Source organism: Nicotiana sylvestris, chromosome 3 (genome assembly GCF_000393655.2).
Source record: "Nicotiana sylvestris chromosome 3, ASM39365v2, whole genome shotgun sequence".
NCBI lineage: Eukaryota > Viridiplantae > Streptophyta > Magnoliopsida > Solanales > Solanaceae > Nicotiana > Nicotiana sylvestris.
In genome coordinates this window covers 165,329,580-165,401,668 of record NC_091059.1, presented here as the reverse complement: position 1 = coordinate 165,401,668, position 72,089 = coordinate 165,329,580, and the positions used below count along the sequence as shown (strand labels likewise).

The 72,089-nt window shown below is 38.9% G+C and overlaps 1 protein-coding gene across 1 annotated transcript; it reads right to left on the bottom strand.

Moving 5' to 3' along the window:
• Positions 1-20,140: 20,140 nt before the first annotated feature.
• On the bottom strand, positions 20,141-44,787 carry LOC104237451 (protein virilizer homolog). Its single transcript, XM_009791606.2, has 28 exons — positions 44,571-44,787; positions 43,885-43,973; positions 41,036-41,159; positions 37,939-38,601; positions 37,419-37,787; positions 37,221-37,325; positions 36,929-37,108; positions 35,249-35,390; positions 34,959-35,140; positions 34,694-34,779; positions 34,564-34,612; positions 34,261-34,327; positions 33,615-34,093; positions 33,430-33,529; positions 29,622-29,755; positions 29,113-29,180; positions 28,797-29,013; positions 28,453-28,668; positions 28,127-28,282; positions 27,961-28,014; positions 27,658-27,854; positions 27,496-27,565; positions 25,272-25,594; positions 24,467-24,641; positions 22,995-24,389; positions 22,026-22,838; positions 21,448-21,519; positions 20,141-20,462 (listed from the first exon to the last, which is right to left on the bottom strand). The coding sequence occupies exons 1-28, from the start codon at positions 44,643-44,645 to the stop codon at positions 20,442-20,444; spliced, it is 6,621 nt and encodes a 2,206-aa protein (XP_009789908.2). The 5' UTR covers positions 44,646-44,787; the 3' UTR covers positions 20,141-20,441.
• Positions 44,788-72,089: the final 27,302 nt, after the last annotated feature.

The following is a 72,089-nucleotide window of genomic DNA, read 5'->3' as shown; positions in this document are numbered from 1 at the left end:
GTTGTTTTTTCTTTTCATCGAGTCAGGTTAAGAATTTTGGAATCTGTACTATTGCTGTTCTTTGTTTGAAATAAGTAGTTTGTAATAGCAAATTTTGGTGATGAATTGAATGATTCCAAAAGAATTTCGTGTCTTTACTTTGTGGCAGAACTACGCCCGGTCTGATTCACGCGAGGACGTGATACGTAGGCAATCCACATAAGATTCGACCGCCACTAAAAGAAAAGGAAAAAAAGGGAAGAAAGAAAGAAAAGGAAAAAAAGAGAGAAGGAAGAAAGAAAAGATAATAAAGAGAAAAATGGGGGTTCCCAAAACATTTTAAAGGCACAAATAAAGCAAGCCGAGATGACGCATGCGGTTGAAGCAAAAACATGTTAGAAATGGTTAACTGCTTAGGAGCATTGCATCCCCAATGTGCTATTACCAAATCTGTTAAACTCTAACGCTAACAAGTTTGTTGTTTTCCACAAATACCAGACAGTTAGTCGTTAAAGCGTTCTGGCAACACACCCTTATCAGACCAGATCCAAGGGACCTGTACCAATAATCATGACTACTTCAGAAAACAGTACCGAGGAAGAAAGGCTAGTAAGCTAGTTGTTGAAAGAAGCGATGGAGAAGATAGAGAGGATGGGATTGGAGATGAATGTGATGCAGTTAACCTTGGCTAAAGTACAAAAGAGCCCTGAACCACCCGCTGCTCTTACACCAGGGCATATGCCAGAATACCCTCACTCTAACCCTTCAACAAACCTCCCGAATCACCGCTATTATCAGGAGAGAAGCCCCTATGATTCCCAAGCACCACGGCCCCATCAACATCTCCCAACACCAAATGTTCCCACTTTTATAGGACCCACACCAGCCACACTGTAAAGATCAACCAGTGAGCCGTTGTTTCAGGCTCACGATGCGCAGTACTATCCCCCTGAACCCATTCAATGCACCAGAACCCTATACCTATAATCCGCACTTGGAGGTCCCGACAGAGATTGAAAAACTGGTTAAGGTCCCAGAGCAGGATGAGGTAATGAGGAAGTTTAAAAGCCTGGAGCAATCCTTCGGGAGCATGCATGGATTGGGCAATCAGGCCAGTGTGGCCTACAAGGATCTATGCCCTTTCCCAGACGTCCAACTCCCGGCAGGATTTAAGATGCCTAAGTTTGACTTATATGAAGGGCACGGTGATCCTATGGCACATTTGCGGGGCTTTTGTAGCAAAATGAGAGGAGCAAGCAGCAAAGATGAGCTACTGATAGCTTATTTTGGTCAAACCTTGAGTGGATCGGCATTGGAATGGTATACCAGGCAAGATCCCAGCAGATGGTACACTTGGGATGATCTAGTGCAGGCTTTCGCGGGTCACTTTCAATACAATCTCGAGATAGTCCCTGACCATCTCACATTACTGAGGACCGGAAAGAAGCCTAGGGAAAGCTTTCGCGAGTTTGGTTTCCGCTGGAGAGAATAGGCAGCCAGGGTTGATCCTCCCATGAGAGAGGGAGAAATGGTGGACTACTTCCTGCAAATGCTAGATCCGACTTACTTTGGTCACTTGGTGATGACGGTTGGAAAATCCTTCAATGAGGTAGTAAAGATAGGGGTTATGATAGAGGAGGGACTGAGGTCCGATAAAATCCTGAATTACTCAGCGCTCAAGGCAACGACCCAGGCTATTCAGAGTGTCACGGGAGGTGCGCTGGGAAGGAAGAAGAAAGAAGAAGTCGCCACGGTTGAGACAGGCGGTTGAGAAAGGTCCGGCAAACCATACTACAACCAACCCAGACCTCACAGGCCAAATTATCCATACAGCCCGCCGCAACACTACTATCCACCTCAAGAACCACACTTCTCCATGCACCAAGCCCAAACATACACTCAGTCTCTGGTTCGCCCACAATGACAAGCGCCAGCTCCCCAAAACGCATATGCACCTCCACAAAACACATACCCTCCACCAAAAAACGCCTATCCTCCACCAAGGGCATACAGGAACCCTCTAGGGGCGGGCTTTTGAGGAAATCAAGCTGCTAGAAATGATAGGCTACAGAGACAGAGAGCTTTTACTGAGTTGGGAGAGACCTACACCGCCTTGTTCCACAAATTAAGGCAATTAGGTTTGGTGAGTCCTGTCGAGCCTAGAGAGCCAAATCCCCCACCCCAAAACTTGGATCGATCAATAAGCTGTGAGTACTGCTCAGGAATGTTGGGGCATGATACCGAAAAATGTTGGAAGTTGAGGCATGCAATACAAGATCTTATTGATGCCAACAAGATCGAGGTCCAGATGTCGGAGGCACCCAACATCAACCAGAACCCATTGCCAGTACACCACGAAGCTTACATGATCGAGTTGGTGTACAAAGGAGGAGAGCCGAGGAAACCCTCACCGACGGTGATGATGATCCATGCCGCTCCGAAAGAAGAATCGACCGATGGGGAAGCAGGGGTACAGTTGAAGGGGGAAGATGTCAAGCTAGTGGTGATATTAGGGAAAAGTCCATCCACCGCAACAAAGAAACCAGAGCCAGCCAAATTGGTAGTATCGGGGACGCCATCCACACCCGTAGTTGTTGTGAAAGGGGTCTGCAAGGAACTGGTCACCATAAAGCCGGTGGTTCAATTGCCAGTGATTGATAGCATGGTTGTGCCTTGGAAGTATGAAAGGCAGTAGTAATGTACAAGGGGAAGCAAGTGGAGGAGGATAGTTGTGAGGCGCAGGGGCTGACTCGGTCAGGACGGTGTTTTGCACCCGTGGAGTTGAGAAGGCCCAACCTAGTAGTAACAAAGAAACCCGTGTCACAAGAAGAGGCGGAGGAGTTCTTGAAAAAGATGAAAGTGTAGGATTACTCCGTGGTCGAACAATTGAAGAAAACACCGGGCCAGATCTCGTTGTTATCATTATTGATCCATTCGGATGAACATCGTCGGGCCCTGATGAAGATACTGAATGAAGCTCATGTGCCCAATGAAATTTTAGTAAACCACCTTGAAACGATTGCCAACAAAATTTTTGAGGTAGACAGGGTAACGTTCTCTGATGATGATCTGCCAGTGGAAGGCACGGAACATAATAAAGCTCTCTACTTGACTGTCAAATATGAAGATTCAGCAGTTACTCGGGCGTTGGTGGATAACAGTTTGAGTGCCAATATTTGTCCATTATCCACCCTGAACCAGTTGAAGATTGACCATGGTAGAATCCACAAGAACAGCATTTGTGTCCGAGAATTTGACGGAAGTGGAACGGCCACTGTGGGGGATATTATGCTTGAGTTGACCATCGGCCCGGTCCAGTTTACCATGGAGTTCCAGGTATTGGATGCCGGGGTATCTTATAACCTTCTGTTGGGACGACCGTGGATCCACGCGGCCAAAGCGGTGCCATTCACCTTGCATCAAATGGTCTAGTTCGAATGGGACAGACAAGATGTCGTGCTGCATGGGGAAGACACTGCGTACACCATGGGAGGCACCATTGTGCCCTTCATAGAAACCAATGAGGACAAAGGTCCCTTGGTTTACCAGATTTTTGATGCAGTGTCAGCAAACAAGATTACTGAGGGTGAAAGCGTTCCACACCCCAGGGTAGCTTCCGCAACCGTCATGATGGTTTTAGAGATGCTGGGTAATGGGTTTGTGCCAGGAAAAGGCCTGGGGGCTGAGCTTCAGGGGATTGTTCAACCGGTCTCCTTGCCCAAGAATTTAGAGACCTTTGGGTTGGGGTTCAAACCGACTGCGGAAGATGTAAAGCAAGCGCGGAAAATGAAGAAGAGAGTTTGGTTTCTTCCCAAACCCGTTCTGCGTCTCTCAAGATCCTTTATTAAAGCAAGTGCCAAGGGGTCACCGGTCCCGAAAATTCTCGGACCATTGATTGGGATGGACGGGGATTTGAATCAGAGCTTCAAAAGGCTATTTGTTGATGTTAATATGGTAGAAGTTGGAGAGGGTTCCAGCAGAGCAGGCATACAATTTGTGGGGCCTGAGGCCAAAACCAACAATTGGATGGTTACTACTCTTCCTACCCGGGGGGAGTCCTGGTAGTAGGCTTTGATTTTCCCTCTTGTTTTTCGGATTATTCCAGGGTGTAATCCAAATCTCATTTTATTTTGTAAAGTGTGAACCCTGTTATCCCGCATTTTTAATAAAATTCTCTTTTCTTGTCTCATTTTAATTTTGTTTTGTTCTTTTCTCTTTCTGAACAGTTTTCTTTTTACTGGTTCTAATGACATGGCATGCACAATGTATCTTCGACCTAGTCTAATAAATCAATCTGACTCCGACTTAATCATACAATAGATCGGTTATGATGATGAGTCCGAACATGACGAGGATGAAGCCTCCGAAGAAATAAACCGAGAATTATGCCAGTTCGAAGAGAAACCCAAGCCTAATCTGAATGACACCGAGGCTGTAAATCTAGGGGATGCAGATAATGTCAGAGAAACCAAAATCAGCATCCACATTGAGCCAAACATCAGGGAGGAATTGATCAAAGCCCTCATCGAGTTCAAAGATATTTTTGCATGGTCATATGATGATATGTCGGGATTAAGCACCGATCTAGTGGTTCACAAGTTGCCCACTGACCCGGCATACCCTCCTGTCAAGCAAAAACTGAGGAAGTTTAAGACGGATATGAGTGTGAAGATCAAAGAAGAAGTGACCAAGCAGATGCAGGCAAAATTTATTCGGGTCACTCGATATCCCATTTGGTTGGCCAATGTGGTACCAGTGCCGAAGAAGGATGGGAAAATCAGGGTATGTGTCGACTACAGCAATCTCAACAAGGCCAGTCCTAAGGAGAATTTTTCATTGCCCAACATCCATATCTTGATCGATAATTACGCTGGGCGCGAGATCGGATCCTTTGTGGACTGCTACGCAGGATATCATTAGATCTTAATGGACGAAGAAGATGCGGAAAAGACGACTTTCATTACGCCATGGGGAACTTACTGCTACCGGGTAATGCCATTCGTATTGAAGAATGCGGGGGCAACGTACATGAGAGCAATGACTACTGTGTTTCATGACATGATACACAAAGAAATTGAAGTGTATGTAGATGATGTGATCATAAAGTCTTAGTGTCAGGAAGACCATGTAGCAGACTTAAGGAGGTTCTTTCAAAGACTTCGAAGGTATGATATTAAGCTCAACCCGACCAAGTGTGCCTTCGGGGTTCCTTCAGGAAAGCTGTTAGGATTCATCGTCAGTCGACGGGGTATTGAGTTGGACCCATCCAAGATCAAATCCATCCAAGATCAAATCCATCCAAGATCAAATCCATCTAAGATTTGCCACCACCAAAGAACAAAACGGAAGTAATGAGTCTGTTGGGAAGACTAAACTATATCAGCAGGTTCATCGCTCAATTTACGGCGACTTGTGAACCCATATTTTGGCTGGTGAAGAAAGATGTTGCGGTAGACTGGACGATGGAGTGTCAAGAGGCTTTCGACCAGATCAAAGGGTATTTGTCAAATCCACCTGTGTTGGTCCCACCTGAGCCGGGGAGACCATTAATTCTTTATCTGACGGTCTTGGAGAATTCATTTGGCTGCGTGTTGGGGCAACATGACATTACATGAAGGAAGGAGCAGGCCATTTATTATCTTAGCAAGAAGTTTATAGTATATGAGGTCAAGTACACTCAACTCGAGAGGACATGTTGCGCCCTAACTTGGGTGGCTCAGAAGTTGAAGCACTATTTGTCCTCATATACTACTTATCTCATTTCCTGTTTGGATCCATTAAAGTACATTTTCCAGAAACCTATGCCTACAGGGAGGTTAGCAAAATGGCAAATTTTGCTCACAAAGTTTGATATCGTCTATGTGACGAGGACAACCATGAAAGCCCAAGCGCTGGTAGACCACTTGGCTGAGAATCTCGTTGATGAAGAATACGAGCCTTTGAGGACGTATTTTCCAGACGAGGAAGTAATGCATACAGGTGAGCTGGAATTACCCGAGGAACCAAGCTGGAAGCTTTTCTTTGATGGAGCCGCAAACGCGAAGGGGGTTGGAATAGGAGCAGTACTCATTTCGGAAACAGGACGTCACTATCCTGTTACAGCTCAGCTACGTTTCTATTGTACCAACAACATGGCCGAGTATGAAGCATGTATTTTGGGTTTGCGACTAGCTGCAGACATGGATGTCCAGGATGTTTTGGTCTTGGGAGACTCGGACCTCCTGGTGCATCAGATGCAGGGTGAGTGGGAAACACGGGATTTGAAACTCATACCATATCGACAATGTTTGCACGATCTGAGCAAGCGATTTCGATCAGTGGAATTCATACACATCCCGAGAGTTCATAATGAGGTTGCCGATGCATTGGCCACCTTAGCATCAATGTTACACCACCCCGACAGAATGTATGTTGACCCGTTGCACATTCAGGTTCGTGATCAGCACGCTTATTGCAGCATGGTAGAAGAGGAAGTGGATGGCGAGCCATGGTTTTATGACATAAAGGAGTACCTCAAGATGGGGGTATATCCGGAGCAGGCCACCGGAGACCAAAAAAGAGCCATTCGGCGTTTGGCAAATGGTTTCTTCCTCAGTGGAGGAGTGTTGTACAGAAGAACCCCAGACTTGGGATTGTTAAGATGTATAGACGCCGGTCAAGCCATGACGGTTATGACAGAGGTGCATGCTGGAGTTTGTGGGCCACATATGAGCGGATATGTATTGGCAAAGAAGATTCTTCGAGCAGGGTACTATTGGCTCACTATGGAGCATGATTATATCAATTTCGTGAGGAAGTGCCATCAATGTCAGATACACAGAGATCTGATTCATTCTCCACCGACGGAATTGCATACCATGTCAGCACCATGGCCATTTGTCGCATGGGGCATGGATGTCATTGGGCCTGTTGAGCCGGCGGCGACCAACGGCCATAGGTTCATTCTGGTGACCATCGATTACTTCACCAAGTGGGTGGAAGCTAAAACTTTCAAGTCAGTAACCAAGAAGGCAGTGGTGGGTTTTGTTCACTCCCATATCATATGCAGATTTGGGGTCCCAAAAGTGATCATCACGGATAATGGTGCAAATCTTAACAGCAATTTGATGAGGGAGGTATGCCAACAGTTTAAGATCACACACCGCAATTCCACCCCATAACGCCCCAAGGCGAATGGAGCAGTTGAAGCAGCCAATAAGAACATCAAGAAGATACTGAGGAAGATGGTAGAAGGATCTAGACAATGGCATGAGAAATTACCCTTTGCCTTGTTGGGTTATCGCACTACGGTCCGGACTTCCATAGGTGCAACTCCTTATTTGTTGGTATACAGAACTGAAGCAGTAATACCAGCAGAGGTCGAAATTCCATCCCTCCGAATTGTCGCTGGCCGGGATTGATGACGGTGAATGGGTCAAAGCTCGAGTGGAGCAGTTGAACTTAATAGATAAAAAAAGATTGGCAGCAGTGTGTCATGGCCAGATGTATCAGAAAAGGATGGCAAGGGCATACAATAAAAAGGTGCTCCCCAGAAAATTTGAAGTAGGGCAGCAAGTATTAAAACGGATCCTCCCGCATCAGATCGAAGCAAAAGGCAAGTTCACCCCAAATTGGCAAGGGCCTTATGTTGTGACCAGAGTGATATCCAACGGTGCTTTATGTCTAACAGATATCGAAGGAAGATGCGTCGACATGGCTATCAATTCTGATGCAGTCAAAAGATATTATGCGTAATTTCTTTGATTATGATCGTTATTGGTTCGTTTGTTTGTACTTGGTACTTATGGGATAATGAAATGACGGAAGCAATTCTTTCTTCTATCCAAACACTTTTAACCTTTGCATTCCCCCTTTGAGCCTTATTTATTCTTTCATACCCCTCTTTTGGAATCATTAATGGGAAAAATATATGAAAAAAAAAATGAAAACAAGATAAAGATCATAAGAAAACAAAGGAACCGTAGGAACTACGTTTGACCTGATTCCTCAAAAAGGATACGTAGGCGCCTCACGGCTCGGTCATAGTGCACCATAGTGTGCATAGTGTGCATAGCTCCCCATAGTGTAAATATAAAAATCCCCAAGCAAGAAAACTGGGGCAGGAGTTATGTTTTGAAGTTTCAAAAAAGGGGTTGATTCCAAGAGTTGTAGTGTTTCCCCCGTCGAAGTTATTTTTGAATTTTTGCTAGCCTTTCTTTAAACCCACACAAAACCAACATCGATGTCCAAAAAAGACCTCCCGATCAATATCCGATAGGTGCCAAGTTAGGAAAATGAAAGCCGAGAATAATACACTAAACCCCAGCAAATAAGAGGATCATAAACTGGAAATGAATTGATAGCCGAAAAGAATCTCTGAAAGAGAGAGTCATATCGGCAGCACTCCAATCCCCCGCTAAAAAATAAAATGAGAGAGTCTTATCGGTGAAAACCTTCACAGGTACTATAAGACGACGAAAGAGGAGAGAAATAAAATGAGAGAGTCTTATCGGTGAAAACCTTCACAGGCACCATAACGCGACGGGAGCTGAGAGAAAGGAGAGAGTCTTATTAGTGAAAACCCCTCGAAGGGCACTATAAGGCGACAAGATAGATTGGCAAAAGGATCCGCATTTGCGAAGAGGTGGGCGTCTATTTATCCCCAGCAAGAGAGGCCATCAGGAAGATCGATTGATACAAATAGACTGGGTCGATTAATCCGCAATGCACGACCTGATCGTTGGGACCAATCATACCATCCAAATAAGTTCTTTCTTTTTCTTCTCTCCCAGCATTTGTTCAGAAAGGTTTTTCTCTTTTCTATCTTTTTCAATTCTTTGTCTAAAAATACTTTTTTCCAGAAATTTGTTTTGAGAAGGATTTTTCAAAGTTTACTACCAGGGGCCAAAATGGTACAAAGCAAAATGCAAAGGGGACAGGCCAAAGCCAAGGCAATAAGACAAAAGGCGGTTGTTGCAAAACCAAATGACAAACTGGCCTAGAAAGTTAAGGGGAACGTGAAGAAAGGCGGAAAATGATGGTTGAAGGACTTGTGGACCAAGTTCCAAGAAGATCCCCAACAAGAACTTCAATAGATCACGTACCAAGGTCCAAGGGCGTCAGACAACAAAGAGCGGGGAAAGGGTAAATGGAAAACCATCCCCAGTAGAAATACCATCCCCATTAGACATATCATCCCCAGCAAGCAACTTTATCCCCAACCAGTTTTGGGAGCACAGAGCAAGGGAAAGGGAAAGGAAAATCATCCCCCAGTGGGAGTGACACGATCACTCACCATGTTAAAACAAACAAAACTCTCTTTGATTTCTCCAGGAAAATAAAGGTTGATGATGGCAGAAAGACACGCCACAAGGAAGGTCACCAAAACCGGGGCAGAAAATTTTCTGCCGTTGTCAAAAAATTTCTCGGAGGAACGATGAAACAAAATCAAATATTTTTATATCTTAGTTGATCAGGCGCCCACCTGTATAACGAGAGGAATACTTTCAGTCTTTTCATTTCATGTTCTAGGCGCCCACCAGTATAATGCGGGAATACATTTCTGTTTTTCATTTCATGTTCTAGGCGCCCACCAGTATAATGAGGGTATGCATTTCTGTTTTTCATTTCATGTCCTAGGTCGCCCACCAGTATAATGCGGGCATACATTTCTGTTTTTTCATTTCTAGGCCGCCCACGAGTATAATGCGGGCATACATTTCTGTTTTCATTTCTAGGCCGCCCACCAGTATAATGCGGGCATACATTTCTATTTTTCATTTCATGTTCTAGGTCGCCCACCAGTATAATGCGGGCATACATTTCTGTTTTTCATTTCATGTTCTAGGCCGCCCACCAGTATAATGCGGGCATACATTTCTGTTTTCGTTTCATGTTCTAGGCGCCCACCAGTACAATGCGGGAATACATTTCTGTTTTTCGTTTCATGTCCTAGGCGCCCACCAGTATAATGCGGGAATACATTTCAGTCTTTACATTTCATGTCCTAGGTCGCCCACCAGTATAATGCGGGAATACATTTCTATTTTTCATTTCATGTTCTGGGTCGCCCACCAGTATAATGCGGGAATACACTTCTATTTTTCATTTCATATCCTAGGTCGCCCACAAGTATAAATACATTTCATATTTTTGCATTCAGGCGCCCACCTGTATAACGAGAGGAATACTTTTCAGTCTTATACTACAGATCTTGAAATCAGTAACCCGCCAGAAGGCAGAAGGTTACAACAAGAATCCCCAGCAGGAAACAATAAAAATCTCCAGCGCCGGAAGGCAGAAGGTCGCAACAAGAGGTCCTAGTACAAATTCAAGCGCATAAGTCAAAAGGAAGAAAAGACGCGTCTTGAAAGAAGCAGCCTGTGAACATTAAATTATGCCCAGCATAACAAATTTTGATGAAGAAAGTCGTATCCCCAGTGGAATCGCCAAAAAGTTTAATGAAGGAAGCCATATCCCCAGCGGACCGAACAAAATGATGAAAACTGGTATTCAAAAAAGCAAAAGGCCAGTGTCATCCCCAAGTTCTCGGAAGAAAAGCATCGGAAGAAGCACAAGCCGACAAGAAAGCAAGGCAACAAGAACAAGTTGAAGATAGATGAGATCTTATGATCCGTAGTCTAGCCTAGCTTCTTGATTTTTCTTTTAAGCACGGTTTAATAAGGAGATCGGTAAAGTAATGGTAACAGCATACAGCAGCAGTAACAGCAAAATCACAGTTCCATGGTAGTCTCAGCTACCAAAACTTCCCGAACTACATTAACCTGATTCCCTTCTAGCCAGGTATATGTAGGAAACCTTTGAAGCAAAGGTTCGGTTAAATCTTTTTCAAAACAAAATGCTTCACACAGAGTCTTCCAACGAGCAAAGTCGCTCATGTCTGCTCACTTTATCTTTGCACGAAAGCTCCTTGTGCTTTCGTACAAAGAGGGGCAGCTGTGAGCACGTGATTTTTGCTTCACGGAAACTACTCCAAAAGAAATCGAAAAAGAAATAAAACAAGTTACCTTTGGGTACAATTTTGAGGATTTGTGTGACATTTTGATAATTGTTTTGTCCGTAAATGCTCGCCTTGCTATAGTCAAAAAATACAAAAATACATGTAGCATGCATTTAGGGAAAAATGGTACATTTGGGAATTAATTAACCATTATTTGGTTTTTAAAAGCGAAAATCACAAAAAATAGGCATTTTATTCTATTTTGTTGTCATTTTAATTTTATTGAATGTTTTAATTCATGTGATAATTGTTGTTTGGTGTTAATTAATATTTATGTAGTTTAATTTTTGTTTTAGGAATTTTTGGTTTAATTATAAGAAGAAAAATACCCGATTTGGGCCAAAAAATGCAACCCAAATCCAGGCCCAAAACAACCAGACCCGGTCCAATTTGGTCAGATCGTGAGATGCCCCAAATGGCGTCGTATTAAACCTTCTTAATCGAAACAGTTGGTTTAAATCAATCCAACGGCCAGGATTCCATCTCCATACCCATTCCAAACCCGACCTGCTTACCCGGATCAACCCAGCCCTTCATTAAAACCAAACGACCCCGTCCTGTCCCTCGCCAATTAATCCAAGCCGTTGAGATCATTTGATCTAATGGCTCAGATTAATTGTCATGTTCCATATATAAGCCCCTCATCACACCCCACGCCCCCTATCCGGACACCCCCCCCATCGTCTCTCTCATATACAACCCAAGCATCCCCTATTCCAAACCCTAGCCGCCACCTTTCACCCTCACCGTAAACCCGGTGGCAACGATGCCGGTGACCACCAAAGTAACACCCCTGATGCACCCAACCACCCTGAGCACGGATCCGTTATCCCCTTGCCTCGAATCATTCCCTATCTTCTCGAATCTTCGTTTGAAGGTTCGAGAAAAACCTCGATCTACACCAACCCACCCCAGATTCATACCAGCCATTACCCTACCCTCACTCGTGACCAAACCAAGCTTGGTTTGGTCCGAATCTACCCACAAACCCTCAAGCCCCAAATCGGAATGTTCAAACCCTAGAACACAAGAACTTTGGGAATCTGGCCAGTTTAAACGGAGGGTTGGGGTCTAATAGACCTTAATCGAAGTGTTCTCGGTTGAGAACACCTCGATTAAAGTCTGTTCGACCTCAAATGGTCAAGTCCAGTCAAAGCTGGGGTCGTTTGTTGTTGAGCTTCCAGAGTAAGTTCTCTTTCCTTTTCTGTTCTTGTTTGAATGGTGTTTATGTTTGTTAGCATGTTTAGTTAGTTTGGATGATGCTTCTGATATTTTTCTTTCAATTTCCTCCATTTTCGTAAGACATTTTTATTTGGTCAATTACTCTTCTGTTTATGGTTGAATACGTATGATGATATACATATTTCAATTTGATTAATATCGTCGAATAGATAATTCATATAGATTCCCTGTGTCGTGCAAAGTTGTTGAAGGCAGTTGATGCCCTGTTTGTGTTGTTCGTTTAATTGACTGATTGTTCTATGTTATGATTAGTATAGTTGATTAGATAAATGTCGTCGATTAGTTTCATAGGACTGAATGTGCAAATATTCTGATTCGTATGGCTTCATATGACTGATCGAATCATTGTCGTTTAGCTGATTGTTTGACATTATCTATGAATGGTTTGTAGCTGCAATGTAATAGCTAGAACTCAGTTTACGACAGCTTGAATTTGAACTTTCAGAAGTTCAAAATTTCCTCCTATTGAAGCAGGGTAAGACAGTAATAACCAGGGGCTAACAGGGGTAGTTTGGGGGTGTGAAAATATCAGAAATGGTTAGTTTAAGTGGGCTGACAGTAGGGTACTGAAATAAGATTAAACTAATACAATAGTGGGGAACAAAACTTGATAGCATGAGGGTAATTGAAGATTGTCAGCTGCCCATACCATTGGGGCACAAAACACATGTTAATGGGAAATAAAGGGGTATGGGCAGAGTTGAGGGCTGGGGGGAAACGAGGTAGCCTGGGGCCTGCCTGTATTTTGCCTATAAATAGGCTCTTTTAGGGTAGAGAAAAGGGTTAGACATCAGAGTTTAGGGGGTTAGAAAATCAGAAATTAAGGCTGGGCAGAGTTGAGGGCTAGAGAGTTAAGTTAAGGGGTTGGACATTAGAAATTGAGAGAAAGAGAGTGCTAAAGCTGAAACTCCACATCAAGGAGTTTGAGGCTGTTTTCTTTCTGGGGTGTTTGACGAAAATCAGAAATTACTGCTTTTCGTGCACCAATCTGCTGTGATGGGACACTGTTGGATTTCAGTTTAGCTTTCTTGGTTTCTTTACTTGTTAAATACTGTTTCAGTTGAGTGTCTTGGTTTTCTGTTTGGACTGAAAGTTCACTGGTCCTCTGCTTGGTTTAAACCTGTCACTGGTGCCTCCTACTAGTTATTATTGGGTCTTCATGCTGGGTTTGTTTGGTTTTCTGAAATTTCTGCTGGGCTTTCTCTTAAGTTGCTGCTGAGTTTTGGTCTGTTATTGGGCTGTCTCTGTTGATGTTACTGGTTTGGGGCTGTCGACTGCCTGTGTTGTTGTGTTGTTGCATGCTGCTCTGCTGATCATTCCTCTTCTTCTTTTGCTTTCCTATACCAGGTACACAACGGATACATTGGTCAATGTAGGCTGAAATTTGAAGCATGAATACCAAGAGTTGAAGTTATTTTGAATTCATTTTAGAAATATACTGAACATTAGTTGTATGTATGATAGTGTACTTTCTCTACTAGAACCATGAAATCAGCTGTGGTGTAACTGCACTTTTATACATATCATTTAGTTGGAAAACTCTATGTTTTTGCTCATAATAAAAAAGGATTAATGTTGCAGTAGCCATGTTCTGTTAAGTTCATCATTGTTGTCAAGAAGCATGTTAGGTATCCAATAGTTAATTCCTTAAACAAATGGCTGTTTTTTTAGTTGGTAAGAATATGGTTTGATTAAGGTAAGTTGTACATTGCATGTTAGCCTTCCCCCTTATGAATGTTAAGCACATACCAAATAAGTTGAATAGGCCCAATTGGAATAAGGGTGGCCCAGGCCGAGTATCACGTTATGCACATTGGGCCTGGGCCCGTAATATCTAAATGACTGCCCATATACTCGTTCATGTTCGGATTTTGCAAATCATATTCGGAACCCGACTAATAACTAACTTGTAAGCATGTAAATAAAGTTGGACCGTTCTTCTTCTTTCATTATTAGAGACAAACTCAATAGAAAACATAGCCACTATAGGACGACCTTTTAAATAAAACGAGACGAGCCTCGCCAAATAAAAATGCAAGTTGCGGGGCCCTCAATAATTGGTCATAATAAATACTTAGAATTTGGGATGGACTGTTTAGTGAATTTCACTGCCTTCCCCAAAGATAATAACGTGTTAGACTCTTTAGGCGCGATTTAATTAATCTTACCTTCTTAAACTCGGGTGTGCATTTCATGCGACCCAAATCCAAATCCCAAAACATTGAATAAAAATGTGTTCCGGATTGCGGGTGCATTTCATGTGACGCAATCCAAAGACATGTTTTTAAACGATGTTCACATTCTTTTAAAATATAATAATAAAAGCGATAAAAAGTTAAAACTTGCACATTAGCTCATAATTGTATAAAATCAGATAAACAAGCCGAATATGACAGTTGAGCGACCGTGCTAGAACCACGGAACTCGGGAATGCCTAACACCTTCTCCCGGGTTAACAGAATTCCTTATCCGGATTTCTGGTTCGCGGATTGTAATACAGAGTCATTCTTTTCCTCGATTCGGGATTAAATTGGTGACTTGGGACACCCTAAATCTCCCAAGTGGCGACTCTGAAATAAATAAACAAATCTCGTTTCGATTGTCCTTTAATTGGAAAACTCCTACGCCCCTTGCGGGGGCGATCGAAGGAGGTGTGACACCCAAGACTATTTCTCGGGCTCTTTCTAAAGAGATACGGGTTCCCGAAGGAGTACGGGTTCCCGAAGATATACGAGAGGCCGCAACTGCTTCAGCAGTAACTCCTCGAATAGCAAATCCTGATAAAAAGAATGATGGAAGTTAGAACCATAAAGAAAAATATATACATGCGTGAAAGATGAAATAAAAACTCTTACCATGAGTCTTTACTTTCCAACCGTAATGGTTAGAAAGTGTTTTCCAAGACCTACCATCTATTGGTGCGGTATTCAGCAATTTATCTACCCAACCACGGAAATTGGAAATATTCTCCACCACTCCCATGGTTGCTAAAAAAAAGCAAAATTAGAGAAGTGGATAAACTTGAAGGAAAAAGGTACGAGATGGATAAAAGACTTACGTGCAAAATTCCACTTCTCAGGGAAGGGAACTTTATTATCACTCACTAAACCAACAATGGAGGCAGCAAAAAATCGGGCATACCAGCCACGGTCCTTGTCATTTTCAGGGATCACTAAAACCCTCTTACTACTGGCCACTAGGGTAAAAACGCCATTACGGAAAAGTCTAGGGGAGTAAAGATGAATCAGGTGAGGGAAAGTAAAGGAAACGTTAGCCAAATTGGTTAAATGCCTCAAACAGGCAATAGCCCTCCATATGATTGGGCCAATTTGACCCAAACAGACATTAAAGAAACGGCAAAATTCAAGAATGACTGTGTCAATAGTTGGTTTGAACCCTAAAGTGAAAGGGTATGTATAAACAAAAGAGAACCCAGTCAAGTAAGAAGTAATTCTCTAATTTGGATTAGGGATAATAATGGGAAAATCATTACTCCAATGGTAGTCTTTGCGAACTACAGGAGTCAAAACTTCTGTAATTTGAGTGGGGTAAGCGTCAGCACGATCTAAAGCGGAAACCTAGTTTCTAAGAGATTCCCTATCATGGTAAAAAGATAGTTCTGTAGGGACTATCTCCTCTACTAAAGGTTCACGTAATGGTTCAGAAGGTTCTTTATCCCTAGACGAAGATTTGTGAGAAAGGGAACCTCTGGTTCTAGAAGAAAGACCAGAACTAGGGGAAGGTATAGACGAACCACTACCGCGAGTAGACCCTAAGCTACGAAGCCTACCTCCCCTTCTATGTCTAATGGGGGCATTAGGGAAGGTATCAACAATGGGAACTCTCCTGGGGTTAGGATTTGGTGAAGACATGGCGAAGAAGAATAATGTGAGGAAGAAGAGAACTGAGATTTGAGGAATTAAGTGTTCAATAAGCTTTATGTGGTAAAAGGCAAGGAAAGAAGTTATATTTATATTAATACGCCATCGCCAAAGGTAAAAGTGTAGTGATGGAAGGACCATAATAATGAGAACTAGCACTTCGTGAATAGTGGAGCCGTAAAAATCCTTGAAAAGGGCTGCAAAACTGCAGAACCAATGGAAAAAAGACACGTGTACGAAGCATTAAATGGAAGCGACAATTGAAGCGTCAATTTTGTCATAGCATTAATGGTGACAAAAATTCTCTTTTAATGAAATCCACTTCTCAAATATTCAACTGATGAATAAATGGAAAGTGGGAAGACTATCTGTATTGGGAAAAATTGTATTTAAAGGTGACGTGTCGAAACACGTAGACTGGTCAAATGATCAAAGAATTACAACTAGCTAAGAGGCACGAGTTGCAACAGATACGAGCAAATGGCAGAGGAAGAGGCACGGGCAGGAATACAAATAACCCAGCACCCGTACCTATCTAAGTCATTTATGTTCGAGAATCAAAAATAATGAATCTGACAATAGAAAAGAGTGCAGATAGAGCATTTAATAGGCATTAAATGTGGAATACGTTAGAGAATTTGTATTGAATGTAATGATTATGTAACGTAGCATTCAATGTCTTTAATTACTCATAATAGCTTCATTATGATTTGGGCAAAACGTATATCTCCTAGATATCTATAAAAGGGAGATATCTGATCAATTGTAAGGACACGAAAGACTATTAGTATAAACTTTGGTTTACTTGTTTTTCTCTTGATTACTCTCTTGCTACCTAAATTACTTCCTTTTATACACTCTTTTGATTATCAGTAATCCGTGTTCTTCTAAATTCTAGCTTTGACTAAAATTTCATTTTTTTTTATTAAACAAAGAAATTTCTCTATAAGCTATATATATTAGTTGGGACTATATTTTAGTTAGTAGCTAAGCTAACAGCGGAAAGAAGGAATCACAAAATCAATGCATTCCGTCTTTAAGATATTGGCCTAGTGATATCTTAATCTAAAAAAGAAAATTTAATAAGAAAATCCAATTTCCCTGGCTTTAGGTCATCTTCTCTCGTCTTCTAATCCTATCTAAGATTTATATGCTAATAAAAAATATATAACACTTCTCGTGTTTAATATTATAACTTTTTATTGTATAATATAGGTCTACAATTAGCTTCAATAGAGCAGCATGATCCTTGATGATTCATATAATTTAGCTTGGAATTGTAGCATAGTCTGTTTCTTATACCACCTCTTTTCTCAGTTTACTAGCTGAATTCCACCTAAGCCTTGGTAGGTAAAAATTATCCGGTACTTGTTCAATACAATAGTCGAGATACGTATAAATTGACACAAATATCACCTTTTTAAAAATAAAAATAAAAAGATATATATTCTTACTTTTGTAGGTTTATATTATCACAAGTTCCCACTGACAGGGTTATTCTTTTAGAAGTTATGAAAATTGAAAAGTATTTGCTTTAAACTAACAGTTTATCAAAAGATCCTCTTTATCAAAATAAGAGAAAGGATTGAAATCTATAAAGATGACTGAAATGAACGTAATATAAAGAGCATCGAATTATAGGAACAGTAAAAAATTATGACACATGAATTCATAAAGGACCAGGAAATTGTTTTGTACCAAATTATTTTATTCTTTCCCTTTCGACCCCTAATAATACTGTAATACTAATACATATTGATAATAATAATACTGGTTTTCTTTTCTTTCTTTCTTTTTTAAAAATAATTTAGCATCTGAGTAACTCAACCATATATCAACAAAAGACATTCAAAAAAATAAGGACCTCGAAGAAATAATTAGAAAATATTTAACGATCCAACTCAATGACCTCTCCGGACTACAAAATTTGAGTAAATTTTGACATACTGGTTTATATCCTTTACTCTCTTTTTTTGAAGTCCAACTAAATAAAATGATCAAAAAACGTTAGCAACGACTATACAGTTTAAAGAAAATGTTGGAAAAAACTAAGGAGAAGATAATTAGAGATTACTCGTAATGATATTAGACATTCAAAAAAAATATCTTCCAATGTTGTTATATTCTTTTCGCTTTTTACAAAATGTTACAACTTCACAATATTTTGTCCTACCCCTCTCGCTAGGTTACGTGTTTTGTATACCTAGGGTATGCTACGTGAACCATGTCCGCTAGAAGTAATTGTTGCATCGAATGTGGTGGACGATGCAATATTGCCAAGTCTTCTGTTTGCATTCATCCCAACTTTGCCAAATGATCCGCACATGTATTTTCTTGCCTCAAAGTATGAATTAAAGTAATTCCAAGTTTGGAAATGAGGCCCCTGCATTCTTTCATCACAATCCGATCGGGATGACTTTCAGCAATATTACCTTTCTCAGTTAGCCACATCAGGGCATCACTCGAGCCGGTTTCAATTATTACATTTTTCAGGTTGTAAGTTTTTGCTAGAGTTAGACCGCCATGTATAGCCCATAACTCCGGTGTAAGACTTGATGTATCTCTCATGCTAAGTCGCCCGCAAAATCCTCCTATCCACCTTCCTTTATCATCTCGAGCAGCACCTCCAAAACCTGCTAGTCCTGAATTAGGTATAAACTATCTGTGTTGATTTTGATTAACCCTAATGGAGAAAATGACCAACTGATGAAAATAGGTATAGTACTACTTTGTTGAATTGTTGTTGATTAAATGTGACAATTAGAAGGCACATACAATGATGCCATAGCTTTTTAGATACCACAAGATTGCACTAAAAAACTCTCTTTTGACTGTCAAAGGAAGAAAAAGAGATCGTAGAATTAAAGATAAAACTATTGCTCTTAGAACTGTTAATTAGTAGTATATACTTTTTTTACGTTGTCGCTTGAAATTCTTTTTTCATTTCTTTTTTGGTTTTTCAGTATTCTTACTTTATAACTATTTGTTTATTATGTTTTTAGTTATGTGTATATGTACGACTTTCTCATTATAATTCAAATTATAAGTCTTATATTTTTATATTTTCCCATAAATTTATTTATTTATTTATATATATATATATATATATATATATATATATATATATATATATTTCCTTGCTTCTCTAATTGTATATCCATTATTTAATATTATTAAATTATCATATGAATTTTTAATAAATTACCAGTTTAATTTAATATAATACAATGAATATATTTTTATATTACTCTTGAAATTTAACTTGACTTTATCCTGTATAACTTTCTCATAATTATTTTGATATTTAAATTTATTAATAATATTTCCAAGTATTGTTTATTTACTTAATTTTATCAAATAAATTTAAAGTATGGATAGAAATTAGAATCACATTATATATATTCTCCTATTTATACATTAGTGTTATCTCATCCATATAGCATATAGCATGACCATATGAATTATTATTCAAAAACTTTTTCACAAAAAACAAATTAGTTTTATCATTTTATATATCTCTACATTAAGTTATATATTTATAGTTTCCTTACAATATATATATAAAATATTTAATTATTTTAAATTCAAATTCGAAAAGAATAATTAATTATTAACTAACCCACCTAATTTTGTCTTAAAATTTGATATTTGTTGAACTTTTGCTGTGAAACTTACATCATATCACATTGATTCGCTTCTCCTATTCCAATTAGATAGAGATGTGGGAAAAGAGGAAAATACAACAAAAGATAAAATTTCTTCCATGAAGCTGCCCAAGCAGCAGCAAACAGCTTACTATAGAGATTTAAGCTCTACAATTTTCCATAATCGTGTCCCACTTTGCTCAAATGCCAAGACAATATATATATGCAAAGGTATTTCGACATCTTCGCAAAAGTCGTTTGGCTTTTACCTGTAGTCTCAATATGTTCTGAAATTGATGAATTCAGGTAACATGAAGCCCAACCATCACCAACCTTTGGTTTCAGTATAAGGAAATTAAACCACAAGAGAGAAGATGAAGAAAAGAGACAAGTGATGAATGCAAACTCAGAGAACTGGAGCAATGCTAGCCGCAACAAAATTTACTTGTACACCTTCCAGCGATTAGAAGTTCTAAAAGCTAACTTGACTAAATAATGTACAATGACATACAGGTTTATAAACATTGATTGAGCCATTAATACAACATTCACTGTACAAGAGAGCAACTGCAGTTTCTACAAAACTTCTTCAATTGCATTTAGCAGCTCGCAAACAATAATGGCCATGTTGAGTTCCATATTCTACAGGCAGCGAAGAAAGAAGTCAGAGCGTAGCCATGATACCACTGATCCCACTTAGAGTTGGCCCAACCTCTCCTGCCAACCAGGAGCATTATTAGAAACTTGCACATTGTAAATACCACGAAGCTTATGCATCTAGAAACACAACAAAGCACTCCCCCACCTAACCACCACCACCACTCAAAAGATAAATACACAATATTGATCAAGATATCTAATATTTCGAGATAATAAAAATTTCACTGCTCACCCATACACAGAAAGAGAATAATTGAAGGAAAGATATTACAATACAACATAACAACAACAATATACGCAGTGTAATCCCACAAGTGGGATCTGGGGAAGGTAGTATGTACGCAGCCCTTACCTTTAGAGAGACTGTTTTCAAAAGACCCTCGGCTCAAGGAAAGCATAATCACAGCAGATTTAAAAAGAAAAGCAATAACCACAACCAGAAAATAAGATATCTGAAGCCAAAGAAACAAGTAGTAATAGAAATCTAAGAATAGGAAGTACTAGTACTACGGGTATGGAAAAGCAAAGGGAAAGATATTACGAGACAAAGATAAATTGGCTAGTTCTCAATACTAAATTAAGAAATTCAATTGGCGGTCATTAAAGAATACAAAGAAAGAATTTATAATTTACAAGATACGATCTATCTGGATCTAAAGTATCAATTCCAACAAATATTGAACTTAAAAAAAATCTTGATTTCGATTTGTTATTTGTTAAATTCAGTATCCAGGAGACACTGGATGAAGCTATCAGCTCAAATAATTGTCATAAAATGAGAACGGGAAAGGTAAACGCAAGGGGGGAAAAAACTTGGTTCAGGTATAGCAATATTAATTTGTCATATCAGCAAATCAATTAACAGATACCCCCCCCCCTTCCCCCACCAACACACAGACAGACAGAAAGATGGGTGATCAATTATCAATCTGACAAGTTGCAGAAGAAATAACACCTCTCAAATGTGAAGTGCACAGCAGCAGAACAAGAGAATCAACATATAAATGCATTTAACAGCACAATAAGCAGATAGCAGTCACACCTGAAGCATCTGCATCAACTTTGGATGTTGTTCTAATAGCTGGCAGAGTTTGTCACGGTCACTCAAGAGAGACTGCAATGATGGATAATTATCAAAATCAACTAGATAACCATCTGATACAAGTACAACTAATACTCTACACTTAGGACACAATTACTAAAATTTAAATGAACCCGTTCAACAAAACTAATATTTCTACTACTAAATAACTAATATTCTTTTAAGAAAATCCCTTTGGAGTCTAATTATAGCAAGATATTCTAATGGTGATTGTGCATTATATTCATAATATACGAAATATATGAACGTATATCAATCATATTATTGTGTTATCCCATCATCCAAAATCTATAATTTCCTCAACTTTTTTTCATTACAAAAATATAAGTACAAATATGGGCTTTAACAGGCATTTTTCTTATGAAAGAAAGACATTACAGTTGATCCAATTAGCTAATGAACTTTATAATTATTTCTAACTTCCCCTAATTTGCAGTCTCCTAATAATATCAATTATAAAGAGTTGAGTTGATTGCCACAAACGCAATGTGACACGCAAGCCAGTGTACAGTAAGTACCTGAATAGCTTCTGGAGATTTAAAAAACTCTTGTAATGACATCCCAGAATCTTGTTGCTGGGTGACACTATCACCATGAAGCTGTGGAACTTGAGCGAGAGAATGTTCTATTTGTTGCGGTTGTAATGAATGCGAGACATTCTCCTGTTGTTGGGTCTGGTAGTATACATGAGCTGGAGAAACTTGGGCTTGATGCAACACCTGTGGTGACTGCATTTGCATTTGCATGTGCAGGGGGCTTTGTAGCAAAGGACCACTTTGCTCTGACTGGGGTGAAGCTGGAACAAGTGGCCTAAGATGCTGTTGTGGAGGACGAGGAAGTTGAGGGGGCTGGAGTGGCTGCAGCTGGGTGATAGATGGTATAGAGTGAATGGCAGGAGGATGCTGAGAGATACTAGGGAGCTTTTCAGCGTGATATGGAACCGAGCTACTTCCATAAAGACTGACAGGCACTGATCCAGGCCTATTGAATAGCAAGGGTGGTGCTAATGGAGGTGGAGGATAAGATGTCAGGATAGGACCAGATGCTGAAAGGTTACCTGGTCGAACATCACTTGAATGTGCAAGAGAGGTCTGCTGAAGCTCATTAGTTCCAACACTTTGATTATAAAATTGGGACTGGGAAGTTGGATTTTTTAATGAGGATAAATTAGAAAGGCTAATTGCATATGGCGGGGGCGTCGGAGGAAGTGGTGGAAGAGGCCTAACAGACCCTCCAGGTGAAGAAAGGGATGTCCGTCCAAACTTTGAATCTCGCAAAGGACTGGATATCATAGAGGCTGAAGCCCCAGTTGATAAGTACTCAGCTTGAACCTGTTATAGAGAAAAACATCATATTTTAGTCAACTACTACTACTAATAATAATAATAATAATAATAGAAGTAGCAGTAGTAGACTAGTAGGAGCAGCAATAACAATAATAATTACTAATAAAAATAAGAAACACAAATATTGCATCTTTTCCTCACATGGAAGCCTGGTGGTAAATGTGGCTGGATATCTATCATTGAGCTAACAAATGGAGAAGATTGGCTTATACGATCTGCACTTTGAGACAACATGGGTGACATGGTCACAGGAGGCGGAGTTGGTGGTAATGGTGGCTGCAATTTCTGGTCAAAATATCCTTGAGAACCAACGGTTTGCGGAGTAACTCCACTTTTCTGTACAGTGGCTCTAGAGTAGAAGTTAGGTGGCATTCGAGAATCAACAGCTGCATGTACAGATGATGGAGAAGCCCTTGTAAACGCAGAAGCACCTACGCCAGAACTAACTGCTGCTGCAGGAGAAGCGAACCCAGTGGAGGTTTTGGGTGGGAAATTCTTCATATCCTCGTACTGATCACTGAATTTTCTATCCGAAGAAACACTAGGTTCTCGAGCCAACGGCAGCTCAGGACGAGAAACTGACATCCTCGAAGAAAATTCACTTTGGGTATTTTCATCAGCATTTGAAGCCACCGGTGTACCCAGCTGAGAAAACTGACTAGTTTCATTCACTTCGCTTTCTGTCTCTTCAACAATTGACCGGGGAGAGTTTTGTTCAACAACTACAGATGAAGGTTGATGTAGATTATCATCTGGCTGGGGAAAAGGCAGTTTATCATCAGGTTCTGATTCCTCTGCATCAAATACGATATCTATTCCCTGGAGATCATCATCAGGATCAGGCTTCAAATGACGAGATTTACTTGACTTCTCTGCCTCTGTTTTGTTTTCAGGTAGAGCTGCTTTCTCTTGTGCAGCAGCCGAATCAGAAACCATCATCCCTGAAGGATTTTGGCGTTCCCTTTGCCGAGCCATGAATTCATCCACATGAATAGACGGTGGTCTCCCACTAGTAGATCCTATTCGCGGGACTGCTATTACATTAGGATTATTAGATCCATCCGCACTTCTTTCCCTTGCAACATAGTCATCCACGTGCATAGAAGGAGGCCTGCTCGTGTTTGGCTTGCGCTGGCGGAAAGTATCCCTACGAGTAGGACCTGAAGGGACAATGGTAGGTATAGATCCCCGTGGGAATGCACCCTGTATGGCGTTCTCAGCAGAGGTACCATCTCCCCTGGAGCGCCTACTATTTGGCCCTTCCATTGAGGAGATCTTCCTTTTACCAGTAAGACCTGACTGCGTCAACCTATCACGCAAATTTTCAGGGCACTCCCACAAAAACTTGACTCCAAATTCATTTAAGTCATAATCCTCGATCCTTTCAGTACCACCATCTACAATGGAGTATATCTTTGAGGAACATGGAGTACCAGCTGGTGAAGGGGAAATAATACTGCTCGTTATGTCGTCTGCCTCAACTGTGCCGGTAGGTTTGTGCAGCAGAAGCATTAATGATCTTGCTGAATCCTTGATCTGTCCCATAAAAATCCAGTTACATACATTTGGAGGTAACAATTAGAACAAACCATCCACAGGAAAGGAAAGTATACCTGGTCCAAAGAAGTCTTGTCCAATCCAGGCAAGAAGGAACTGTCACTTGCCTTCAACAAATTAACAAGCTCCTCTATAGATTCAATGGTCCCCTCAACAAGCCCGTCCATGGCGACATTGCCATTTTCAAAACCAAAGAGGTACTTGATTGCAGCAACCCTCTCCAAGTTCACCCTAAAGAATTAACAATATTTAAGAACAAAATGCAAACCAAATTACAGGAAAAGTTGGTCAACAGTGACATCTCATGCAAAGCTTAACAGGTCATGTTGCCGATTTTAACTAACAACATTTGTCCGCATAGGATAACAAATCAAGTTAGGGTCAGTTATATGGATCCTCATTGTCCAGTTGCTATATTTAAGGTCATCTCAGTTCTATGTTATATAAAATAAAATTAAGAAAAAACTATAACAAAAAGAAAAAACATTCTTTAGCACTAGGAGTTCTCAATGGCGTATAAATTTCTAACAAGACAAAAGACCCATAGCAAATATTGGACCTAAATTAAATATTATGCTAACATGACTAAAGCTTAACCCCAACTAATATGTATCGCCTATATAAAGATCTTTTCTCTTCAATTATCTCTCATTTTTTGCCAAGTCTATATGGACTTTAAGATATTGCAGGTCTTTCGAGACAACTTCCTTCCATGTGATTTAAGGTTTACAATGATAAACATGCATCTAGAAGGATTTGAACTGTAGCCATGCACCAGAGAAACAGGTGGAAATTTCACTTAACCAAGCACCCGCAGTCCCCAGCATACAAAATGTAAAAATAGTACATGAACAAACGGACCTTTCCCCATCCATGCAGAAGGACAAGGCACCCGAGGATAATGTCCCAATGCTCTGAACGGTATAAGCTGGTGGAATATCCTTTGAAGCAGTTGTGCTTAACAGAGTTTCCCAGCAACATAGCAATGGAGGATGCTCCTTCCAGTCAAGATTGAAATCACGGTTTAGATCATTTTCAAATTGTTTCTCAAATTCCTGATCCTCAATGTTAGAGGACTGAACATGCTGACAAAGTGAAAGCAGAGCATCTTTTCCCTTGGCCGATGACCACAATAATCTCAAAGCTGACAGGCAGGAAAGCAATTCCTTTCCAGCAGGAAGGACCTGATACGTTTATCCAGGAGAAGGAAGTAAAGTCAGAAGATTCACGAATGAGCAAAAGAAAGCAAGAAATATACTTGTTAACTTACATTCAAAAAAGAAAGCAAGAAAAGTACTTGTCGGGTCACATCATCTTAAAAAACTAGTTGGGGACAAGAATACTAATTATATTTTACATGGGCTGAGTTCCGAATACTAACACAGGTTGGGGACACCCATAACAAACCAGTTATATTTTACATGGGCTGAGTTCCGAATGACATAACAAGGATTCCTACAGAATAAGTTGTGATTATTGGAAACCAATCGCAAAGCCAAAAAAAAATTCGTAAGATAATAAGATCCCCAAGGCCAAAATATTATCCTCTAAAAGTTTGTTCGAAGAGGACGCTCATCAAGAATATATGTGGAAAATGGCTGGCCTAGGAAAATCAGTTTTTGAGGGTTTGGCTATGCACAACGGTTGATATCATTTGATACAAGTGCAGGTGGTGCGTTCGACCCGGGGTGTGTGTGTGTGTGTGTGTGTGTGTGTGTGTGTTACTTGGTGATTGCTGTACAAGAGTAAGATATTGTCTACTTTGCTAGGACTGTGGAAACAAGTTATATAGAGCAGGAGTAGAGACCTGAGCTGACAACGGATTGCGCCTTTAAAAAGCCTATTCTGTTTTCTTTATCTGTTACACATTTCCCATGTATTAACATAACCAAACACCATAAATGAAGTCTAAATTTCCCTTTTTAATTCAGGACGCGTGTACGTGTCTCCTCACTTCCCTATTTTATTTGGAAAATATGCAAATATTTCCGACTTGGATACCTATTAAATGGAGGATTTTTTTTAATTTTCATTTGGTATAGAAAGAGATGGATACTGTTAAAGAGGTTTACCCATCAAATTTGGGCTGGCTTCAAAATATTCATAATCAACCAAATAATTTTGGTCAAACCTCAAAATTTTATTTTTCTTCTCCTCGAGCACAGCAAATATCCATGGCACCTGCTGGTTCTTCTACCACCAAACTTTAAGATAAACCTTCACCTCTCCTGGAGTGTGCAGTGATCATGGATCTCCCACCTCATCCAAAATATTTCCCCCTAATCTATCTCTCTTTTTCTTTATATATATGTGAGGCATATTTACGATAGAAAAATGAAGGGAAAGAGATGCTTGTTGGAGATATGGTATTAAATATCTGGGGGATGCTTACAAAATATACTAACAGTTTCTTATCAGTTTCTATTCGAGAACACTACACCCCTTCCATTATTCTTTGTACTCCGTCTTATAATACCTTTTGCTCCAACTTGGAGCTTACATCTAAAGGCTTAAATCTGAATCTTATTTACCTTCTTTGTTTTCCCCCAATCCTTAACCCCCCTCCTTTAGGAATCAGAAATAGAACAGTCTGCAACCATTACTATAAAGTCTTGCAAATTTTGAAAATAAAAACAGAAAATTTGAAAATATAATAGTGTGAGAATGAAAAAAAGAAAGTTCGTCAACCAAAAAGACCCTGTATCAATATATCAACCTAAATAGAGTCATACCAGCAGAATCAAGATTTTCAACTAGAAAAAAAAAAAGCAACTATTAGTACTAGTTCTGTGGTCGAAATGCTTTAATTTTCCCAAAGGACCGAGGAAGGAGCAAATACTATAATGCATTAATTACAAAGCGAAATAAATTGCAAGAAAACTAAAACTGATGGTCCCCATCCAGCCCAATCAAACAAGAGAAAAGGAAGAAAATGTCAGTGTTCCCTCACTATTAGATACAGTGCAACATAACCTACAAATCAAAATCCAAATAGTGCATAAACCACAGTTTCATATAGATGCACAGCTGCCCATGAGTACAACATCTAAGCCATAAACAAAACAGATAACAAAGAAGGAAATACCTTGCAAAATCTAAGGAGCAATGACAAAAGCAAGCAACGTTCTTCAGAAGTCATATCTTCAAGGATGTGTCTGGAAATTACAACAAGCACACTAGAAACATAAGCATCAACAGAAAGAGCTAAACAAGAAACCAGATTGCTGTACATGCAACCCTAGCTAACCTCTCAACTATTCCTGGGGTTAGCGGAGAAGCCCTGCACTCACTAGTTAGTCGAATAGACTTGAATACAGGGGCACACCAACTAAGAAGTGAAAACCCTTTCTGAGCTGACTGTTTCGCATCAAAGCTAGCAGCAGCTGAACACTTTTCAAGAACCTTCATTAGCACCTGAAGGCCACCCTCCTTCAAGAATAATCGCTGATGAACACAAGAAATGTGGTAAGCATATAACATTCAGCTGCTTCGTAACAGAGACATATGTAAAACTATTAAAGCAGATTCAATTTATTGTGAATGCAGACACCTTTCCATGTGGGTGCTCTAGCAGTAGAGACAGAAAGGAGAGCAACTGCTGAACCTGAAAGAAAACGGTTTGCAATCATAAGAAAACAAGTTGAAGTTCACAGCCTGGAAAAAATCAGAAACAACATTGTTGCCAAGACGCATGTAAAGACGGAAAGTAATATGACCTTGTAAGAATCCAAATCAGACAATGGCAATTTTTCAGAAAGACGATCACAAATCCACAATATCATTGGCCGTAGAAGTACTGAATCATTATCAGCGCTTATAGATGCAATACGAATAATGAACACTCGAAGCATGTCTTGGATGACCACCAATGTCTGATAAAATTGCACCTTGATCATTAGACAAATTGCAGATCAAGGATAATGAAAATATTCATTCTCAAAAAAAAAGGATAAATGGAAATTTTCTCCGCGCTGCCCACTGAACCACTCAAGCCAGACATAATAATAAAAGGAAAACTAAGGACTGACAAATAATTACATACACTGGCAGAGCAATAGAGAATAATCTGAGCAATTTTGCTCAAGTGCGGATTCAACTGCGCAAGCAGCTTCTCCCGGAACCCAGCCTGCAAGAACCAATTAATCTCCTTCTCCTTCTTAGGCCCTAATAACGTCCTCACAGCCAAGGTTCTAAGGACACTCAATGTGGGTGTTCCATTTTCCCAGAGCCAGACACCTTCCTCTGCGAATAAGTCGTTCTTGAATGTGCATATATGATCCAGAGAAGAGATAATCAGTTTGCAGTCAGGTTCAAATATGACATATCAAGGAAAAAAAATGAATATCAAACTTGCTGCTCGAATCCGAGTTATCAAGCGTCACATACCAATAAGCAAAGCAGACTACAGATTTCCTTGGGACCTAACGCCAATACTGAAGTTGCATGAAGACTATCTAGGAGGAAATGAAAAAGGCCAGGGGTCCAACCATAAACTGGCCAACATGCTAGTGCAGAAACAAGAAGATGGCAAGCAGCTTGAAACCCAAGTGCAAAACTGGGGTTAGGATAGGATACATCTGCTGCACAGGCGGCCAACTTTGGACTGCAATAAAGGAATAGAAATAGTTAAATAAAGTAAGAAGGAGAAACTAGGTGAAAAGAATTGCTGGAACTTAGATGAAAGTGTAAGACGTTTCCTTACCTCACTTCTCTGTGCAACTGTAGAAGAGCATTTACTAGTTTAGTATTCCTATGCTGCTCCTTAGCTTCCTACAAGTTGAGTAAGAAAACAACTTGCCTCTGTCAAGAATATGTTGTGCAATGCAGAACTTGGGAAAAGATAAATGATCATCTAGCTTATAAAAAGGTAACCACCAAACCACAAATGTGCAGAAAAAGGGATGCTGCTCATAGAATTAGATCTAACAGTACTATAGACAGCAATTATCCCAAACATCCTGTAACACTTCTGCATTAGAATTGGCAGGAGCTGAACTCTAATTGTCCTAATATAAGCCCCCACTAATAGTTTATGAAGGATGGAGATGTCCTTGTTTGAAGACATAAATACAGCAATGTCCTCGCAAGGTCGACCAAGTTTCGATGAGGAACCGAAGAGATAATGCGCAAGCATTTGAAGACCAGCACGGGAGAAAGCAACTTGAAAATATAACAGCAAGTACTTTTTCCCCTAAAATAGTCACTACAAACCTTTAGCTTCTGCAACAGATTAATCAACAGCACCAGACAGGGAATTAGCAAATCAAGGAGGGTCTGTTCACGATTACGTTCCAGTAGTAAATCCGAAGTCGAATTGCATTCTGTACCCTCATCAACTAGGTAATCTGCTCAAGGAAAAATAGAAACACGAAAATATTGTAATGTATGACAACATATACTTTCTGAAGTCAGGAAAAACAGATAGTAAAATAGAGAAGGGAATTGATGATAGATGTCACAATTAAATAAAAGCAGAATATTCATGAGAAAGGATTTCCTAAGTTTGATCTTCCTACATGGCCCTTCAAGAATGAAATCCATAGAGCATTAGGGTCAAACTGACAGACATCTGTCAGAAACAGAAGCTCCAAAACATGCCCGTTTACTACCATCAAATAAGAAAAGCATATAATTTGCATATTAATATGATTTGAACAATAGAGCTGACAAATAAACTGGATGAGTTCTTTTGTTTTTCTGGGACTCTGCTCACAGTGGAAGAGAATTGGGGGAACTGCAATCTAATATTTTCTACAGATGCACTGTGTTAAGACCATGTGAAGCTTGGTCCTGTTCACGTGTCACTGCATAATGAGGAGCGACTCCAAAAATAGATTTAAGATCCATATTTTCTACTGTCCCTTCAAGACGTCAGATAAACTTGGAATGATAAAGAGAAGATTAATATGACCTTTTCTTATGAACTAAGTAGAATCATTGAATGGCGTCAAGAAGGTGGAAAAAAAGATTAATATGACACTTGGAGTAAGGATGATAGACACAAACCGAAAAATGGTCCATACTTTTTTGACAATCAAGAAAGATCTAAATTCTCTACTGGACACCATCCCCTCTCAACAAAGCATGGACAATATCCAGGAATGACTGGTGCATCCACACGTTCCACTATCTTTTTCTTTTGGCATAAGGGAGTACCAATCCTCTCCCCAGTTCCATGGTAAGATCAACTACCAAGTGTTTGAGGGAGGAAGGTAAAGGTAGGAGAAGAGAGCATCTTCACCAATAAACACTTCCAACATTATTTTCCCTTTTGGATACTTGATGGGTCATCGGCCAGTCTTCAATTATTTGGCCATCATACTCCTGACCATTCGATAAAGGAAAAACAACCGAAAGAGAAATGAAGAGTAGGATTACCAAAAACTAAAACCACTGCAAACCTTCTCTTCCCCCTTGTCAATATTTCTCTCCCATAGTTTCCATCTCACAACCACTCAAACCAATATCCCACCTATCTCCCTCCCCAACTCCACAAGGCAATGGTGGCTTTTCTCACTTCCCCATTGGTGACTCAAACTAAAATCTCGAGGTTGGACGTAGAGGGTTGTCCTTTCGGGTAGACTATCTCTCAATTTTCTACATTAGCCATATATGGGCTTAACCGTAAACTTAGCTTGCAAGCCTTAAACGATTTCCCGAATTTAATTACTCATGCTTGAAAACAATGTAATAGTAGTGTGACATTATATCCATTATGATAGGAGATATATCCAATTATCCAAAGCCGAAGTTGATAACAAGTTCAGCGTGAAGAAGAAAGCTATTGCGACTAGCCCCGTGGCTGAATTCAAGGGCCAAAGGTTGAGGCACTTATGACTTAGGCCAAAGGTTCAAGCCCTACGCCATGCCAACTAAGCCTGTTATTTAAGTGGAGAAGGTTAGAGGGGCAGGCCCATTATCCCCGAGTTTCAAAGGCTTCGGTTGGTCCTAATGGTTGGACCCAAACGGATTCCTCGGTCGTCCGAGAAAAAGCAAGATACCGCAACTAGAAAAGCCAAGAAGATTGCCAATAATCCTAACAATCCTATGAGGCCTGCCAGCAATTTCTTCGTCTTCATGAAGGAGTTCAGGAAGCAGTAAAAGGGGAAGCATCCAGAACTACACATCTATTTCGTCTGCTGGCAGACGCTGCAAACAGATTGCTGTGAAAGTTCCTTAGTCCTTAGATAGCAAAGGCAGAAAAAAGGAAAGGCCAAATGCGGCAAGACTCCAGGATTAAAACAAATGACAGGCTGGTGGAGCTGCTGAAGAAGAGGATTTGACAAGTCGTGGTCTGATGTTAACAACCAGGAACTACGAAGAGGGAAGTCGAGAGGAAGAGGAGATAATGACGAAGGAGTTCTAGTTGGTGAGGAGATTGATGGTAAATTTTATATAGCATCTTAGGAATTCTCTCTTTTTCAAGTAACCTTTCCAAATAATTGTTTTATTTAATGAAGGTGGTGTTCGGGCTAGCTTTCAGGCGCCTTGACTATTCAGAGGCGTATGTAGTGTTATAGTACCGAGTTCATCTGAACCCAGTACTTTCAACGCGGAGTATAAATTTAGTACAAAAAATCACTAAAATTGCAGCACATAGTGGATCTGAACCCATAGGCCATAACTTTTAAAAAATAATAGGTTCAATACTAAGAACTTTAAATGTTGAACCCATAGAGTTTAAATCATAGATCCTCCTCTGCGACTATTCCACCAAGTACCTACTACCTCCCACCAGCACAGATATCGGGTAACTCTGTCAACCAAGACTTAGGTAGATGGAAGTCACCTAGTATTTTTTGCCTCCGCTAAGGATTGAGGCCGGCAGAGACTCAAATCATCTTAGCAAATACTTGTCCTTTTTATTTCTATTTTTGTTGGTTTCCAAGGGTCCAGTTGAGAGAAGGAAAAGAAGAAAAGATAATCAAAAGAGCTCTCTTAAAAGTTCAAATGCTTTATGTACCTTTTTTTCTCTTATAGCTACTTTCTTGACATCAAAATATAGCATTAAATCCAAAAAGATATACACATCCTTTTGAGCTCTACTAAGATTGATCATGAAACCCCACTCTTAAAGGCAATGTATGCGCACACAAGCTAACTTTAGGTATGCAGTTAGTTCTCAAGCAATTCCTTTGAATCTCAGGTGCGGCCTTAGGGAGCTTGTTTTGGCAGCTACTCTCTTATAGTTATGTGTCTTGTTTCCGAGTTCTAGTTCAAGAAAGGGCAGGATGGGACTCACGAGGGCTGAGGGAGGGTTGGGGGAGCCTTCCCCGGGGAAAACCTAATAAGACTCATTCTAATACTTGAGTTCAAGAGTCCATATCAAGACTGATTATGAAGTTGCACTATATGAGACTATAGAAGTCCTTGTACCGCACCCAAGGGTGTAGCCTAGCAGCCAATGAAGCTAGACTGGACCATAGAAGATCAGACCCAATCCTAGTAGAGACAAAAAAAGTTAAGTGATCTCTTTCAATCTAAGTCTTGAAAGACCGATTTATCTAATCCCTATGCTGATGGGAAATAGCAGGTACTCAATGAATTAATTGAGTTGCACACTGATTGACCTGGACACCACTATTACCCAAAAGAAGTTCGTATATCAAATGTTTTAACCAAATTAACACGAAAAAACTCCAAGCAACACAAAGAAAGCACAAAATACTTAATTTGATTAAACAATGTAAACCTTCTGCTTTCATAAGAGAAGTTGATACTTCATTCCAAAGCATAACCAATTCATTAAACAGATTATGTGCATCATAAACCTAGGCTCTACTGATTGGGGTTTTTACTAGTGTTCCATATCACAAAACATAGTCGAACATTTATTTTATTCTCTTTTTCTTTTGTATTTTCGGATAATTTCAGTGTGTGATAGAATGTGATGTCTCGAGTACGTAATGAAAACTTTTACATCCAATATGGAGTCAGAAGTTAGGGAAAGCAATATGAAGCTGCCGAAGTATAGCTGAATCTTATAGTTCAAGCAAACATAATGGTTGGAAAAACTGACCGTATATGTTTGAGGACCTCTCAAGCATGAGCCTGCAGTTGATTAAAACTGCATGGATAACCATGACTGCACCTTCATCATAAAGAGCAGCAGTGACAGCCTTCACCAACAAACAACAATATTACGGATGAGTTTTTCCTAATGACATGTAATATGATCAGAATGACACCGCTATAATGTCATACCGAATTATCGGAAATAAACGCCAAAATTCGAAATGCTGTCGTCAGCTGAACAACAGATGAGTCACGAAGAACAACACCAGGAAAATCCTTCTCGGTGATGCGTTTCCCAAGCATATTCTCTATGATATTACCATCAGCACAGGAAGAATCCTCAATGACATTATCAACGTCCATGCCATCAGATGCCAAAAGACTTGTTGAGGCCATGTGAGCATCTCCTCCAGAAGCTAAGATAGCTGTATATCGTAAAAGACCAATTGCTCCACTCCTGTGGTACACCACACTAGCATCAATCCAGTCCAAAAGTCTTGCAGGAGCATCTTTTTTGCTGGATCCTGGGGAGGAGGAATGTAAGACTCTATGAAGTTCTTTAGCATGTCCAATCCAAGCCCCCAGAGAAGATGCAGTTGAGTCCGAAACAATGACCTCAAAAATCTCAGCAGTAGAGTGAAAGATAGCAAGGTTCAAGGGTGAAGCTCCTAAAAAATCAAGAAGTTAATAGACATGAGGTGAACACTTTGAAAATTCAATGTAATCAGCATAAAGTAGCATCAATTCCAGTCTTTCCCTTTTTTAAAAAAGTAAAGTAGCATCAGTTCCATTTTTCCTTGAGGTGAAAATTGTTCTAAATGGAGTTCTCAAGTACCACTATTTGGGGCAACTGGATCCGATTCCCTGACTGAGTGAAGTATCCCAATTAAAGCTGAAAGAGCCTACACAAGACAAAAGAAATTCCAGGTCATGAAAATATAATACCAGAGATGGGCAAACGCATATCACTCGACGCTAGGAAAAACTTGTTTTTAGAGTTTCAAAATGAAGCACTAAATGATACGCTATAGATATTAAGGTTAACGATAATAACTGCGTCAGCCAGTAAAACTCACACATGAAGCTTTTGAAACATTTCCACCTTTTATTAGATTGATGCAGAATAAGAGCCTATTACCTCTGGGAAATGAACCAGAGCCAACAAAGCCTGGCGCCCACAATCAGATCTGAAGAACATCTCAAAAGCATTAGTCAAAAGGCTGAGAGATTGTAAACCTTCAGCATAAAATAAAAAAAAAAGTTCCTACCTGGCAAGACCACAAAGCTGCCATACTACCCACAACAAATCTTCAGAGTTTGGTCTTGATGTCGTTAAACGGTCTATGGCATTAATCTGCGACATGTACAAGAGGAAATATAGTTGATTACTGGAGATAAAATATAAACAAAGAATTTTGAGGAATGAGGAGAAGATTTGTTTCGTTGCTTTCTTTCTTGTCTCTATAACGCAGAAGGGTTTAGAGGAACAGAGAAACAAGGAACATATTGATTTCAACAATAACCAGAACTCACTGCCTTCAAATGCATCTCAATGATCAGTGCAACTTCACGTGGGTGACAAAAGAAACCCTTGGAGATTAGGACAGATGCATGTCGAAGGGAAATGGAGTCTTCCTTCTTCCAATTATCAACACCCTTTAAGGCATGAATTATTGTAGTGGCAACTTCAAGGTCGCGACCAAGGAAAATCAACCCTGAAAATAGAATAAGTGTACATAACAAAAGATTTTGAGGTTTTTGAAGAAACACTGCCACAGAACTGAGTTAAAAAAACCAAACCTATCAACTAATATAAATCAAACCTGAGCGAGTAGAAAGAAGAGAAAGAACAATGGCCTGAAAGTATGATACAATATCCACAAACAAGTCCACCGTGCAGGCTGTGTCAGACCATAAAGCAGAAGATGACAACAGAGCAACAGACAAAGGGAGGAAACCCCTTTCCTGCACAAGAAGAAGGAAAAAAAGAACAACGATTTGACAAAATTAATTATCAATACAAAATTTTATTAACAAGAAGGGCAATGAACAAGATTTTCAGGAAAATCAAAGAAAGGTAAGAGCAAAAGTAAACATAACCCAACAGAGTGATCCCAGCGGCAACCTCAACCTCAGAGGGATAGCGTTCACGATAACTCTATGAATGACTTCAATATGGAACTCGGTAAATAAGTCTGAATTTCATCTGTTTGGTTTTTGTCTTCTTTTTTTTCTTTTTCTTTTTTTTTGGAAAAAAGGAACTAGATTTGTACATATTATATTTCTGGACTTCAATCTTAACCTGCCATAGGCCAAAAGCTTGATCATTTCAAATCTTAACCCCATAATTTTCTAGCTTTGTAAATACTGTGATGATCAATGATTAATCAGGCAGCAAAAAAATGCTTAAATATACTTGAAAGACCGGTAAATGAAGTCACAACAACATCAAAATAACCACCAGATGGACAAAAAAAGAGAGTTCAGCCTTAGCTAATTATATGGTATTAATATAACTGATCACAAACAATAATGTTTTGTCTCAAAAGAACAAATTTTACATGTATAAAGATCAGAGTTCGCACAACTTGCACAGAGCATGATTAGTCGATTTACATTCATTCTTTGGTCTGGGTAGTTAAACTGTTTCAATTGTTGACGAAACCATTATGGATCTAGAAAGAAATTCTAGACCACTGATATTGGTTATTAAAAAATGACATTTCAATTCCTTAACCCATCCGGAAAAAAATAGCAAATGACATTGCCCTAAGAATGACGAATTATGAAGCTTATAAAGAAAATGAGGTAACTGAATCAATTCCAGGGTTGCCAAAAAATGAATTGATACCATGATGGTCAGATATAGAGAAGTTTTATTAATCCCAATAACGTAAGTGAACTGAAAATGCTTATATTACCAACCAGTTTGAAGTTTGAACAAACTTGTATGAGAACTATCACCCAAAACTCTATTTTGATAAGTGAGAACAAAAAATTAAAACTAACAGAATCATTCACATTGCTAGCCGCTTCTGTCTTTTTAGGATGAAGGATTAAGACAAATAGGCAAAATAGTCATAGGTCACAGCAACCACGGATTAATGCCTATGTCTATTTATAACCGCCATCATTCAGGACCAGGGAAGCCAAAAGAAATAATCCAGCCAAAAATTGTTCTATTTTCTGAAAGAGTTCATAAGGGAACCATCTTTTGCTGTCATGGAGTAGATCTGTTTTTACAAATTTCTTAACTAGGCAATTGGCCAGATGAGGACCTAAGATCAGAGCATGCAGCAAAATCAAGCAATGGATCTAAGAAAGTCAACTCTGAGGCACAACTTTTTTCTATTTTTGACTAGGCATTCAAGATGTCTAGAAGTAAAAATCTTCCTTTACGGTCCCAAATTCTTCGCTGAGTTACTAAAAATGTTTAACCAAAATACGGGGAGACAGAGGCATAGATACCACTTCTTGACCACTAAGAGTTGGTTAAAATATACCTTCAGAAGGGAAAGCAAATGCTGATCCATGTCATTGTTAGAAAAGCAACAACTTGACTGAGTTATCAAGTTACTGGTTGAATTATATGATAATTGTCCAGTATCACCAAGAACCAAAGATTTACTTGCACAAGCCACCAGAGAAGGATCTTCAATTGGGCCAGAGGAATTTATTAATTTCTGCACCAATACTTGTCACAAAAATGGATGATAAACCAACTATAATACCACAATAAACAGGTAACGACAGGAAACCCAAGATGTACAAAATGTAACGAAAATTTTAACTGACCAAGAAGTTCTTGAGTTGAAGTTTAGCATTGGCAAGTATATCCATGGTGGCACTTGTAGCCTGACCAGAGCCAGAAAGACCTCCCAGGACAGACAATATGGAGCACTATTAAGAAGTGAAAGAAAAAGAGAGTTTGTATGAATATGTTTATCGAGTTTACAACAAGACATAAAGGAGGGCATTAACAAAATGATGTACCTCATATCTGGAAGCAACTTCATAAAACCGCAATCGATGAAGTATATAAGTAGCAAGAGAGGCTACATCATGCCGCTGATTGTGCAATAACAACTTCAACAATTGATTGTATCGCTCACTAGTACCAGAAGGTATATTTTCATCCTCACGAGGCCACCATCCAAGGAAACCTTCGCAGCCAACTGAATGACGAGTTGCCTGTTCAATAACTCCAAGGTGCAGCAATTTGAGAGCACTAGAGTTCTGCAAGCTACTAACAAAACAATAACCAAGCTGCTCCATGCCACCACAGTTAACAAAATGATAGCAGCTTTCTCTTGCCGAAGACACTAAAAGAGCCAGCGTCAAACAGAGAACCATGTTCTCTCTCTGAAAGGAGAAATCAAAATCAGAACCACATTACAAAATTCACACATGAAAACTAGACACATTTAGAAAAAGAAGAGACATGAAACATCTAGCTATATTATAATGAGGATATGATATCATAAGTACACACACAAGCTAGATATCCAATCACCTTTGAAAGCTCATGATGAACAGCATCTCCAGTATTACTGCCAAATTTGAAGTAGTGGCTTAAGGAGTCCAGCAGTTGCTTTGGAGCAGCAGTTTCATTCTCAGATTCCAACAACATAGCATCTGCTACAAATTCAGCAGACTGGTCCCCAGCTTGAAAAATAAAGCTATCATGCATCTCCAGGAGCTCCTTTTTGGCTTCAGCAATTGCAAGTTGAACTTCTTGATTATAAACCAACTTATCCAGCCCAAGTTGCTCTTGCATCGTAATCATAGAAGGAAAGCAAGGAGTTGCATAGATTGAGGCCACTGATAACAAGGATGTAAGAACCCTATTTTTCACGAGTCCAAATTTTGGTGATTCCAACATTTTAAGGATAAGTTGTAAAAACTGCCTGAGCTCGAGAGGAATATCCTGAGGAATATTTTTTAGAGATAATGATTTCAAAGAAGACAATATTTGCTCAGTCGACAGATTATTTGGACGCAATGCAGGCGGGAGGTCTTCAAGGTCCCCTTCAACAACACTAATAGTATTGGCCAAAGAGCCATCTAAATCAACATCTATGTTGAATTGGCCAAGATCTTCGGTGGTGTTTCCATACACAACCAGGCTAAGGCTTCGATAGCTGCCTCGTACAACCAAATGATTGGTTACAATTGCCTGCACAAGTCATATACATTTAACAAATAGCAAAATACGAAAGATTCTCATTTTTCTTTCCAGTTTAAACCTTTTAAAAGAGGTAAGAAGAGGAGGGCGAAACATGTGACAATAAAGACATATATAGGAATTCAAGGAGGAAAGAAAAGAGAGAAGTAACAATGGAAAATAAGTTCAGATTAGATCTGTCCAATTGAAGGCTTGAATGCACCATATACAGGAAATAGTAGTTGCCTATGATAGCATTAACACTCATAGAGCCCCATGAGTATGTTGCAAATAGAAAGAGGCCCTCAAAATGCATCTTTTTCCCATACGGGAGCAGAATGGGAACCACCTCACACGTAATAACAATAAGAAAAGGGTAAGAAACGATATAAAATGCTGTTCTCGAAACAGAACTGTTTTGTTTTCTTGCACAGGTATTTTGGTTTTTCAAATCCAAACAAGTTTTGTTTTGTTTTGGAAAACAAAACAGAACAATCAGAACACACATTCTCTCAGAATAATCCCAAATCCAATCACTGGTTAAAGACAAAACAAAACAGAAGAACATAACAAAACAAACTGTTTCCTAGTCCAAACACACCCAGAATTTCTGTAAGCCAGAAGCAAAGACAGTTATCACATTTCCCTACTGCTAGTGGACATTTAAGCCCGCCTCTTAATTATCGACAACAACAACATACTCAGTATAGTCTCACAAGTGGGGTCTGGGGAGGGTAGTGCGTACGCAGACCTTACCGCCTCATAATTATCAAAATAAAAAAATAAAAAATGGCGTCTTTTGTCTTATATTGGCCCTTGGTAATATGCCTTGGTGATGCCTAGAACTGCAATCTGCTTAAGCAGCTGCCTTGTTTGAAGAAATAGACAATTTTGGAGGATATTATACATATGTTTGTCTGGGCTTATTTGGCTGGAAAGAATTAGAAGGATGTTTCAGGGGAAGAATATGTCTTTGACTAGGCTCAGGTACATCTCTGTTCAATATTTATACTAGTCGACAGGTGAAGCAAGGATAAATATCCTATTTCCCACCATGAAATATGAAGCTTTTGGATGCATTAAGATCCAACAACTTTTAGCTCAATTCTTCCACAGTTATCGTTTTATATATCATGTCTTATATGGTTAGCACCCTTAGTGCTTCATCAATGAAATCTAAATATCAGAAAAATGTTTGTAACAATCCAATTCAAGCTGATCAAACTTAGAATATCATGAAATATACATGTTTTGGAACTTCTGAAAAGATTGGCTCTTGTTACTTTAAAATATTTAAAAACATTGTAGAAAACACATCTATTAAGTGAGAGATACCAAAACACAAGAGACGTTCACAAAACTTAACAGATACTGAGCCACAAGAAGATAACTGGCTTTGTTTGTTATTTTTGTGCATAAAGAGGAGCTTCAAAAGAGCTCGTTTAGGAGATATTTTAGCAAAACTGACCCTGATGGCTCATTCACCAAGTCATTGAGGAAAAAATGTTGCTTTTACGGCGATGAGATCAAAAGGAAAGCCATATTCTGTTTTTTGGGGGTGACAAATTAGTATTTCAATTGTCTTTCAGTTGGTACTGATCCGGACCAGTCTTACCTAGTCAACTTGGGAAAACTATTAGACCTTCATAAAAGAATACTACCACCTATTGACCTTTCCAATTTAGATAAGTACTCAGGAGAGACTGCAACAGCAGCTTTATGATCAATGAGTAACAACATACCAAATGTTATTCTCCACTTCTTTCTGCAAAGTCTCAACTACTGCAGATCAATTGCCAGAGGTTTTTAAGTGCCAGAGATCTAACCTTACAGCCCAAAAGGAGGAGGAGGAGGAGGAAAAAGGAAGTGTGTGCACTCGGAACATTATTAGAGAGCTCATGGGTTAATATAATTCTTTCTCAATTTTATAGACGTAAAAGATTTTGGATATATGCCATAAAAGGTAAAATGTTCCATTTGGGAATTAATCAACAACACATCCCATTCAGGAAAAAAGCTAGTATTACAAGACAGCCTACAACAGAAACCACGACATTCAAATTATAACGGTGGAATACAGATTAAATTCCTCCAAATTCACTGTGGCTAGAATTGAGACAGCCAGTTATAAAGGGAAGCTTCAGTTGTAAAAGTAAAAAAGAACAAGCAAATGTACAGCAGGACATTATTAATGGCCACAAAATATGAATGTCCTAATGGATTTATTCAAACACAAAAGAGAATTTCTAAATGGAGTTGTCATACAAACAATAATTACTCCTGAAGAAAAGAAATGAAATAGAAAACTACTTTCTCCCATACACGCACAATGGCACAAGGGTTGCAAACAATGTGGATTAGCTCTTCGAACAATATCCTGAAAACTAACCATTTTCCAAGACCACAGTATGAATAAGACAAGAATTACGCAAATTTTACTTGATACCTCAACTTCAAGCACATTTGACGAAGAATGAGAATACAGGAAAGGTTGACATAGACGCCTAAACCTTGTCTCTCCCTCGCATTGGACAAAAACCTCCAAAGCAAATGAGGGTGGGGAAGTGGCCCTGAGCAAACCAAAAGGTATATCAAAACATACATCAAGAAGTATTCTCATATTCTGGGAGAAATAGATAAACTTATATAGAAGGGTCTAAAGGGGTATTCATAAGCCATAACAATCATGACAACACATACAAAACTCATTCAGTCATAATTTCATTTAGCTCCAGAAAAGCAAGATGATAACAAATTCAGAAGAAGATTATAAGCGTCTTCAACCAATAATGTGGTAAATTTGTCCCAACAGCATAAAAGCAGATTTATGGAGAGGATGTGGTATCTTTCAGGTTTGCTTTGTCTTCCAATCTAAAAACAAAGCGTCTGCTAAAGAAATAACAGATCCTATATAATCTGGCTGAGAAGTGCGATCATATCTTCCACTTAGAATATTACACTAGATTTGTTTTAGTTATGAAAAGCATTAAACTAGAATTATCCAAAATTTCTCCATGGGGACTGAAGGTTACTTTCTCTGTGACAAGGATAGAGCACTATGCCTACTTCAAGAGATCTAGTTCACTGACCTCCGAAGTAAATGTGAGACTTTTGTTATTAGTTGTATTGTTGCACAGAAAAATTGTTCTTTTTTCTGTGCACATCCTTACTAACAACGGTTTCTTTTATATGAAAGAGAAGATCATAAGCTTATCAGTCTTCGACACATAGGGTCTTCTTTTTGTTATTATATATAGGTGATTTCCCATAACAAAAACGCAGATCATGATATTAGACATTGGCTTCTCAGATCCATAGGGGAAAAATGTTTTCCGCTTGAACCAGCCGATCAGGTAAAGTTCTTTCCTCAATTTCCCTATTAAAAACTTCTTTTTTGAAAAATTACCCTAATAAAAACTAAGAACTGAGATGAAAACATTCTCTCTGCACTCACACACGCATCAAAGAAAGTAAAACATGTTCAAACGGACTCGGCAGAAAGATTTTTTGCTAATTTTAGTTTTCTATAACACTTAGTAAAAAGCTTCCACTTCACTCTTTAGTCGAGATGAACTCAAGTAAAAGCTTTTTTTTTAATAACCGTTGTGTTCTGGCCAGCTTGCGCGCCCCTCAACTAATTCCAAGAATACCTGCTACCTCTCACCAGCAACAGGTACCAGGTAATTCTATCCACAAGGCTTGAATGGATGGAAAAAAATCACATGGTGTTTTTGGCCTCCACTGGGATTTCAATCTGAGACCTCATGGTTCTTACTCACTTCATTGACCATTAGGCCACACCCTTGGGTGCAAAACTCAAGTAAAGTTATTCTCACAGTCATAGCCAAGAATGATACATGAGGAAGCCCTTCACTCTCCAGATTGCTAGAACACGGCACAAAACTTTTCAGAAGCAGTAAAAGACTTAATAAGGTAAACTGTATTTCCACTCAATATCCATAAAATATAATTACAACCTCCTCTATCTTGCATGGTAGATTCAACCAATTTCTTTAGAATGAAAAGTATCACATCCCTTCCATTAAAGTGAAGACCATGCACTGAGATTGAAGGCCATGATCTATTAAGTTCTCATCCAATAGGCTCTTCTTAAATCCATAGCCAAAGTCAGACATGAAGAGTGATATGCAAATCAGGCTGCTTATCAAATTCTTTTTAATAAGTAAGGTTGTTGATCAGTTAGAAGTTCCAAAACCACTGGAAAAGATACCTGGGAAAGTGACTTCCACCAACAATACTCCAAACATATAGATTTAAAAACTAACCATAAATATCCACTTTAAGACTCGTAATAAGAGAATACCTGAACTTGATATTACTACTAACTATCATCTATTTTTCTCTGTACCATTGTGATTAATAAGCAGCGGAATTTTTACGCCCAATTGTTCTTCCCTCCCAAAGTTCCCCACCTTCTTAATTTCTCTTACTCTCTGTCACAATTGGAAGTTTACCAGAGATGTTCGCTGGGGATTACCATCACTCTGCATGTACTTGTAAGCACACTTGGCCAAGACTCACCAGTGTCGAAACTGAGCAAGAGAAATTGCCCCCATGGACTGAAAACTCATGTAAATTTTGAGATTCTCCAATATACGTGATTGTACGTGTAGTCATCCACTCATCCAAAGTTCCACAGTCAAAGGATCTGCCAGTTTGAACAAACTTAATAAGTACAAGAAAGCACTTCTGAATAGGGATGTTAACAACTTCCTGGTGTGGAATCCCCGTCTTTGGAAACTACTCTCAAGTCTCAACTGCTGTTAACACTTCACAGAGCCCAGTCTGAGATTTTCAATTTCCTTTTGTAAGTACTTGAGCCTGTAACTACACCATTTCCACCCTATTCGGCTTCAAAGTTGAGAAGAACCAAGGCCTAAAACTTCAGCCTTCTGTTTATTATATTAACCCAGGCAAATATTTATATCTTAACAACTCTTTGACAAATATGCTCCTAAGATTTTCTAAACAATGTCACATCTCAGACAAATCCTTTTTGTCTTGCTTCTCTACGTCTCATTGTCAACAATGATAACCTAATTGGCTGATGGTCCCAAAAATACCTCATTCCATTGTAAGCATAATATATGGTTTATCAAAAAATTTAATGCGTTCTTTGAACATGTAAACCAACATTAATGCAATAAAACAGCAATAGCAACTATGACCTAGAAATTTTTGAATTCACACTTGGACTACAACTTAAATATAGCTTTGTGCAATGTTACTTCAAACTGCGGTAAATAATAAGCAAATATAAAAAGCAAACCATACCCCACAAGCTTGAGTGAAGAACAAGCAGAAGCGGCATTCTGTTCAAGAAACTCGCAAGCAGTGACTACGACCGGCTCTGCGAATAGCACCTGGCAAACACACGGACAATAGAGCAATGACATCAAAAAAATAAAAATAAACAATAAAAAACATCCACAACAAGAAAATAGACAATTGGAACAATATAACACAACAATTATCCACATAACAGCTTGTTTGGATGGTTGTTACGCATCGTTTCATAATGTATCGTATCGTACTGTATTGTACTGTATCGTTTGATAAATACATAGATTGTGTCGTTTGCCATCGTTTCATGATATCACGCACCAACAATATGAAGAATAAACTTGCAATATTATAAAGAAAAATTATGATACAAGGTAAAATTACTATATAAAAAAGTAGGGTAAATGATAAAATAAAATAATTTAATAATAATAAAGGGTGAGATTGAGAGAAAAAGACAAGTTAACGATGCGACCACACCAAATCAGTCGTTAGATAAAGTGACACATTTCGCCGTTATGTAACGATGGATTTAATTATACGATACAATAAAATTTAAGTAACAATCAAAACAAACATTGTATTTAAAGTAACAATACGATACGATACAATGGGTAACAACCATCCAAACAAGCTGTAACATAACCCTAGTGACTGGCAAAGAGGACAATAGTTACCTCGTCAACATACTCATCGAGTTGAGGGTGGACGAAAGTTTGGGCAAAGAGTACACAGGGTTCCGGTCGACCCATTCCTTGTATCCGCGTACTCCCGCCGGGAGAAGTTAACCCGAATGTTTAAATCTGAATCGTGTTTTGTTTGCTAGGGTTTTAAGACATTGAGGAAGAAGAAGATGCAAGGAGAAGCCGTCTGATTAAACCCAGAATAAGAAGACACTATTATCCCGCTACTAATAAGACTGGTCTACGATGTGCTGAGGGTAATTTCGTCGTTGAATCTCTCTTTAATTGGTTATGGCATACATATATGTCTTCTTCTTTTTTTTCTTTGGTCAAAGGGAAAATTATTTATATATATATATATATATATATTTGTGTAGGTGTGTATATATAAATTAATTAATTATTATATAGTCGCTCTCACAATAATAGCCAAAAATCAGCAATATAGACGAAATAATAGATATAGATAAAGACATATAAATTTTTCAACAGAATCAACTAAGGTTACTCAACCCAAAAACATTATATAATATAGGATATTTTTCAAATAATTCTCAATAATATAGGCATTACAGAGAAGAATAGTTATCAGCCATAGGAAATAAAGTTGCAACATTAAATTTAATCAATCCAAAATCAGTAAGACAAATAAAAAATATAAAAAGAATTTAATACATGTGGGATTAATAGTGATCGGATTAAAAGGACTAACTAGAAAGAATTTAGGAAATAAAGTACTAGTCATGGTATATGATGACAGATGGTCAGATCAAAAGAAATCTATAATGAGTTTAACAGAAGTAGACATGACCAATAATGGAGGAATATTCTATATTAGCCCAGACTTCATGATAAATTTAGCAGAATTCGGAAAAAATAGTAAAATAGGAATACAAACTAAAAGATACGAAAAAGTGAATAATGGAAATAATTTACTGATATGTGTAGGTTTCATAGGAAAACTGGCAACTAATAGTAATACAAAATTTAAAATTAAGGTAGAGGATGTAGTCGAAGTAATGGGAAATAAAGGAATAAAATTAATAAAACCTCTACAAAAGTTTTTAGGAATAGTAATTTATGCAAGAAATTTTATAAAAGACTTAGGAAAAATAGCAGGACCATTATATGCTAAGACAGGCTCTACAGGATAAAAATATTTCAACACAGAAGACATTAAATTAGTACAAAAAATTAAAGAAAAAATAAAAAATATTCCTGATTTAAATATGCCATTAGAAACAGACTACTTAATTATAAAAACATACGGGAGCTTTGAAGGATGGGGAGGAGTTTTGAAGGCAAAACCAAATAAATATAGTGATAAGAATACAGAAAAAATATGTGCTTACCAAAGTGGTAAATATAGAAAAAAAGGAAATATTAGTTGTAATCTACGGATTAAGTAGCTTTAAATTATATATATTGAATAAACAAGAAGTAACAATTAGAACTGACTGTGAAGCTATAGTTAAGTTTCACCAAAAGATAAATGCAAAGAATAGTAGTAGAAGAAGATGGTTAAATTTTATTGATACTATATCTAAATATAACCTGGTTTTTTTAAAATATTAAAGGAAAAGATAATAATCTAGCAGATCAGTTAAGTAGGCTTAAAATTACTGTCAATTAATAAAAATATTTTATATGTACAACATGAGACCAATAGTTCCCAAGACTGAAGACAAGGGAAGGGCATTCAAGCATCACCCTCAGATAAATACTTGCAAACAGTATTAGGTAATCTTCATTTTAAGCCACAGTCTTTTGTAAAACAAACTAATATGGATAGGATAAGTTTTGGAAAACATAATTTAATATTCTTTCCACCATTAAACATATCATTTAGAGTTTTACCAGAATATGTCATAGATAGACCTCAAAGATGTTTAATAGATAACCGTCACGACCCCAAACCCGGAACCGATCGTGATGGCACCTCTCATGAAGACAAGGTCAGCCGACACATTTCCAATTCAGTTTTAAGCAATTAAACAATAAGCATTTAGTCTTAAACATGATATAAATCCAAAAGTAAGCAGTGATAATACAGAACAGTTTGGGAATACAATCCAACACAGCACGATACCGGGGTGTCACTAGTCATGAGCATCTATCAATTCTAACACAAGTCTGAAAAGTCTAACAAGCTATTACAAAGTCACTAAATAGGGAAAAGAACCGAAATAAGGGGGAGAAACACGGGATTGTGAACGCCAAGCAACTATTTCGTGGACACCGAAATATGCCGGGAGCTCTCAACCCTTACTAGCAGGATCAGCAATGTCTGAATCTGCACACGAGGTGCAGGGAGTAAAGTGAGTACTCCAACTCAGTGAGTAATAATCATAAATAAAGACTGAAAGCAGAAAATCACGTAAGGCACATTACAAGCTATAATGAAGCAGTAAAAGCCAGTAAAAACAGTAAATCAGTGAAGATATGTAAAGTCATTTAGTTCAGTTTAAACTTCATGAAATGCCTTTTTAACAATTAAGCAGATAAATGAAGAGAATTAGGAAAGATAAACACATAAAGGATCGCCCCTCGGGCAAGATCATAGAACACCACCATCCCCTTCGGGCTATCTCTCACATCACAATGGGTACACACGCTCACTAGGGGTGTGCAGACTCTTGGAGGGGCCCCTTACGTCCCAAGCACAATATCAAGTCATCCTGTGGCATCATCACTAGGTCCTCGACCTCATATCAACAAACCATCTCGTGGCGTATAAATCTCAGGCCCTCGGCCTCATAATTAGTGTTTCCTCACGACATAGGCCATCGGCCTTACTCAATCAGAATCTCACAGCTACTCGGGCAACAGTATAACATAGTGCTCAGCCCAAAATATCATTTAAGTGTTAAAGCAGAGTAAACATGGCTGAGTTATGAAAAAATAGTAGAATATAGCATGACTGAGTTCAAGTATAAAGTCAAAACAGTGAGGAAATATCAATAAAAATCCCCTAAGGGTTGAAAGGTTGGCATGAGGCCCAAATATGGCATTCAGCCCAAAACAAGATGATAGCAAATAGGTTCCAGTCAAATACGCGGTAAAATAGTCATTCGGGATGGACTAAGTCATAATCCCCAACAGTGCACGACCCCACGCTCATCATCTAGCATGTGTGTCACCTCAATATAGCACAACGGTGTGCAACCCAGGGTTTTATACCCTCAGGACATCATTTACAATCATTACTCACCTCAATCCGGTCCAAATCTAGCCTGCGACGCCTTTGCCCCTCGAATCGGTCTCCACTCGCCGAATCTATCCAAAATCAGAATCACGACGTCAAAACATGATAAGGGAACGAAGCTCAAGCAAAAATAATCAATTTACAACACAAATCCCGAAATTACCAAAACCCGATCCCTGGGCCCACGTCTCGGAATTCTATAATTTTTATATCAATAGATTCCTTATCTCCCTACTAGTTCATACATATCAAAAGTTCTGAAATCCGACCTCAAATGGTCCTTCAAATCCTCAATCAAAGATCTAAGTTTTCAAGCCCTAGTTTCCCCCAATTTTAACCCTTAATTTCCATTAATTATAGCTTTAATCCGTGAAATAATACCCTAGGAATGAGTCTTAGGTCCAAAATCCTTACCTCAATGAAGTTCCCTTGAAATCCTTCTTCAAAATCGTCCAAAAAGCTCCAAAGCCGACTTAAAATGGTGGAATAGCTCAAAAATCGCGAAGGAAACAATTTATACTTTTTGGCCCAGGGATTTTGCATCTGCGGCCATATTCCCGCTTCTACGGTCAAGACCACCGCATCTGCGGTCCTCACTTAAGTCACCAAAACCGCATCTGCGATGCATTGCCCGCACCTGCGCCATCCAGGTGCGGCTCCTAAACCGCTTCTGCGGCTCCAGCCTTACCAGCCTAATTTCGCTTCTGCGACCAATCTTCCGCATTTGCGGCGTCGCACCTGTGGTCCCCCAATCCGCAGGTGTAGAAACAACAGAAACAACAAATCTGTAGCATTCACCAAATTCCCAATCTCTCTGTCAACCATCCGAAATCACTCCGAGGCCCCATGGGACCTCAACCAAAAACACAAACATAACCCATAACCTTATTCAAACTTGTACCAATCCTCAAAACACCTCAAACAACATCGAATCAACCAAAACACATCGGATTTAAGCCTAAGTTTCCAAAATCTTCCGAATTCCGCTTTTGATCAAAAACCCAACCAAACTACGTCTGAATGACATGAAATTTTGCACACACATCCCAAATGACACAACGCAACTACTACAACTCTTGGAATTTCATTCCGACCCCTATATCAAAATCTCACCTATCAACCGGAAATCGTCAAAATACCAACTTCGCCAATTCAAGCCTAAATCTACTCCGAACCTCCAAAACTCATTCCGATATCGCTCATAAGGCTCAAATCACCTCCCAAAGCTATCCGAACCATTGAAACTCACATCTGATCCCTCTAACACATAAGTCAATATCCGGTTGACTTTTCCAACTTAAGCTTCCTCAAAATAGACTAAGTGTCTCAAACCTTACCAAATCCTTTCCGAACCCGAGCCAACCAACCCGATCATACATAGAACCGACAAACAAAGCAATAAGAAGCAGAAATGGGGTTAACAGAGCGGTAACTCATGAGATAACTGGTCGGGTCGTCACAATAACTTATGGATAACATATAATAAAAAAGACACTAAATATTTTATAGCGGCTCTTAATGCCTTAGGATAGTATTTTACAGACAAAAACCAAGAAAAAAGACTTAAATACTATGTAGTTATATATGGTAAAACAAATGATATTTTTCATACATGGTTAGAAGTACTAGACTCTATTAAAGATTTAGAAAACCGTTTTTCAAAGGTTTTAATGACTTCACTGAAGTATTAGACTATGCAAGAGGAATACTAGGACCAAACTATTATATCTCCTCAACACTCAGACAAAACCCAAACAAAATCCCCCAATATAACATCCAAAAAGACAACGATAAGATAATACCTTGTGATCATTGCTCATCAATAGCGGAATCCTTCAAACGAATAAACCAGAAGAATGAAATCCTGGCACTGGGAAAAACAAGACTTATAGAGCAAGTGAAGGTACTAGAACATAGAGTACATGCATTAAAATTTGAATTGGCACAATCTCACACTCAGGTTATTTCTCAACAAGACACGGAGATCAATAGTCCAAAGCATAATTCTCCAATGGATGAGAAGGGTGTGCATTCCCCAATGAATGCAGCAAAATCTACTGTATCGGATAATGATACAGCTAGTCCGGTTCAAACGGTGACCGGTAAAGACACATCAAATCCGTTCATGGCTGTCACTTTGCCAAAAAGTGAAGATGAAGGTTCATCAAGACGAAGACTACCTACAACACTAACACAGGGAGAATCATTAAAAGGGAAGGGTATAATTTCTAAAAAGAAAAAAAATGAGAAAATAGAAGATATAAAAAGAAAATTTCTTTCAATAAAAAGAAAAACAAGACAAACATATGATTAAAAATCCCAAATCCTAATAGCAATAAGACCAAATCCTTATAATTTTACAAATTTACATAGTTTAATTACAGGTGAAGATCCAAATAGTGGATTAGTAGTATTACAGAAGAACGCTTTAATAAAATTAGAACAATTAAGTATAAGCGGAATGGGTATATGTGTTTCACCGTGGTTAGGGTGATGTTAAAGAAAAAGAGTTAAGAATAAATTTATTTCTTTAAAAGGTTGAGAAGAAGAGATGAAAATAGTGAATTGATATAAAAAAAAAAGTATAGAAGGGGTAATTTCAGTTCATAATTTTGATAATACTGTAACAATATAGGTCTACAGAATAAGAGAGAGAGAGAGTACCGAGTAGGATTTTACAACATAAGACTTTAATCACAAAAAATATTTTTACCGCAAAAAATCCTTACCTTTTTACCTTATAAATTTTACCGTACCATAAAAACAAAAAAGAAATTTTTTAATGCCTATTAATTTAGGTAACAATAATAATCCAGAAATATTTGTTAGAAGCCTTACCACAAGTTTAGAAGAGTTTAAGCTAGACATAGAAACCGGATTTTATTCGATAATAGATTTAGCTGTACATTTTATATACCTAAAACAAAATAATAGAATTTGTTCAGACATATACAGAAAGCAACTGCATCGATAATTTTAATATTATCATATCATCAATCATACCATCTAAAAAGAAGATTATAATCTTAATAAAGACCTTAAGACCGTATCAATCTTATCCGTATCAGTCTTATATAAGTATTGTATTATTGGTATCAGAGCGAGAAGATTTTTGGATCAATAAGTTTATGAAACAACATATTTTTACTAAATACATAAGTTTTCATCACCACATAATATATATTAGTTTAGACAACATTAGTAATAACATAGAATATAGAGAAATATTAGAATTACAACTGAGCCTGCTTGAAAACCCAGAACTAAGTATTTTAAATAGCGAAAATTTTAAGAATTTCCTTCTCTTTGAAATAGAAAGAATTAATATTGAAATAGAACAAGAAAAAGATTATATCAGAACAATCAGAAATAAGATAAAATATATTCCATTAGGATAAAATATATTTTAAGACAACATCCTTTAACTAAACGAATAGCTTTTAATTATTGAATTTTAGGTAGAAATATATAGAGAAAAGAAGAATTAAAGAAAATATTACAGAAAGTCAAGACTTTATTAATAACAACTTTAGAATTAGCTAAACAAATAGAAAAATCAATATTAAAAATCAATAGAGAACCAAGTTATATAGTAAAACATACTATTAGTACAGAAATCATATCAGCTTTAGAGTGGGAAATACAATATATAGAGGGAGAAATATATTTAGAAAATCAAAGAATAAAATTCTTTAAGAACCAAAAAATTTGGTTACCATTAGGTTAAACAAAATAGATAAATTAAAGAACCTAGAATATTTAGATTTAAAAAATATATCCAGAAAAGAAGTATAGAATATTAAAAGATAATTCGGTAATAAAGTGCAATTTCAGTAGTGGAAAATATATATTACACACTGACGATAAACAATATAATACTTTGGTAGATCTAATAATCAACCTTGGCGAAAAATCTCAAGAAAATAATAAAAACATAATAAGAACACTAAAAAATAGTAGAAGCATTACAAAATAAACAAAGAAAGACTCCGGAAAAATTAGAGCAAAATTTTGATTTCTTAAAATCGCAAGAACTAGAAATTGACAGAAAAATACAATTCATGAACAATAAGTTTAACCTAGAAAAAATACCTACGAAAAACGAAATAGAAAAATTAATTAAAACTATTACAGAAAAACCTAAAAAACTAGAAATACAAACAACTAAATTAGCAGAAAAAATAACACATCAAGTAGAAGTATTAAAAAGTGAGATAAGCACCTTAAAAGAAAAGATAGACACAATAAAAGAAATCGCACTTTCATGAATGATTTAGATTCAGTATATGATAACGCATTAAAATTCAAAGAAAGACTTCAGCCCAATCTAGAAGGACTTACAAGATATACTCCTTAAGGAAAAGTGGATCAAACAATAATAAAACAGAATAATACTTTAATAGTATTACTTTTAGAAATTAATAAAAAAAACTAGATAAAATTATTAAAGAAAAAGAGGTAAAGACTGAAGTAGAAATTTCAAAAGTAGACGTTTTAATAGAACAATTAAAAAGAGTAGAAATAACACCACAAAAGGACATACTTGATTGATATATGACATACATATATGTCTTCTTCTTTTTTTTTTTCTTTGGTCAAAGGGAAAATTTTATATATATATATAAACTACATTGCAGAGTACTGGCTAATTGAGGTGCTGCGGTTCCCTTAAAACGGCCATGTTTTGTTCAATTGTACCAATATTACATGCAAAAAAATTACTAACTACTTCAGTTCCTAGGATGTCTGCCTAAAATACATCATTTGCAATCATCGGAGAAACTGTTAGCATGGGAGTTCTCCCAAAAAATTAGAATTTGTTGCCTCTTTTGTCAGTGCGTCAGCCACTCTATTCTGCTCCATGTAGCTATGTTTCACCACGACCGTGTCCATCCTTTGTATCAATAACTTGCATTCACAAATCATAGGATCATAAGTTATATTGCATGTAAGTAGCATTTTTATTAATTTAGTCGAATCTGTAGCTATTTCTAAAGGAACCCATCCGTTTTGTTATGCTATTTGGAGACCCTTTAGCAGTGCTTTTAATTCTGCCATAGTATTGGTAGTGCGTGGTATGTTTTCTATATACCCCATATCCAGTCCCCATTATTAATCCGGAATACCCCACCAATTCCCAATGCTTGGGTTGCCCTTTGATGCCCCGTCCCTGTTGAGTTTATAGTTCCCCCTTGTCACGCCCCGAATCGATGGGCCGCGATGGGCGCCCGAGTCCTACCTGTCGAACACCCTTACACATGCGTCTAAGACATAAACCTGAATGGCGTCTGCTGAATTACGAAAATGACATACATGAAGGAAACCTGCCAAAAGGCATATGTACGTATACATGTGGAATTCAGTGAGCGAGCCGACAATGATGCTATAGACAATTATATAGGGGTAACAATGGATATTTAAAAACCAACTAAACTGACCGAATTGTACCGTACCGAACAAATTTTTAGGTTTCTTTTAATAAAACCGCAGGTTTTAATATAAATCTATAATCGTACCGATAATTAGGGTAGGTGTTTTATTTTATGAAAATAAACCAAAACAATACCGAACTGTATCGAATAAATTTAATATGAAAAATATATTTATGTATTAAGTTTAAAAATAATAAAACATTAAATTTTTTCTTGGGCCTTGGAATTATAAAACAATTACGAGCCAACAAGTGATTAAACACACTCAAAATCCTAATTTCCAAAGTTATTATGCTTCCTATTGAAACTAAATTATTTCCAGTCACTAGCATAAGGTATTGTAGCGATTATGAGTAGCAAATTACAATGTATTGAATATGTTTCCTTTTGTATGATTCATATTTATCTTTTTGAATATTTGATCTTCTATCGACTTTATTCTTAAGTCCAAGTTGGGAAAATATCTTTCGTATTTGCTTAGTTTCTTTTACGCTATAACAGAATAGTTGATGAATCTATACTCTAGCCATCTTTCATGTTTTCTTAATTCATCACCTTTTAAACTGTATGTAAAAATGTTTAAAAAGTTTTGCCAAGTCTTATAAAAGTATGTATATAATTGCATTCTACTTCTACTGGTGACTTTTACATGACATTTAAAAAAAGTTACCGAAAATTAACCGAACCGTACCGATACCGAAGAAAAACTAATATGGTTGGGACGATTTCGAAAAGTCTAATTTTAGTTATATATAATAGAATAACCGAAAAATTGGTATGGTACAAATTTTATAAAATAACCGACCGAACCGAACCATTGACATCCCTACAACTATACACCCAAAACTGAAAGCCGACAAAGCCACATGCTATCCAACTATACATAACTGTCTATAGACCTCTAATAAAAGTACAACTGTACAAAGACGGGACTGGGCTACGTCATAACCATATATATACATATACAAGCATATCGTACCAAAATCAAAAGTAGCTCTGGATCAAGTGGAGCACACCAACTCTCGCTGATCAAGGATTCTAAGAAGGGGGTCGTCGTCCTGCCTACCTGCACTTGCGGGCATGAAACGCAGGCCCCGTGAAATAGGGCGTCAGTACGAAAAATGTAATGAGTATGTAAGGCATGAAAATCAGTACATAAAAGACATAGATGAGATAGGGAATAAAGAAATCCATCTGTCAATCTAAATGACTTCGTAAATTCAGAAACATTTATAATGTCATGCACGTGCATATAAATGTCATGTCATACATAGGTATATGTGTACATAATATCATCAAGCCTCTGAGGGCATCACATCATATCGTCTCGGCCACTGTGGGCAAGATCATCAACATATACCAACTGATCAGGTGGTGGTGCGTATATAACGCCGTAACCTTTTTTCTATATCTCCTATACCTATATATAAATACATATAAATATGCGTATATAACGCTATCTAGTCATGGGTCAATGCACATGTATAAATGAATGAAATACATGAAAATGTGTAATAATCTCAATATTCCTTTCGGATAAACTTTTTTAACTGCGTATTATTTTGAGACCCATGAACAGAAGATATAATAATATGTCACATGGGGAATCAAGAACATAGAGACCCTTAGTATTTCTATGAATAGAGTCATTTATAAAAACTGTGCGTTTGCTCGTTTCTTTTGTATAATTCGGACCATGCCAAAAAGAAAGAAGTGATGACCTTAACATACCTGGAATAGGGAAAAATCCGTATGATATTCTTGTTCGAATTCTCGTTGAAGCAGAAATGTCACGTTATAATTAAAGAGGATGACTCCTCTGTACAGTTAGCAAAACTTTTGCAGAAAATCACGTAGAAGAGTACTACTCCCTTTTACAGTGTAGCTTACAAACGATAAAATGTAATGATTTGATTATATGGGTTTGGACAATCTATGGTGTGGATTCTGATTGTAGGGATTTTGTAAGAAATTCATTGCTAAAGCACCAAACATCTTATCTAATTGAAGTCTTGGAAACTTTAGAGAAGATGAAGTAGTGATCCAAAACATTAAATTTATTAGAAAAGTTTCAATTTTGCTCTACTAATTTCAACACAAAGCAAATTTTACATTGTACTCAACTCATATAATCACAAGATTGAAACTTGGCTTTTCCCAAAATAACAACTTTACTTATCCAAAACTACTATAGACCAAGAATTGAATTTCCCACAAATACATGAAGAAAACGAGAAAAGAGCTTCATGTAAAAATCATTCATGCTTCAAAATAATCCTAATCCAAAGTTTGATCAAAGAAATTTTTGTTGCTGAGTTCTACAATGAAAAAAGGTTAAAAATTGCCACGATAAGATTTTTCACCCTCCGGAGTCGTGATGACACTTACTAGTGAAAGCTAGGCAAGTGAACCATTTGATTTATTTACCTTATTCGCATTTTAGTCCTTTTACAATCAATAATCAACAATTAATAAATAGCGAAAATCTGATAAGCAGAAGACTGAAATGGAATAATTTAAGAAGGATGCCAATACCAATCCATACAATAACTACCCAAGACTGGTGTCACAATTCCTCAGACTGTTTAGGAATACTACAATTAGAAGTTTGAAGATTTATTACAATACTGTCTCTGAAATATGTAAATAAACAGACTAAAGGATAGGAGAAGACGCCAAGGCCTGCGGACGCCTGCAGGACTACCTCGAAATCTCCAACTAGACTGAAGGCAGCCACCCAAGCTAAGGTCTGAATGCTGCTGCTCCGGGATCTACATATAGTGCAGAGTGTAGTATCAGCACAACCGACCCCATGTGCCGGTAAGTGCCTAGCCTAACCCCGGCGAAGTAGTGACGAGGCTAGGACCAGACTACTAAACAAACATGTGCAGTTAAAGCAATATACGTAGCAAGTAATAATAAAGGGAACTAGCAGTTAAAGATGGGAAGGGGACATGTTGTGGGGGATATCATTCACCAACAGTAACTCAGGAGAAAAGCATAAAGAACAATTTAAAATTTGTAGTAGAAAGAATAAGGAAACAGTAACAAGTCAAATATCCACTTTTATCCTTTACTGTTGCGGCGCATAACCCGATCCAATTAATAAAAACACTGTTGTGGCGTGCAACCCGATCCATATCATATATCACTGTTGAGGCGTGTAACCCGATCCAAATATACTACTATTGCGACGTGCAACCGGATCCCAATATAATATTGTTGCGGCGTGCAACCCGATCCCAATATAATATTGTTGCGGCGTGCAACCCGATCCCAATATACAATTCAACACCAATCACAAAAGAGTACCGACAAAGGAACAAGAAGAAAATAACAATATCCCGGCAAGGGAACAATAAGGGAACAACAATATCCCGGCAAGGGAAGCGACAATAAAAAGTAAATACGTCCCAGCAAGGGAATCAACTATAACCAAACTTGTTCCAACATTTAACTTCACAAAAAGTAACCTCATCTAGCATCAACACTCAACAATAAGCAATTTCCACGAGAATAATCATAATTCTTGCCCAACACAAAGAATCAATAACTTAGGCATTTGTAGTACTTATTAAGAACATAACGACTTCAATTTAAGACTCACGTGCATGCTTGACAACGACGTATGGATACTCGTCACCATCCTATACGTCATACTCAATAAATAGCACATAGCAAATAGGATTCGACTCCTAATTCTTCAAACTAAGGTTAGACCAAACATTTACCTCGATGCCACAAACACAATTCAAGCCTCAACTACCGCTTTACCTCTTGATTCCACCACCAATTCGCTCGTATCTAGCCACAAGTTACTTAACTATATCAATAAATGCTAAATGAATTAATTCTAATGCATGAAAATAAGTTTCTCAATGGTTTCCCCAAAAAGTCAAAAATCGACCCCGGGCCCACATGGTCAAAACCCGAGGTTCGAACCAAAACCCGATTACCCATTTTCCCACGAACCCAAATATATGATTTGTTTTGAAATCGGACCTCAAATCGAGGTCCAAATCCCCAAATTTTGAAAAACCTAGGTTCTACCCAAAACACCCTTCCCCCATGAAAACCTTTGATTTTGAGTTGAAATCATGAGAAAAGATGTTAAAGATTGAAGAAAACGAGTTAGAAACGATTTACAATCGATTTGGAGAAGAAATGTTCTTTGGAAAATCGCCCAAGAGAGTTTATGTTTTGAGAAGATATGAAAAATGACTGAAAATGCGTCTAAGTGTTAATTAACTGGTCTCTGATGTCGCAATTATGAACCCTTAAGAGGACTGCAATTTTCGCATTTGCGAAGAAAATTATTGCGTTTGCGACCACCCCTTATTTATGAGGGGTTCGCATTTGCGACGCAGGCATCACATTTGCGACTGGGGCCTTCCGCATTTGTGACTCAAATGGTCGCATTTGCGATCAGGCCTGCCCAGGCCTTTGTTCGCATTTGCGATGAACTTCTCGCAAATGCGAAGCCTGCAGGCCCGCAACATACCAGTAATTTTCTAAGTGCAAATTTCACTCTGTGGCTTATCCAAAACTCACCCGAGCCCTCGGAGCTCCAGACCAAACATGCACACCAACCTAAAAATATCATACGGACTTGCTCGTGCATTCAAATCACGAAAATAACATCAACAACTATGAATTTAACATCAAAATCATGAAATCACTTAAGAACATCAATTTTTCCAATTCTCTCAAATAAAGGCTGATTCACGTCATTTCAAGTCCGTTTCTTATTAAATTTCATAGACTTAACTTAAATCACATATAAGGCCTGTACCGGGCTCCGGAACCAGAATACGGGCCCGATACCATCAAATTTCAAACACGTTTCGTTTCCAAAAACTCATAAATATTCCAGAAAATAATTTTCTTTAAAAATTTATTTCTCAGACTTGGGACCTCAGAATTCGATTCCAGGCATACGCCCAAGTCCCATATTTTCCTATGGACCTTCCGAGACCGTCAAATCATGGGTCCGGGTCCATTTACCCAAAATGTTGACTGAAGTCAACTTAAATTCATTTCAAAGGCACTTTTTTTTTCCACAGATTTTCACATAATAACTTTCCAGCTACGCGCCCGGACTGCGCATGCAATTAGGGTGAGACAGAAAGAGGTTTTTAAGACCTCGGATCACGAAATTTATTTCTAAAACAAGTGATGACCCCACAAAAATAATAATATACTAACTCCTTGTAACGGTGCTCTCTCAAGATACTATATAAATATATAGTAATTCCTTACATATAAAGTGATTTGGAAAGAGTTGAAATATTTGTTCCCTTCCTTTACATACTGCCAAGCCACTCTCCCTTTTAAATGTCTCATTTTTATTCATGCCACCTAGTTTAGTGAAGGTAAGAGTCACATTGTTGCTAAGTCAAAATATGCCACGTGATGTTCTTATCTAAATTGTTTTTAGATAATTATCAGTTACCCACATAATTAAAAATTATCTTAAGTTATTTAAAATACTACTCACTTTTAATACACATTATACAACTTACTATCTTGGTCATGTGGTATCATACAATATATATATATATATATATATATATATATATATATATATATATATATATATATTCTCAACTTCTAATTTTCCTAATCTCATATAAAGAGTACAAAACTTCATATGCTTAATTCTTAAAATGGTAAAAAGATAACTTTCTTTTCTTGTGAGAAAATAATTCATATATTTACAATAAAGAAAATCTCATAAAACTTTCTCATATTATGTGTATAATTTAAAACATATTCGAAAGTAGTAATATTAATAACTATATGAAATATTTTTGTCAATTTTTTTTTACAAAAATATTCCACTTAAAATATCATATCAAATATATATATAACAGTATCAAGGTTGTTAAACTTACAAGGTGTAACACCCCTCATGGGAGGGCTCCCATTTAACTCTGGTATGGAATGACTTCCTGGTCACACCTTTTTGCGCCAACGTATAATACTCAGTTGATTTGGAGATGGTATTGTTAGCCTAGACGTTATGTTTCTTATTATTGAAAAGGTTGTGGTTTCTTGCCAGCCAAATGTGCCAGAAGCAAAAGGGAAAGATGTTTTACCATGGGATAACATTGTTAAAGGACAACTTCTTTAGCTTATTCCAAGTGATTGGCCAAAGCTGTGATGAGAAGATAGGATTCGATTGATGGCTTTCACTAGTTACCTTGGATATTAGTTCATGCTAGAATTGGGTAGCACTAGGGCATTCAAAAATGATGTGGTCACTGGTTTCAGGCATTGTTGAGCAAAAATAGCATTCAGGTTTGCAATTAACCCCAATTTTGTGCAGGAAAGCTTCAGTGGGTAGCCTATCATGTGCAAGCAGCCAGATGAAGTTTTTATTTTTATTTTGTTAGTTACTTTTAACCTCCAAATGCAACTGAAATTACCTTCCTCCTCATTTAACAAATTTTTATTATTATTGCTAAGGAAGGTATATGCTGATTTGGTGGTGAACGACCCGTTTGAAATCAGTCTCCATATTAGCATGTCTTCCTTGGCAGAGTTAATAGGGATGAAAGTTGATTTGATTAGGTTAGTAACGTTCTTAGGGATGTCTATGGAGATGGATGAGGTATCCCAGTTCCCTGAACTATAGATGATGTCCATTTTGGTAGCCATGTTATTTGGGGTTAATGGACCCACAATCATGTGCCTAATTGCTCGTTGGTTTGGGATCCATGCATCATTGATGAAGCTCACCTTGTTTTCCTTGTGGACAACCCATCTACTAGGCTTGTTGCATGTATCCTGGCCTTTGAGGATATATTATCAGGTTGGAGATTTGGGCTTCTTGTGGGTATGGTTCCAGTTATAGTGCTTTGAAATTAAGACTGTAGCCCATAAACTGGAGGTGTTATGGTAAATCCTCTAAGACAGTCTACAATGGGAGGCTTTATTGTGATAACCCAAAAGTTCATCACTTGTGTTGCAAGTGAATTCAGTGTTCCGAGGCCTAAAAACCTCCCTTTTACCTCATGTTGATTTGCGCGCGTGGTCCGGACTTATATCCGAAAATCCTTCTATGTGAAAATATGAGAAATAGAAATTTCTAGAGTTAAAAATTTGATTATGGTTGACTTTGTCAACATTTTGAGCAAACGAACCCAGATCCGTGTTCTGACGATCCCGGGAGGTCCACAGTAAAAATGGGACTTCGGCATATGCCCAGAAATGAATTCTGAGGTCCCAAGCCTTAGAAATCAATTTTTGAAAGAAATTATTTTACTGAATTATCTAAGAAATAAAAAAAGAATTAATGTTTGAAACCATTGTTATCGGGCCCATATTTTGGTTTCGGATCCCGGTATAAAATTGTTATAATATTTGAAAGATAACTATGAAGTTTGGTGAAAAACGGAGTTTATTTGACGTGAGTTGGACTTCCGGTTGAAGAGTTATGAACTTTGAGAGTTCTTGATGAAAATGTTAAGTTTTGAGGTTTAATTCATGATTTTACATGTTATTTGGATGATGTGATCGCACGAGTAGGTCCATATGATGTCTTTGAGTTAGTATGCACACTTGGTTTGGAGTTCCGAGGGCTCGTGTGTGTTTCGGGTAGGTTCCGGGATGTCTTAGGTTTAAAAACATAGTTGCTGCAGGTTCAGAGAAGTGGAAGGCCTCTGAACAAACCAGTGCGGTCTGCACAAAATGGAATGCTGCCGCGGAGGGGCCTGTGCGGACTGGATTTTGTGCGGACCGCGGTAGGGCTTTGCGGCCGCACTGGATTTTGTGCGATCCGCGGTGAAGAAAGCTTTCACTGGTCCGACTTTGGAAGCCTATATCTTTTTATCTACAAAGCATTTTGAGATTATTCAATAACAAAAGTTGTAGCCCTTTGTATCTAGTTTTCGGAAAGCTAAAGAAATCACAATTTGGACATCTGTAGAGAAAGTTATGATCAAAATACTAAAATATGTCACTGCAGTACACAGGAAGGGTTGTGCGGCCGCAGTTGATTTTGTGCGGTCCGCATAGGGCATCTGAGAGTAGTATATTAAGATGGGATTTTCAGTTATTTTTCGTTTTTCAAAACCCCAAAAAACATAAGAGGCGATTTTTCAAAAACCTTTCTTATCCAAAACATTGGTAAGTTATTTCTAACTCGTTTTCTTCAATTATTAACATCTTTTCACATGATTTCAACTCAAAATCAATGATTTTCATGGGGGAAATTGGGTGTTTTGCCTAAAACCTAGATTTTTCAAAAATTAGGAATTTGGACCTCGATTTGAGGTCCGATTTCAAAACAAATCATATATTTGGGTTCGTGGGGGAGTGGGTAATCGGGTTTTGGTTCGAACCTCGGGTTTTAACCATGTGGGATCGGGGGAAATTTTTGCCTTTTTGGGTAAAACTTTAGAAAACTCATTTTTCATGCATTGAGATTGATTCATTTAGCGTTTATTGATGTAATTAAGTAACTTGTGACTAGATACGAGCGAATTGGTGGTGGAATCAAGGGGTAAAGCTATAATTAAAACGTGAATTGTGTTCATGGTATCGAGATAAGTGTTTAGTCTAACCTTAGCTTGAGGGATTAGGAGTTGTGTCTTATTTGCTAAATGTTAATTGTGGAGTACGGCATATAGATATGGTGACGAATATATATATGTTGGTGTCAAGCATGCCCGTGAGTCGTGTATTATAATTGTTATGACTCCGTTGTGGTTTATTACGCTTCATATGTCATTATCACCATTGTTCCCTTGTCGGGATGTTTGTTTGATATTAATGATCACTTGCCGGGATGTTTGTTTTGATATTATTGTTCCCTTGCCGGGATATTGTTGAAATATCATTGTTCCCTTGTCGAGAAGTTGTTATATTGCTCTTGTTCCCTTGCCGGGATTCCTTGTGTTTATTGTTGGCTTGTAAATGGGAGCGGTGGTACGCCTACCACAAGATATAATGAAATGGGAGCAGGTGGTACGCCTACCACAAGATATAATGAAGTGGAAGCGGGTGGTACGCCTACCACAAGATATAATGAAATGGGAGCGGGTGGTACACCTACCACAAGATAAATGAAATGGGAGCGGGTGGTACGCCTGCCACGAGATAAATGAAATGGGAGCGGGTGGCACGCCTGCCACGAGATAAATAAAATGGGAGCGGGTGGCACGCCTGCCACGAGATACAGGAATTAGGATCGGGTTGCACGCCTACAACAAGATGTGAAAAGAAAGTGAAATCTGCCTTTGTTTTCCTTATTCTTATTAGTGGTTGATTTTGATTCCTTCATAATTCTCCTGATATTCTGCTTTACCTGTTATTCCCCGAAGCATGTTTCCCTCTCCTATATTTATTTGTTTATTTCTGTATTTCTTTTCCGCTGTATATATATTTGAATTGCACAGGTTTATTTGGTAGTCTGGTCTTAGCCTCGTCACTACTTCGTCGGGGTTAGGCTGGATACTTACCAACACATGGGGTCGGTTGTGCTGATACTACACTTTGCACTATGTGCAGATCCCGGAGCAGCTTTTGGACAGTAGCTTGGAGGCTTCATTCAGTCCATCTGGAGACCCAAGGTAGACCTGAAGGCATCCGCAGGCCCTGGTGTCTCACTCTGTCCCTATTTCCTGTTTCATTTTCCTTTTATTTAGAAACAGTGTATTGGTATTTCTTCAGACTTTGTACGTAGAAATCTTAGACAGTCTGTGACACTATGACACTAGGTTTTGGGTGGTTAAGGCTTAGGTATTTGTAATAGATGCAGTTTTTATAACTCTTATTGTTGTCTTCCGCTTAAATTTGAATTTCCGCTATTACCACGTTATCGCCTTATTTGGTTAATGAGGTAAGTAGATAAAGGTTTGGCTTGCCTAGCTCACATTAGTAGACGTCATCACGACCCCCGAGGGTGGGAAAATCCGGGTCGTGGCAAGTTTGTATTAGAGCTCTAGGTTACATGGGTCTTACAGTTCACAGACAAGCTTAGTAGAGTTTGAGGGATTGGTATGGAGACATCTGTATTTATCCCTTAGAGGCTAAAGAGTTAGGAACAACTTCACATTTATTCTCTCCTGTCGTATGGTTTGGTTTCTTAATGCTAATTGAACTTCTACTCTATTCTTTCGTAGATGGAGAGAACACGCGCTTCCTCATCCACTAACCAGCAGCCCGAGCCCCTAGTAGTAGCTCCCACAAGGGGCAGAGGGAGAGGCCAAGGCCGTGCTAGAGGCCGAGGTAGGGGCAGAGCTCAGCCCCGAGCAGCAGTACCAGCGACAGAGCCTTAGGTTGACTTTGATGATGAGGTTCCGGCCCCAGCAGTTCCGGTGGGCCCATCTCAGGTCCCAGAAGGGTTTATTGCTACCACAGTTCTTCAGGATGCTCTGGTCTGTCAAATGGGCCTCATGGAGAGTGTCATCGAGCAGACTTGCTTCCTATAGCACCAGCCGTCTCTCAGGCTGGAGGAGGAGCCCAGACTCCTGCTACTCGCACTCTAGAGTAGGTAGCTCCCTAGATTCAGACTCCAACGGTTCAACCAGTTGGAGCAGTTCAGCCGTGTGTGGTAGCTCAGACCGGTGATGGAGCGGCTATGTTTGCCGATGCTTTGTGGAGGTTGGATAGGTTCACTGAGCTCTTTACTACTACTTTCAGCGTTGCATCTACCGAGGATCCCCAGGATTATCTAGACAGTTGTCACGAGGTTCTCAGGAACATGGGGATAATTAAGACCAATGGGGTCGATTTTGCCACTTTTCGCTTGTCTGGATCCGCCAAAATTTGGTGGAGGGATTTCTATTTGGCTAGACCAGCCGAATCGCCAGCTTTGACTTGAGAGTAGTTTACTCAGCTATTTCTGGAGAAGTTTCTTCCCATCACCCAGAGAGAGGCCTATCGGAGGCAGTTTGAGCGTCTCCAGTAGGGTTCTATGATTGTTACCCAGTATAAGACCAGATTCATCAACCTAGCTCGCCATGCTCTTGTCACACTTCCCACCGAGAGAGAGAGAGGGTGAGGAGGTTCATTGAGGGACTTATTCAGTCGATTCGTCTTCAGATGGCTAGGGAGACAGGGAGTGAGATTTCCTTCTAGGAGGCGGCCAATGTGGCCCGTAGAGTTGAGATGGTTCTATCGTAGAGAGGTGGTTAGGGGTCTTATAAGAGGCCTCGTCATTCAAGTTGATTTAGTGGTACCTCATCTGGAGGTAGGGATTCGTATGGTAGAGGCCATCTTCCCATCACTTTTTAGTCAGCACTTCAGGTTTCTCATGGTGCTTCAGGTGGTCGTGGTTCTCAGATACAGTATTCTGATCAATAGTCCTATAGTGCACCACCAGCTCCTATCGGTGCACTGCCGCTTTAGAGTCTCCAGGGTCGTCAGCCCCAGTAGCTGAGGGCTTATTTTACTTGTGGCGACACGAGGCACATTGCTAGGTATTGCCCTCGAGCACCGAGTAGCTCTCAGCATCAGGGTTCCCGTGCCATGGTTCAGGCACCAGGTGTTCCACAGCTCGCCTAGCCAGCTAGATGTGGGGGGTAGAAGTGCTAGAGGTGGAGGTAGAGGTGTTAGAGGTGGAGCTCAAGCCACTAGAGGTGGAGGCCAACCAGCAGCAGGCCGTCCTAGAGATGTAGTTCCGGGTGGTGACGCCCAACCCCGATGTTATGCTCTTCCAGCCAGGCCTGAAGCTGAGGCTTCCGATGCAGTTATTACAGGTACGGTTCTAGTTTGTAATGGAGATGCTTCAGTGTTATTTGACCCAAGGTCTATGTACTCGTATGTGTCCTCTTATTTTGCACCATATCTGGTCATGCCTAGTGGTTCTTTGAGTGATCCTGTTTATGTGTCTACGCTAGTGGGTGATTCTATTGTGGTAGATCGAGTCCATCGTTCATGTATAGTTGTGATTGAAGGTCTTGAGACTCGTGTAGATTTGCTTCTTTTGGACATGGTCAATTTTGATATCATATTAGGGATGGACTGGTTATCACCTTACCATGTTATTGTGGACTGTCATGCCAAGACTGTGACCTTAGCCTTACCGGGTTTTACCTCATTTAGAGTGGAGAGCGACTCCTAGTCATTCTACTCGTAGTGTTATCTCTTATGTGAAGGCTCGGCGTATGGTTGAGAAGGGGTGTTTGGCCTATTTGGCATATGTTCGTGATTCTAGTGTTGAGGTTCCTTATATTGATTTTGTGCCCGTTGTTCGTGAGTTTCCTAATGTATTTCCTTCAGACCTACCAGGTATGCCACCCGACAGGAATATTGACTTTTGCATTGATTTGGCTCTGGGCACTCAGCCCATTTCTATCCCCCGTATCGTATGGCCCCGCCTAAGTTGAAAGAGTTGAAGGAGAAGTTGCAAGACTTGATTGAAAAAGGTTTCATTAGGCCTAGTGTTTTTCCTTAGGGTGCCCCGGTGTTGTTTGTTAAGAAGAAGGATGGATCGATGAGGATGTTTATTGATTTCTGGCAGTTGAACAAGGTTACAATTAAGAATAAGTATCCATTACTGAGGATTGATGATTTGTTTTATCATCTTCAGGGTACCAAGGTATTTTCGAAGATTGACTTGAGATCTGGCTACCATCAGTTGAGGATCAGGGCATCCGATATCCCTAAGACAGCTTTCCGCACTCGATACGGGCATTCTGAGTTCTTGGTGATATCATTTAGGTTGACGAATGCCCCAGTAGCTTTTATGGATTTGATGAACTGAGTGTTCAAGACTTACTTGGATTCGTTTGTGATAGTCTTCATTAATGATATTTTGATATATTCCCGCAGCCGAGAGGAGCACCATCAACATCTTAGAGTGGTTCTTCAGATCTTGATGGATAGTCAGTTATATGATAAGTTCTCAAAGTGTGAGTTCTGGTTGAGTTCAGTTGCATTCCTGGGTCATATTGTATCAGTAGAGGGTATTCATGTTGATCCGACGAAGATTAAGGCAGTCAAGAACTGGCCTAGACCAGCATCAGCTACAAAGATTCGGAGTTTCTTAGGATCGGAAGGTTACTATCGTCGGTTCATAGAGGGGTTTTCATCTATCGCAGCCCCAATGACCATTTTGACCTAGAAGGGTGACCCGTTTAGATGGCCGGATGAGTGTGAGGTGAGCTTTCAGAAGCTCAAGACAGCTCTGACTATGACACCGGTATTGGTTTTGCCCACAGGTTCAGGGCCTTATATAGTTTATTGTGATGCATATCGCATTGGACTTGGTGCGGTGTTGATGCAGGATGGCAAGGTCATTGTTTATGCTTCACGGTAGTTGAAGATTCATGAGAAGAATTATCCGGTTCATGATTTGGAGTTGGCAGCCATTGTTCACGCATTGAAGATTTGGAGGCATTATTTGTATGACGTGGCATGTGAGGTGTTCACGGATCACAAGAGTCTTCGATATTTGTTCAAGCAAAAGGAGTTAAATTTGAGGAAGATGAGGTGGTTGGAGTTGTTAAAGGACTATGATATCACCATCTTATATCATCCGGGAAAGGCCAATGTGGTGGCCGATGCTTTGAGTAGGAAGTTAGCCAGTATGGGCAGTCTTGCTTATATTCCGGTCGGTGAGAGCCCACTTGCTTTGGATGTTCAGGTTTTGGCCAATCAGTACGTGAGGTTGGATGTTTTTGAGCCCAGCCGTGTATTAGCTTGCACGGTCGCTCGTTCTTCTTTATTGGAGCATATCCGTGATTGGCAGTATGATGATCCCTATTTGTGTGTCCTTAGAGGCACGGTGCAGCACGGAGGTGCCAAGCAGGTTACCTTAGGTGATGATAGAGTTTTGAGATTGCAGGGTCGAGTTTGTGTGCCTAATGTGGATGGGCTCCGAGATTTAATTTTAGAGGAGGCCCATAGCTCCAGGTACTCTATTCATCCGGGCGCCGCAAAGATGTATCAGGATTTGCGGCAACATTATTGGTGGCGGAGAATGAAGAAGGATATCGCAGCATTTGTGGCTCGGTGTTTGAATTGTCAGCAGGTCAAGTATGAGCATTAGAGGCCTGGGTGGTTTGTTCCAGAAGATTGAGATTCCTGAGTAGAAGTGGGAGCGGATCACTATGGACTTCGTTGTTGGACTCCCACAGACTCAGAGGAAGTTCGATGTAGTGTAGGTTATTGTTGATAGGCTGACCAAGTCAGCGCATTTCATTCCTGTGGCAGTCTTCGAGAGGTTAGCTGAGATCTATATCCGGGAGATTGTTCGTCTTCATGGTGTGCCCGAGTCTATCATCTCGGATCGAGGTACGCAGTTTACCTCCAATTTCTGGAGAGCAGTTCAGCGAGAGTTGGTCACGCGGGTTGAGTTGAGCATAGCGTTTCATTCTCAGACGGACGGGCAGTCCGAGCGGACTATTAAGATTTTGGAGGATATGCTCCGAGCTTGTGTCATTGACTTTGGAGGCTCGTGGGATAAGTTCTTGCCCTTAGCAGAGTTTCCCTACAACAACAGCTACCAGTCGAGTATTCAGATGGTTTTGTATTAGGCTTTATATGGTAGGCGGTGTCGGTCTCCGGTTGGATGGTTTGAGCCGGGAGAGGCTTGGTTGTTGGGTATGGATCTAGTTTAAGATGCCTTGGACAAGGTCAGGATTATTCAGGGTAGGCTTCGTACAGCTCAATCCAGGCAAAAAAGTTATGCCGACCACAAGGTTCGTGATTTGGCATTCATGGTCGGTGAGCGGGTATTGCTTCGAGTGTCGCCTGTGAAGGGCGTGATGAGATTTAGGAAGAAGGGCAAGCTTAGCCCTAGGTTCATTGGCCCGTTTGAGATTCTTGATCGAGTGGGAGAGGTGGCTTATAGACTTGCGTTACCGCCGTGCTTATCAGCCGTGCATCCAGTGTTTCATGTGTGCATGCTTCGAAATTATCACGGTGATCCATCCCACGTGTTAGATTTCAGCACTGTCCAGTTGGACAAGGACTTGTCTTATGAGGAGGAGCCGGTAACTATTCTAGACCGACAGGTTCGTCAATTGAGATCGAAGAGTTTTCCTTCTATTCATGTTTAGTGGAGAGGTCAGCCCACTGAGGCCTCGACTTGGGAGTTCGAGTCCGATATGCCGAGCCGTTATCCCCATCTTTTTCCCGACTCTGGTACTTCCTTCTTAGGTCCGTTCGAATACGAACAATTGTTTTAGAGGTGGAGAATGTGATGACCCAAAAGGTCATAACTTGTATTGCAAGTGAATTCAGTGTTCCGAAGCCTAAAAACCTCATTTTTACCTCACCTTGATTTGCGTGAGTGGTCCGGACCTATATCCGGAAAGCCTTCTATGTGCCAATATGAGAAATAGAAATTTCTAGAGTTAAAAATTTGATTATGGTTGACTTTGATCAACATTTTGAGAAAACGGACTCGGATCCGTGTTCTGACGATCCTGGGAGGTCCGTAGTAAAATATAGGACTTGGGCGTATGCCCGGAAATGAATTCCGAGGTCCCAAGCCTTAGAAATCAATTTTTGAAAGAAATTATTTTACTGAATTATCTAAGAAATAAAGAAAAGAATTAATGTTTGAAACCATTGTTATCGGGCCCGTATTTTGGTTCCGGAGCCTGGTACAAACTTGTTATAGCATTTGAATGATAACTGTGAAGTTTGGTGAAAACGAAGTTTATTTGACGTGAGTTGGACTTTTGGTTGAAGAGTTATGACCTTTGAGAGTTCTTGATGAAAAATGTTGAGTTTTGAGGTTTAATTCATGTTTTTACATGCTATTTTGATGATGTGATCGCATGAGTAGGTCCATATAATGTCTTTGAGTTAGTATGCACACTTGGTTTGGAGTTCCGAGTACTCGGATGAATTTCGGGTAGGTTCAAGAATGTCTTAGGCTAAAAAATATAGTTGTTGCAGGTTCAGAGAAGTGGAAGGCCTCTGAACAAACCAGTGTGGTCCGCACAAAATGGAATGCTGCCGCGGAGGGGCCTATGCAGCCGCACTGGATTTTCTACAGACCGCGGTGGGGGCTTTGCGGCCGCACTGGATTTTGTGCGGTCCGCGGTGAAGAAAACTTTCACTAGTCCAATTTTGGAAGCCTATATCTTTTGATCTACAAGGAATTTTGAGATGATTCAAAAATAAAAGTTGTAGTCCTTCGTGTCTAGTTTCTAGAAAGCTAAAGAAATCACAATTTAGAAATATGTAGAGAAATTTATGGCCAAAATACTAAAATATGTCACTGTAGTACACAGGAAGGGCTGTGCGGCCACAGTTGATTTTGTGCGGTCCGCACAGGGCATCAAAAAGTAGTATATTAAAACGGGATTTTCAGTTATTTTTCACTTTTTAAAACCCCAAAAATATAAGAGGCAATTTTTCAAATAACCTTTCTTCTACAAAACATTGGTAAGTGATTTCTAACTCGTTTTCTTCAATCATTAACATTTTTTCACATGATTTCAACTCAAAATCAATGATTTTCATGGGGGAAATTGGGTGTTTTGGGTAAAACTAGGTTTTTCAAAAATTAGGGATTTAGACCTCGATTTGAGATCTGATTTCAAAACAAATCATATATTTGGGTTCGTAGGGGAATGTGTAATCGGGTTTTGGTTCGAACCTCGGGTTTTGACCATGTGGGCTCGGGGGCGATTTTTGACCTTTTGGGTAAAACTTTAGAAAACTCATTTTTCATGTATTGGGGTTGATTCATTTAGCGTTTATTGATGTAATTAAGTAACTTGTGACTAGATACGAGCGAATTGGTGGAGGAATCAAGGGGTAAAGCTATAACTAAAACGTGAATTGTGTTCGTGGTATCGAGGTAAGTGTTTGGTCTAACCTTAGCTTAAGGGATTAGGAGTTGTGTTTTATTTGCTACATGTTAATTGTGGAGTACGACGTATAGGCATGGTGACGAGTATCTATACATTGGTGTTAAGCATTCCCATTAGTCGTGTATTATAATTGTTATGACTCCGTTGTGGTTTGTTGCGCTTCATATGTCATTATCACCATTATTCCCTTGCCGAGATGTTTGTTTTGATATTATTGTTCTCTTGCCGGGATATTGTTGAATATCATTGTTCCCTTGTGTTTATTGTTGGCTTGTAAATGGGAGCGGGTGGTACGCCTACCACAAGATATAATAAAATGGGAGCGGGTGGTACGCCTACCACAAGATATAATAAAATGGGAGCGGGTGGTACGCCTACCACAAGATATAATAAAATGGGAGCGGGTGGTACGCCTACCACAAGATATAATGAAATGGGAGCGGGTGGTACGCCTACCACAAGATATAATAAAATAGGAGCGGGTGGTACGCCTACCACAAGATATAATAAAATGGGAGCGGGTGGTACGCCTACCACAAGATATAATGAAATAGGAGCGGGTGGTACGCATACCACAAGATAAATGAAATGGGAGCGGGTGGTACGCCTACCATGAGATAAATTAAATGGGAGCGGGTGGCACGCCTGCCATGAGATAAATGAAATGGGAGCGGGTTGCACGCCTGCAACAATATGTGAAAAGAAAGTGAATCTGCCTTTGTGTTTTTTATTCTTGTTAGTGGTTGATTTTGACTCCTTCATAATTCTATTTTACCTGTTATTCCCCGAAGCATGTTTCCCTCTCCTATCTTTATTTGTTTATTTCTGTAATTTTTTTTCCGCTGTATATATATTTGAACTGCACAAGTTTATTTGGTAGTCTGGTCCTAGCCTCGTCACTACTTCGCCGGGGTTAGGCTGGACACTTACCAACACATGTGGTCGGTTGTGCTAATACTACACTCTGCACTATGTGCAGATCCTAAAGCAACTTTTGGACAGTAGCTTGGAGGTTTCCTTCCATCCATCCGGAGACCCAAGGTAGACCTAAAGGCGTCCGCAGGCCCTGACATCTCCCTCTATCTCTATTTCCTGTTTCATTTTAATTTTATTCAGAAACAATGTACTGTTATTTCTTCAGACTTTGTACGTAGAAATCTTAGACAGTCTGTGACACTGTGACACCAGGTTTTGGGTGGTTAAGGCTTAGGTATTTTTCATAGATGCAGTTTTCATAATTCTTATTGTTGTCTTCCGCTTAAATTTGAATTTCCGCTGTTACCACGTTATCGCCTTATAATTGTTAACCAGAAATAATTGGATAATGAGGTAAGTAGTTAAAGGTTTGGCTTGCCTAACTCACATTAGTAGGCGCCATCACGACCCCCGAGGGTGGGAAAATCCGGGTCGTGACATTTATTCTTATACTCAGCTTTCTTCAAACCCAGCTATCACGACCCAATTTCTCCTATAGGCCGTGATGATATCTAACGTCGCCGCTAGGCAAGCCAACGGTGAACTAATCATGTGATTGCTCTTTTTAGTAAAGTTTCAAGTAGTTGAATTTCATTTATTAAGAAAATAAGGAGTATAAAATTTAATAAAATAAAAGGAAGGCTAATGAGTGAGCAAATTGAAGTGAAATGAATAGTCCAAAACCATAAAGTCTACTAGTATATGTTCTAAGACCTGGTGTCATGAGTGTATGAACAACTAGTAGAATATACAAAACTCTAACTATTGTCTGAAATAAAGAAGACAAAAAATATATACAAAAGAAAGACTCTAGGTGCTGCAGAACGGCTCAGGAAACAGCTCACCACTAGGTCTCGGGGTAACGGGGGTGCGCGCTAATATGATCACCAGATGCACCTGCCTCAGATCCTCCACAATTAGTGCGAAAATGTAGCGTGAGTATATAAACAATATGTACCCAGTAAGTATATAGTCTAACCTCGAAGAAGTAGTGACGAGGGATCGACATCGACACTTACTATGGGCTAACAATAAAATACAGAAATTCTGAATAAGCATGAAATATGTAAATAATAATAATAACTCAATAACAAGCAGTGAATAAATAATTCTTTCACTA

Excerpts from the sequence above, each read along its gene's own strand:
- LOC104237451 (XM_009791606.2), bottom strand. The coding sequence starts at position 44,645 with ATGGGTCGACCGGAACCCTGTGTACTCTTTGCCCAAACTTTCGTCCAC. Across the intron at positions 29,014-29,112 it reads CAGTTGCACAGAGAAGTGAG|TCCAAAGTTGGCCGCCTGTG; the intron begins GTAAGGAAACGT and ends CCTTTATTGCAG. Across the intron at positions 27,855-27,960 it reads TAGAGCACCCACATGGAAAG|CGATTATTCTTGAAGGAGGG; the intron begins GTGTCTGCATTC and ends TGTGTTCATCAG.